General features: G+C 42.6%; 4 protein-coding genes across 8 annotated transcripts in view; 2 read left to right on the plus strand and 2 right to left on the minus strand.

The window, feature by feature from the left end:
- Positions 1-985: 985 nt before the first annotated feature.
- LOC106570298 (putative tyrosine carboxypeptidase MATCAP2) lies at positions 986-14,020 on the minus strand. Of its 3 annotated transcripts, XM_014142465.3 has the most exons (8): positions 13,661-14,019; positions 11,938-12,212; positions 11,443-11,853; positions 9,460-9,603; positions 4,707-4,839; positions 3,976-4,281; positions 3,380-3,477; positions 986-2,648 (listed from the first exon to the last, which is right to left on the minus strand). In XM_014142465.3, exons 1-8 carry the CDS (start codon positions 13,683-13,685, stop codon positions 2,475-2,477), a joined length of 1,566 nt encoding a protein of 521 aa, XP_013997940.1. In that variant the 5' UTR covers positions 13,686-14,019; the 3' UTR covers positions 986-2,474. The 3 variants fall into 3 exon arrangements, with proteins under 3 accessions (XP_013997940.1, XP_013997939.1, XP_013997938.1); XM_014142464.3 differs by having other exon boundaries at positions 11,443-12,208; positions 13,661-14,020; XM_014142463.3 differs by having other exon boundaries at positions 11,443-12,212.
- An 8,980-nt stretch (positions 14,021-23,000) lies between these two features.
- LOC106570296 (anillin) lies at positions 23,001-40,760 on the plus strand. 2 transcript variants are annotated; one of them, XM_014142459.3, is made up of 24 exons: positions 23,001-23,198; positions 24,452-24,605; positions 25,066-25,560; positions 25,738-26,093; positions 26,320-26,716; positions 26,890-27,140; positions 32,361-32,465; positions 32,596-32,737; positions 32,960-33,156; positions 33,360-33,505; positions 34,053-34,200; positions 34,624-34,759; positions 34,933-35,109; positions 35,342-35,468; positions 35,555-35,603; positions 35,699-35,752; positions 36,293-36,325; positions 36,586-36,604; positions 36,829-36,941; positions 37,297-37,350; positions 37,690-37,776; positions 38,025-38,132; positions 38,385-38,557; positions 38,903-40,760. In XM_014142459.3, the coding sequence occupies exons 1-24, from the start codon at positions 23,181-23,183 to the stop codon at positions 39,015-39,017; spliced, it is 3,654 nt and encodes a 1,217-aa protein (XP_013997934.1). In that variant the 5' UTR covers positions 23,001-23,180; the 3' UTR covers positions 39,018-40,760. The 2 variants fall into 2 exon arrangements, with proteins under 2 accessions (XP_013997934.1, XP_013997935.1); XM_014142460.3 differs by lacking the exon at positions 37,297-37,350.
- A 683-nt stretch (positions 40,761-41,443) lies between these two features.
- On the plus strand, positions 41,444-59,960 carry asns (asparagine synthetase). 2 transcript variants are annotated; one of them, XM_014142462.3, is made up of 12 exons: positions 41,444-41,581; positions 48,022-48,277; positions 51,208-51,448; positions 51,765-51,950; positions 52,305-52,406; positions 52,642-52,769; positions 53,566-53,692; positions 54,268-54,374; positions 54,617-54,717; positions 55,058-55,139; positions 57,669-57,824; positions 59,115-59,960. In XM_014142462.3, the coding sequence occupies exons 2-12, from the start codon at positions 48,029-48,031 to the stop codon at positions 59,322-59,324; spliced, it is 1,689 nt and encodes a 562-aa protein (XP_013997937.1). In that variant the 5' UTR covers positions 41,444-41,581; positions 48,022-48,028; the 3' UTR covers positions 59,325-59,960. The 2 variants fall into 2 exon arrangements, with proteins under 2 accessions (XP_013997937.1, XP_045550750.1); XM_045694794.2 differs by lacking the exon at positions 41,444-41,581 and adding an exon at positions 44,436-44,572.
- A 7,288-nt stretch (positions 59,961-67,248) lies between these two features.
- LOC106570295 (protachykinin) overlaps positions 67,249-71,619 on the minus strand; it is a 6,191-nt gene continuing 1,820 nt past the window's right edge. Inside the window, exons 4-5 of the mRNA XM_014142457.3 lie at positions 68,252-68,308; positions 67,249-68,093 (exon numbers count right to left, since the gene is read on the minus strand). Coding sequence (XP_013997932.1) covers positions 68,047-68,093; positions 68,252-68,308 — 104 coding nt within the window. The 3' untranslated portion in view covers positions 67,249-68,046. The remainder of the gene's footprint in view (positions 68,094-68,251; positions 68,309-71,619) is intronic.

Raw genomic sequence — 71,619 nt, forward strand, 5'->3', positions numbered from 1 at the left:
TAGTGGATGGGCTTGCCCTCTAGCGGTGAAAGATGTGGACTGCAGAGGCCTCCTCTCCTTGAGCCCACCCACACTTCAGCTGTCACACCTGTCCTACAAACATCTAACCCACTTTTACCAGACAAGCTTCTAAAACAAAATGGCTCTGTGAAATATTTATGGTTGGCTTCCAAGCCATGTGAAACAAGCCCATACAAAAGAAAAATTGTCTCAGAATGTTTAGAAACTTGGCTTTTGACATTGTCTTGCGTAAAACATAGAATCTCATACATTTATCATCTGGTTTCCATGTTAAAATGAACCTGATTCCATTGTTAGTAGTATAACACAATAACAGCCAGGTCAAGCTTGACCGATAGACTATAAACACCGGTGAAGGCTGCTAAGGGGAGGACAGCTCATAATAATGGCTGAAATGGAGTCAATGGCATGGTATCAAACACGTGCATGTGGTTCATACCATTCCATTGACTCCATTCCAGCCATTATTATGAGCCATCCTCCCCTCAGCAGCCTCCACTGATAAACACCCATATCTAACCATAGAAAACACCTCCTGACCAGCCCACACTATGAAGTCGTCTCCTCAAGTAGGACAAGCACCTATCCATTTAACAAATCAGAGCACACCAGTAGAAAAACATTTAAAAACGTTCTGCAACAGAAAATTAAAACAAGCATTTCTTATAGGACAAGGTGAGATAGTACCTCCCTGTTTCAGCCTGTTTTCTTCCATTTCATGCCTAGTGAATATGACCCAGGTTCTATGGAGCAGAGTGGACGCCCAGGATAAGAGGACCTGTTCTTGTTGGTGAGCCGTGTAGACAGAGGCCTATTGTCCAGCATGTCAGTACTTGTAGGTGCCAATAAACACAGGGCCACAATGGAGTCGTTTCACAGCGAAACCGGAGATTAATGAAGCGACAAGGTGACTGCAACACCTCTTTCCTCAGATTGAGAACAGACAGAAACACAAAGTCAAGTCTCCAATGTGATGGATCCACTTTATTAGGGTTTCCCAGGGCTTCAGTGAACATCGGGAGGTATTAAAATACAGTACAATACAATACATAGTGCTCATCATACAGTTGGATCATGCCCAGGGCCATTTGTGGTGAAGTATCGGCAGCAAACATGCTACCTACATCAGGTCAAAATTAGACTGGTCCCAGATCAGTTTGTGCTGTCCTGCCAACTCCTATGGTCATTGGAAATAACTATTGGCAAGACAGCACAAACTGATCTAGGACCAGGCTAGGTGGAAGTGTCAATAGAACAATATTTATCAAATATCACAGTGTTCAGTTCTCATAACAGGTACCAAAAGCAAGAACATCAACAACCTGTCAATCATGTTTGACAAAACGGAGAAAAACATTACAGTACAATATTACTGTTGTACTGTGCCTTTAAAAACACTAGGCCTATTGGTTGGTTTTAAAATGCAGCAAGGAGAGTTCATCAGTGTAAGGTTATAAGGTTATCTCTAAGGAAACTGCCTGAAACAAAGCAGTTCAAAGTTCATAGGTGAAAGGTTATAAATGCTGGAGAGAAAAGTGCAAATCTTAAGACGATGGGTGTTTGTAGGGATTGATGCTGCTGCACCAAGGTAACCTCTTGCCGGATACATCAACGGGGCACAAATACATATGATCCACAATGCACTTCTATGCTATCACAATCCTACTATCTCAGCACTATGCTGCTGTCTTGTGCTTCGTTAGGTTGCCTCTTCCACATGCCTTCCTCCACTGTGACCTGGTACATCATGAATCAGTGTTGTGCTTTTATGATACCATAGCCATCTCTCTCCTGTACGTCTCTTACTGCAGCCCGATACTGACAACCACACACTCTCTCTGGTTCATGGGTAATTCCCTGAACATCAACTATTAGAACAGTAACCAACCAAGGGCACAGTAAAAGCATAGGAACCCATTAGTCTTTGGAACAGAATATTGAAACTAGAAGTGCACTTAGCTTTGGGGTGCAAGAGAGAGATGGAGAAATGGAGAGGGAAACCCTACATACAATACAGTACGCTGCACAAGTCAGTCACGTCACACAGCTACCATACGTGGTAGAAAACTAGTTTTCAACCAGGAAACTACATCATCATGACATCATATACCATTTTGCCTGTTGGGGATGGTAGTGAGAGATGCAGGGTTGTCACTGTGAATGATGTCAGGTTTCGGTAGCTCAGTAGCTCGGTGGAAGTGTGGCATACTGGAGGGTCAGGGGTCACTTATTTCTGGGTATGCTCAGATGAGGAGCATATGGTCACTTTTCACGGGGTACTGGGACAGAAGAACCCGCACACTCACGTACTCCAACACATACCTTTATAACAACCTTATAACAACCTCTATGCCTTTGTTATTTACAAAACGTTTCAATCCCAAATGGATCTTGGTCCGGTTGCTGTTAACCTATAAAAGCTATGTGCTGGAGTAACTGAGTGTGCAGGCCCACTAGTCCTCCATGTCTCGGATGAGCACCCCGAGCTCCTCGTCAGTCAGCTGGTTGACCTCCATGATCTTCTCCAGCTGTTCAGCGTAGCACGCTGTGTCCTGCAGGAAGTGAGGTATCCTCACGGGCTCCATCTGCGCCAGGCCTTTCAGCCGATCCACGTCCTCGTACGACACCTGGGCAAGCAGACAGACAGAAACAATCGAGATCATGCTAATGTGTTTTAGAACAAGCGAAGAAAAACGTCAGACAGACAGAAACAATCAAGATGGAATAATGTAATACAAGCAGGTTTCTATTCAGCAGGGAGTGCCACTGGCCAACCCTCCTCCAGGCAGGCTTTTGTTCATAATCCACTACTCTAACACACCAGGAACTGCGAATCCATGCTCTGATGAGCAGCTCATTAGAATCAGACGTGCTAGAGCAGGGCAGGAACAAAAGCCTGCATACCAAGTAGCTCTCTAGAAGGAGGGTTGGCCACCTGTGCTATACAGATATGCCTAGAACAGACAGCAGTAACACTGGAAGCCCATCTGTGTGAAACACATTGAGTCATGTGTTCCCTCTCTATGCCTGAATTAATAATATGGTCTGCTCTGCTTTCTCCTCATACTGCTGTATTTACCTAAGCTTTTTCAGCCTGGCATCTCATTTAAATTCATGTGCAAATAGGCATTGTAGTTATGGTGAAGGAGAGAGAGGGAGAGAGGAGAGCGATACGAAAGCTGTGTAGTCAAACATCGCCATTATGTCTCCTGTCTGCAGTGTAATGCAAACCCTTTGCAAAATAATCATTACGCACAAAAAGGCATAGGATGCCGGTTAGGCAGCCTCCTGATAAACCTACTCTTGCCACGTCTATGGGTCTTAGTCTGATATATTAAACAGACCCCCTGTTACCCACCTTCCCCAGGGACATTAGCAACTGGAAGTCAATCTTCTCTCTGTGTCTCAGGATCTTCAGGATGCCATCCAGGTAAACCTGGTCCTTACTGAAACAACCTGAAATATACAACAACAAGCCCATGGAGATGACATCAGTACGTACTGAAACAGTCAAGTCCACATTCATTACATCAGAAGTTAAAAACAGCCAAGGCCTGGTAGAAAATACTGACTCCAGTAGGAGGAAAAGCTCAAGTAAGAGATAGGCATGTAGCTGCATGCAGGACTGCCTATGGACAGACGTAGGAGCTTAATTTGATCACCCTGTTGCAGGAGAACTTTCCTGCAATGCAGAACATTTAAAACGTGTAGTGTATCGGAGGTTTAAAAAGGCTTCTGAAGTTTGCAATTTACACTTTCAAATTTCAGACTTGATTTTTCCTTACGAAAGATGTATCAACCCCTACAAAAATGTCCATTAATTATAATCCACATAATAATTCACATTTCCTGTTGCTGTAGGATTATTTTCCTGCTGTAGCAAACCGGCTCAAATGAAGATACTACATCTGGATGAGCGTGTGAACAACAAACGGTTGTGTCTGTGTTAGTTACCAGGCTGTGCGGTGTTGGTCTGTCCCCTCTTGGCTCGTACACAGTAGTCCCAGCGTGTGTTGGGGTCCTGGACGAAGCGTCCCAGGCTGTGGAACAGCTGAGAGAAGGACATGCGGCTGGCCTGGTACACAGTGTAGTAGAGCAAGGCGGCCCTCCACAGGGTAGGGTCCTTACGGAACAGGACAGAGTGGATGCTGGCCAGCCCCTCCTCCGTGGGGTTCAAAGGTCGGAGGTTGTGCTTCTTCCTGCCGACTCCGCTGTTCCACGGCTGCTGGGCGTTGTTGATGCCCCGGAAGTAGTGTGTGCCTGGGCAGTGTGCACAGACACAGGAAATGATCGCAGTGGCTATATTGCACCAACAGGGTGAAGAGTCCCAAGCTGACCTCATCCTAGAAAAAATAACAGTGCTGCTGAGTACAGCAGAGCAGACTAGTGGGCCGGTGAATTACTGTGAGCGAACAGCAAGTTCAGTATTGAGTGGTCCAGGACCATGAGTAATGATTGTGTTCATTTAAATGTGCTGTGGTTGTGGAAGTGTCTCTTATCAACCAATACATGTTTTGCACCTAGCACTCCTGACCCATTCTCCCTGATCCAGGACAACTGTGTGCATTATGTTACCCTTGAATTACATTACTGTGTGGCTGCAATACTGGAACAAACACTGGGATTTGTGCACCTCTTGACAAAACTAAGCACCCCTAGAGGTATAATGGAGTTATAGTACCAACCGATCTCGTGTCGTAGCATGCCCTCCAGCCAGTGTTCCCGGGCTGTGGCAATGTTGATGGTCAGAGTGGGCCGGCTGTTCACCACCGTCATGGACGCTCTGGAGAGGAGGTCGTCTGTCACATTGACCACTATCTGACAACAGAGAGAGGGAGAGATGTTGAGACTCACTTTATATGGAGCACTATTTGGCAAAGACACCACATAGAGATATGTGGTTGAGAAATGTCTACCTTAATAAGTGCTACGGTACCATAGCAGAATATGGGGTTACTATGTGGGAATTGTTATGATTGGGGTGTGCAGAAAGTTCATTATAGTGATCTTAGGGGGTTTGTTCTTTTGGGAGATTTAGGAGGAACAAGATGAACCAGGCCCTGGCAGAGTAGTATTTTATTATGTCTGTTTCCCATGGTCTCTATGACCTTCATGGCTCAGAGTAGTATTTTATTATGTCTGTTTCCCATGGTCTCTATGACCTTCATGGCTCAGAGTAGTATTTTATTATGTCTGTTTCCCATGGTCTCTATGACCTTCATGGCTCAGAGTAGTATTTTATTATGTCTGTTTCCCATGGTCTCTATGACCTTCATGGCTCAGAGTAGTATTTTATTATGTCTGTTTCCCATGGTCTCTATGACCTTCATGGCTCAGAGTAGTATTTTATTATGTCTGTTTCCCATGGTCTCTATGACCTTCATGGCTCAGAGTAGTATTTTATTATGTCTGTTTCCCATGGTCTCTATGACCTTCATGGCTCAGAGTAGTATTTTATTATGTCTGTTTCCCATGGTCTCTATGACCTTCATGGCTCAGAGTAGTATTTTATTATGTCTGTTTCCCATGGTCTCTATGACCTTCATGGCTCAGAGTAGTATTTTATTATGTCTGTTTCCCATGGTCTCTATGACCTTCATGGCTCAGAACGTGGCGGAACTTATTATTCATTTACTCAACAAAAACCACAGGGCTGTAAAGCGGATGTGCTCATGGAAATGGAAACCTTGTACAAGTTGCCTGTCACGTCGGGGATGTCAGCCTTCTACTGTATCTGTGTGGCTGTTCTTTTGTAGCCATGGGACACCTGGGAACTGCTCTCTGACATAACCATTAGATGGATGAACATACTGTGCCTTCAGAAAGCATTCATACCCCTTATACCACATTTTGTTGTGTTACAGCCTGAATTAAAGATAGATTAAATATATTTTACCCAATAATGACAAAGTGAAAAGATGTTTTTAGTTTTGCAAATGTATTTAAATGAAATACAGAAATATCTAATTTACATAAGTATTCACACCCCTGAGTCAACACTATTCTGTAGAGGCTTCCTTCTTTCCCCTCTGTCAATTAGGTTAGTATTGTAGAGTAACTACAATGTTGATCCATCCTCAGTTTTCTCCTATCACAGCAATTCAACTCTTTTAAAGTCACCATTTGTCAGGGTTTTCGCTGCTGGTCATTCGAATCAAGTGCAGGAGAGCAGAGAATAGGTGATCAGGCGACTTTATTAGCCAAGAGCAACAAACAGACGGGAGCAAACAGCTACAAATCAAGCCAACTAGCAAAAGTGACAAGCGCAAAATACCGTCAAATAATATAACAATAAGGTTCACCAAAAATTCCCCCAATAGGGTACAGGCAATGCCCAGGGTGAAAAACCAGACTGGCGCGATACAACAAACATAAAACAAAACAATTACACACAAAGACATGGGGGGAACAGAGGAATATATATATGCAGTGTGATTAGGGAATGTAAACCAGGTGTGCGGGGAACAAGACAAAACAAATGGAACAATGGAAAATGGAGCGGCGATGGCTAGAAGGCCGGTGACGTCGACCGCCGAACGCCGCCCGAACAAGGAGAGGAGCCGACTTCGGCGGAAGTCGTGACACCATTGGTCACCAAGTCACCAAAATATATGTTCTTTACCATTCGGCCATCAGATTTGCCACCAATGCTCCTTATAGGACACATCACTGCACTCTATACTCCTCTGTAAACTGGTCATCTTTGTATACCTGTCGCAAGACCCACTGGTTGATGCTTATTTATAAAACCCTCTTAGGCCTCACTCCCCCATTTCTGAGATATCTACTGCAGCCCTCATCCTCCACATACAACACCCGTTCTGCCAGTCACATTCAGTTAAAAAGGTGCCCAAAGCACACATATCCCTGGATCACTCATCTTTTCAGTTTGCTGCAGCTAGCAACTGGAACAAGCTGCAACAAACACTCAAACTGGACAGTTTATTCTCAATCTCTTAATTCAAAGACTCAATCATGTTGTCTCTACCTTCTTTCCCTTTGTGCTGTTGTCTGTGCCCAACAATGTTTGTACCCTCTTTTGTGCTGCTACCATGTTGTGCTGCTGTCATGTTGTGTTGCTACCATTTTGTTGTCATGTTGTGTTGCTACCATGCTGTACTGTCATGTGTTGCTGCCATGCTATGTTGTTGTCTTAGGTCTCTCTTTATGTAGTGTTGTCTCTCTTGTCGTGATGTGTGTTTTGTCCTATATTTTTATTTACTTTATTTTGAATCCCCCATCCCCGCAGAAGGCCTTTTGCCTTTTGGTAGGTCGTCATTGTAAATAACAATTTGTTCTTAAAACCTCTTACATCTAGATGTTCCGCTAGCGGAACGGCTCGCCAATATCCAATGATGGGCGTGGCACGAATTACAAACTCCTCAAAAATCCCAAAATTTCTATTTTTCAAACATATGACTATTTTACACCATTTTAAAGACACGACTCTCCTTTATCTAACCACATTGTCCGATTTCAAAAAGGCTTTACAACTAAAGCAAAACATTAGATTATGTCAGGAGAGTACCCAGCCAGAAATAATCAGACACCCATTTTTCAACCAAAACCACAGCTAAATGCAGCACTAACCTTTGATGATCTTCATCAGATGACACTCCTAGGACATTATGTTATACAATACATGCATGTTTTGTTCAATCAAGTTCATATTTATATCAAAAACCAGCTTTTTACATTAGCATGTGACGTTCAGAACTTGCATACCCACCGAAAACTTCCGGTGAATTTACTAAATTACTCACGATAAACTTTCACAAAAAACATAACAATTATTTTAAGAATTATAGATACAGAACTCCTTTATGCAATCGCAGTGTCCGATTTTAAAATAGCTTTCGGTGAAAGCACATTTTGCAATATTCTGAGTAGATAGCTCGCCATCACGGGCTAGCTATTTTGACACCCACCAAGACACCCACTCAGATTTACTATAAGAAAAATTGGATTACCTTTGCTGTTCTTCGTCAGAATGCACTCCCAGGACTTCTACTTCAACACCCAATGTTGTTTTGGTTCCAAATAATCCATAGTTATATCCAAATAGCTGCGTTCTGTTCTTGCGTTCAAGACACTATCCGAAGGGTGACGCGCCGGCGCATATCGTGACAAAAGAATTATAAATATTCCATTACCGTACTTCGAAGCATGTCAAACGCTGTTTAAAATCAATTTTTATGCGATTTTTCTCGTAAAATAGTGATAATATTCCGACCGGGAGACGTTGTTTTCGTTCAAAGACTGAAAGAATAAAATGGTGTGTTCACATGCACGCGTGCGCCTGTGTCATTGTTCTCAGATCGACCACTATCCAAAACCCCTACTGTTTTTCAGCCAGGGACTGCAGAGTCATCATTCCCCGTTCTGGTGCCTTCTGAGAGCCTATGGGAGCCTTAGAAAATGTCATGTTACAGCAGAGATCCTCTATTTTCCATAAAGAGGCTATAGAAGGACAAGAAATGGTCAGAGAGGGGACTTCCTGTATGGAATCTTCTCAGGTTTTGGCCTGCCACATGAGTTCTGTTATACTCACAGACACCATTCAAACAGTTTTAGAAACTTTAGGGTGTTTTCTATCCAAATCAAACAATTATATGCATATTCTAGTTTCTGGGCAGGAGTAATAACCAGATTAAATCGGGTATGTTTTTTTATCCGGCCGTGAAAATACTGCCCCCTATCCTAAACAGGTTAACTGACTTGCCTAGTTAAATAAAGGTTACATTAAAAAATAAAAAATAAAAATTGGCCTCATGGTGAAATCCCTGAGCGGTTTCCTTCCTCTCCGGCAACTGAGTTAGGAAGGACACCTGTATCTTTGTAGTGACTGGGTGTATTGATACAACATCCAAAGTGTAATTAAGAACTTCTCCATGCTCAAAGGGATGTTCAATGTCTGCTTTTATTTTTTTACCTATCTACCAATAGGTGCCTTTCTTTGTGAGGCATTGGAAAACCTCCCTGGTCTTTGTGGTTGAATCTGTGTTTTAAATTCACTGCTCAACTGAGGGATGTGTGGGGTACAGAGATATCATGTTAAACACTATTATTGCACACAGAGTCCATGCAACTTATTACATGAATTTTATGCACATTTTTACTCCCAAACTTATTTAGTCTTGCCACAACAGAGGGGTTGAATACTTATTGACTCAAGATTTCTAAAAACATAATTTCACTTTGACATTATGGAGTATTGTGTGTAGGCCAGTGACAAAAAATCTATATTTCATCTATTTTAAATTCAGGCTGTAACACAGCAAAATGTGGATAAAGTCAAGTGGTGTGAATCCTTTCTGAAGGCACTGTAGTTGACCCTGGATCTGTGGTAAGGGGTACCTTCTACCATTCTCCAGGTAAAAGTTGCCCTTGACCACAGATCTAGAATCAGATTACGCCAGCTGGTCCATGTCCTCTCACCTCCCCAATACAACCCTCCTTTTCCATGTACTTCTTGACCAGGTACCAGATACGGCACTTGGTGAGCAGGTTGCCTCCTGTGGCTTGCTCAAACTTCTCATAATTCCCATACTTCTGGAGGGCCAACTCCATGATACGTACCGCCTGTAGAGGGAGAGAAACACAATGACAGAAAACATTATGCTAAAATCTAATGAAGGACTTAGACATTATCTCAGTAAGGATACAGCTACAAAGGCTTGATTCAGTTCAGGAGAGAGATGATATTGAGGGAAATAACAAGAACTTGACTCATCCTTCAGTTGATTTGTTTGGAGGGATATACTGCATAGCAAAGAGCTATCTATGATTAGGCTATATAAATAGCTCCCTTTTAGGAATAGCACTTGGAGTTGTTTTGTCAGGTGGCAAGGCCAGGGCAGGACAGGTCAGTGCTTTCTCCCTTCTCTCTGTGGTGTGGTCAGGGCTGTGGACTAGGCCTGATAGAGACAGTCCCTACTCCCTACAGATCATTACAGAGATCATCCTCTCTCTCACCCCAGCGCTCACGCCATAGAGATCAAGTAGAGACCGGAAATCAAGTCAGTTCTGTTAAATGTACAGTAACTGGAGTGGTTACGCAATAGCACAATTAGCTGTTGAAGTCACACAGTGTAAATGAGTTCCTGAAGCTTATCAGGGTTAAGATTACTGCATGAGGTAGCCTAAACAACATGAAGTTGGGCAGATAGGCTAATTTGTGTTTCATCGTTTGAAGTTTAATAACAGTTGATTGTCAGCTTTGAGGATCAAAACAAAAAAAGGGGTTGTATTCTACATCAGTGTAGTGAATGGCCACACAGTTATACACAATGGGAATGTGTAAAACGATACTAATACCAGGAGTGGAAGAAAGTAAACATGATAGCACAAACGGCAATGTCCACCACAGGATCAAATTACCTACATTTTCTGTAGTCTTCACTCAACAAAAGAGGCTGCCATAGGTTCCTATCAGTATACTATTGTTACCCAGATAGCAAGCATGCAACAGAACACCTTAGGGGTTGCTATTCAGTTCCAACCGCACTCAAAACACTAGACCAGACTACATTCTATTAATTCTACTGAACTATATGTTAGACAGCAGGCTACCTAGTACAATCACTGTGATTTACAGTAGTGCTTGAAATAATATTTTTGTGGAAATTGATTTCTCCCTCAATTCATTCTTGTAGCTCCGCTAACTATTGCGTGAGGTACAAAGATGTGCAGTAATATTCATGTATCCAATAACCTTTACGATGTCTTATTTCTCTTGTTTCTCTTGTTGGGGTAATCACAACATGGCTTTTAACATACTCACTCAGCTATCGATCTGTCGTTAGAGTAGCTTGTTGGCTATCTGGCCAGAATAAGGGCTAATGTGGATAGCATTTGATAAATACTAATGTGGAAAGATCTCCAGACTACAGCTCAGACAGAGAGAGCACTGGTGTCTCTTTCCACCCCCTGACTGGTGTGCTAAGCTTGAGTTTTAAAGCACTTTTCCTCCCAGCTAAGCTATCCAAGCTTGTCTGTCAGGGTTGTCTGCTGCCTGGCTACATGGCTTTCACTGAGTGGGCAGATTTACTTCAGCTCAGTCCTGGGAGAATAAGAGGTTTGGCAGAGAGAAATTGTTTGGCCACAGGCTCTGGGCTTGACCCCGGCACAATGTGCCTCACTATATAAAATCAGCCGGCTCAGCAGTAGCATTGGGCACTTGGGACATGGTTTAGGACAGGGTAGGTCATCTGTACCGACCTCTGGAAGTGCTTACTGTTTGTTGTGCCTAGTCTACCTCTTGCCTTAGTTGTATAAAACTTGTCTCCTGTCCTTAGACTTACCTGTAACAGTAATTGGCATGATAATTCGCTCCTCACCTCTCCACTGTTATAGCTGATGTGTAGGGAGATTTATGGTTTAAAATGGCCCAAAAAAACACTTAATTGACATGGGTCTCACCTGTGTCAGGAAGCGGTCGGAGGCATTGTTGTGGCGAGCCAGCACCAGCGGAGACACAGGGTTGCTGTACTCAAACTGAGGATTGTAGCTGAAGTCCGACTTGAAGAACTTCACCTTCTCCTTCTCCACGTTGGACGGCTTGATGGCAGTGAGGATGCAAAGCTTCTTGATCCCGGCGTTCTCCCCTTCCCGCATCACCCCTCCTCTGGGCAGTGAGGGCAGCTTGGTACGGGGTGAACTAGAAAAGCAGGTCTTCCGTGGCCGGGCGACAGGGCGGGGGGACAGGCCCATGGTGCTACCCAGGACCGTGATGCTGTGGGCTGCCTTTTGTCTGCTGGCGAAGCCCCCTGAGGCAGAGGAGAAGACATGGTGGTGGGAGGGGTGCCTGGTGTCCCTGGTGTCTCCGCTGCCCTGCTGGCCCAACAGTAACAGAGGAGTTACAGACGGATGGCGGTGGTTATCGTGTGACCTGCTGGATGTAGAGGCACATCTCACCGTCTTCTTGGGCCTGCGGTACGGGGAGTGCTTTGGGCTCTGTCTCTCCTCCTCCTCGCCCTGCAGGAGCACATTGTAGCTGCTGGTTCCTGTGGTAAAGAGGTCCTTGAGGATGCTGGAGGACAGCTTCTCCAGGCACACCTGAGTGGGGCTCAGAGGCTGCTTGTCCGGCACAGTGGGGCTCGAGTAATTCTTAGAGATCTCCATCTCTACCGGCACTGTCGAGCTCAGGAGGTACTTCTTAGACTGCTCCATCTCTGGCCAATGGAGCCTTTCTGAAACAACAAGTGATGATGACTGACCGAGGGTTGAGTCAGTAACACTGACACAGCAGCTTACTTATTTTAGATTCTCTCACTCACTCACTGAGCAGTACATGGGCTAATCCTCTTACAGAACGAGACAGAGGAGCTTCTTCAGTCTGCAGCCAGTTCAGCTCTAAAGCTAGACTTCTGTGAATTATGTCATGTGTGCATGTGTTGTTTACAGAACCCAATAGAGGATTATTCAATAGCTCAGAGGGTGATATCATTAGTTTGGGTTTGCAGAGCAACACTGACTCACTCAGCCCAAGGCAATAAAGGCTGCTTCTATCCTCCTCCATTTCATAGAATCACAGTGCATAGACCTCAAATGGACATATCCAAATGGACATTTCTGACAACCTCTCCAGTTACAGCTTTATAACAACTGTATCAGCAGTCCTTAGTGGGACTATTATGCACAAAGCACAGTCAGTTATGATGTAGGCGTGTCGCCAAATGATTCCCATCATGTCTCCAGAGTCTGATAGGGTAGCAGCCCTAGTGCAGAGCCTTGTGTCCTGTGCTCCAGTGAGATGGGCTGGTTGACCAGGAGCGTCATCACACTGTGTGTAACTACTTTGTTCAGACAGGAGCACTGATGTGGAAGCTTTGCAACCACTGTACTAACAACTCAACCAATTCAGGGCTTCAGCAGATCACATGGCAACAACAGATTTCAAAACAAACCATTTCAGATAACGTTACCCAAGCTGAATCATTCCAAAAGATGAGTCAGTAGCTGGTCATGGAACAAATACATTAAGAATGGATAAATATCCCTTGACCATGTCAATGTACTAACAAGTACTGCAATACAGTAGCTACTGACAGTAATAATGCATTGTTAGACTTGTTATAACAATGTTGGTGTACTTTTTATATGCTTACTCTTTTAAATGTGTGCTTTTATAGATTTTTTTATCTTGTGTATGTAAAAGTGACTTTTGGTGTCTTGAAAGGTGCTTGAAAAGTTAAGCATGTACGTTATGACTGCTTTATAATGTCTAAGAGGTCTATAATGTCTACAAGATCATCAGCAGACTCCAGCACCATCATCTACCATGCTCTGACCAGCTTACTCCGCTCAAGCCATAAACTGCCCCTCTCCATCTTCAGAGGATGCAGCTTTCAACTTGGTCTCTATTTGTTGGCCTGTCATGGTACTAGTGCTTGTTGTTTTTTGCTCTAGAAGCGCTTTAAAAATGTAATACATTATTATTATTAAAAACATCAAAATAACGAGTGTCAAAACAACAGCCAGTTTCAGAGTGAGTGGAAATGCAGCACAACTTATTATAAGCATTTTATCTGTTTGTGCAGTGTGTTTATGTTGTTGCTGGCTTTCTGGCCAGATTGGAAAGCTAATGTTAGCTAATTCAAGCAAATTCAAGTCATACACAGATGAAGTGCATACATACCAGTGACTTTTATTGATTCGAGCATTGAATCGAGTCTTTGTTCTGAGGACCACCTCTTGACAACAACGTCTTCGAAGCAAAAAAACCTAGTAACTTAGCTATCTAACGTTAGCTAGCTAATACGTAACCTTAGCTAATGTAGCTAACTAACCAGTTTACCAACTGTCACTAACCTAACTAGCTAGCTAGATCAAACTAAACAAGATTAGCAAGCTAGATGGTCAACTAACGATGACAGACAAACAGCTAACTGAGAATGTCATCAGTCATTCCGTGCTCCTGTAGCTCTCAAACTGTTATTGAGACTGAAGAACGAAATGACTCAAGCTAAGAGCGGTTTCCATGGTACCCAGGCAACGTCACACAGAAACGATTGTGCTTCTGTGAGATGACGTTTTCAGTAAAAAGACAAGAGATTCGATTTTTTGCAACTAATATTATTCCAAAGTGTATTTACAGTTTATACATATTTGTATGATGTTTTTCCCTTTTTAACCAAATTTCATACAAATTCCACCAAATTGTTTCATAAATGTAGCTTAATTCAATATCTGCTCATCTGATTCCATGTATTTCTGCATGTTTTAAATGTGTGACTCAGACTCAATGGCATAAAGAAAAGCATATGCTTAATTTAACCGGGCAGGTCAAATTCCATCCTCCTAATGTCTCACTGAAGGTAGGGCCTTGAATTATGGGATTATAATGATGACAGAAGCACAGAACTACCTGGGTTTGTATTTTGAATTTCGTGATCACACATTATTTATGATTCATGATTGCAAGTATGATTCGTAAGTTTGTATCATGATGTGTGAAAGATTTAAGAATGGTCGCTAACTTGTAATTTGACATTTGAATACATTCAATAAGATTTAAAGCATAAAGTTAATTTACGAGTATGAATATTCTACTGTGAATTAAAGATACACTTGCATATCTTGAATCTGCATGTACTCTTGAGTTCTGTCACTGTTATCACCTTACCAAGAGATTCGTACATTTGTAGAAAGTTTTGTTCATTTGTAGAGGTTTGCTCTGGGGGCAGGACCTTTTACGCCTGAGTACTGACCAATCAGTTTCCTCTGCCAAAACCACAGCCGCCTAACCATTGGCTGGATTGTTCCATCAATCAAATCAAAATTGATCATGTGAAATATAATGGTACATTTCAGATGAACTCCAGACCATTCTACAGGTACTTAAGAATGGCTTGACAGAAAGCAATGGCTAGAAGAATGATTAAGACAGCGAAAAGGGAGGCATGGCAGGTATTTTGTTCCACTATTGTTAGAGGGACCGAAATTAGTACACTTTGGAAAATGTTTTTAAAACATATGGGGAAAGATAAAACTGGTGGAATTCCAGTGTTGGTAGAAGGAAACATCATAGCTGTATCAAGTAAAGAAAAGTCAAATGTCCTAGGTGGTGCGTTTGCAGCGGTTCATAGATGTGAGCACCTGTGTGATGAGAGTAAGAGGATATGTAGGGAAAAGTTAAAGAAACATGGAGATGTCTTTAAGAGAAAAAGGGATTCAGGAGAAGCTATGAATGCAGAGTTCTCTATGTTGGAGATGACGTTGGCGTTGGAAGGCTGTGGGCAAACTGCTCCTAGAGATAGGATGTGTTATGTGATCAAATCAAATTGTATTGGTCACATACACATGGTTAGCAGATGTTAATGCGAGTGTAGCTAAATGCTTGTGCTTCTAGTTCCGACCATGCAGTAATATCTAACAAGTAATCTAACAATTTCACAACAACTACCTTATACACACAAGTGTAAAGGAATGAATAAGAATATGTACATATAAATATATGGATGAGCGATGGCGGAACGGCATAGGCAAGATGCAGTAGATGGTATAGAGTACAGTATATAAACATTATATAAAGTGGCATTGTTTAAAGTGACTAGTGATACATTTATTACATCCCATTTTTAATTATTAAAGTGGCTAGAGATTTGAGTCTGTATGTTGGCAGCAGCCACTCAATGTTAGTGATGGCTGTTTAACAGTCTGATGGCCTTGAGATAGAAGCTGTTTTTCAGTCTCTCGGTCCCAGCTTTGATGCACCTGTACTGACATCGCCTTCTGGATGATAGCGGGGTGAACAGGCAGTGGCTCGGGTGGTTGTTGTCCTTGATGATCTTTTTGGCCTTCCTGTGACATCGGGTGGTGTAGGTGTCTCGGAGGGCAGGTAGTTTTTCCCCGGTGATGCATTGTGCAGACCTCACTACCCTCTGGAGATCCTTGCGGTTGTGGGCGGAGCAGTTGCCGTACCAGGCGGTGATACAGCCTGACAGGATGCTCTCGATTGTGCATCTGTAAAAGTTTTTGAGTGTTTTTGGTGACAAGCCAAATTTCTTCAGCCTCCTGAGGTTGAAGAGGCGCTGTTGCACCTTCTTCACCACGCTGTCTGTGTGGGTGGACCATTTCAGTTTGTCCGTGATGTGTACGCTGAGGAACTTAAAACTTTCCACCTTCTCCAATACTGTCCCGTCGATGTGGATAGGGGGGTGCTCCCTCTGCTGTTTCCTGAAGTCCACGATCATCTGCTTTGTTTTGTTGACGTTGAGTGTGAGGTTGTTTTCCTGACACCACACTCCGAGGACCCTCACCTCCTCCCTGTAGGCCGTCTCGTCGTTGTTGGTAATCAAGCCTACCACTGTAGTGTCGTCTGCAAACTTGATAACTGAGTCAGAGGCGTGCATGGCCACGCAGTCATGGGTGAACAGGGAGTACAGGAGAGGGCTGAGAACGCACCCTTGAGAACGCACCCTTGAGAACGCACCTGGGGCCCCAGTGTTGAGGATCAGCGGGGTGGAGATCAGAAGGTCCAGGACCCAGTTGTACAGGGCGGGGTCGAGACCCAGGGTCTCGAGCTTAATGACGAGTTTGGAGGGTACTATGTTGTTAAATGCTGAGCTGTAGTCGGTGAACAGCATTCTTACATAGGTATTCCTCTTGTCCAGATGGGTTAGGGCAGTGTGCAGTGTGATTGCGATTGCGTCGTCTGTGGACCTATTGGGGCGGTAAGCAAATTGGAGTGGGTCTAGGGTGTCAGGTAGTGAAAGGGTTAGAGAGGCTGGACGGGGTTGGGGTTTGGGTGGTGTAGTGGGGGGAGGGAAGTGGTGTCTAGGGCTCTATTTTCAGGACTAATGAAGAAAATGTAATGTAGGTCGTGACTGGCCTCACACTGCAGTACAGTAGGTGGTGGTGTATCCACATTAAAAGTTGGATGTGATCTGCCAACCCAATCCCAAAGCAGAAGAAGAAGAAGAACTCCAGACCAGGGTTGCAATGTCTGTGGTTTTCCGCAAATTGTGTTACTTTGAAAACGATATGGTGGGTGAAAATGTATTGGTTGTGGGTTGTGGGCTTTTGGTCTATTTCTACGTTTCACCTGTCAGGCAGTGAAGCAGGCTGTTGCTGACTGAGTGAGTGATGGGGAGGGTCGGAGGGGTGTGTGTGTGTGTTGAGAGAGCACTACAGCTATTGTCTGAGTCATGTGACTGAGAGGAGAGAGAGCAGCACACACACACCTCATGACAACTTTTTACCAGTTATAGGTAGACTATTTAGATTATTTTGCTCGGAGGTGATTTAATGAAGAAATAAGGCCAGAGGCGGTGTGGTATATGGCCAATATACTACGACTAAGGGCTGTTCTTACGCACGACACAATGCGGATTGCCTGGATACAGCCTGTAGCCAGTGTATATTGACAATACACCACAAACACCCGAGGTGCCTTATTGCTATTATAAACTTGTTACCATCGTAATTAGAGCAGTAAAAATAAATGTTTTGTCATACCCGTGGTATACGGTCTCAAACCACCCAGTATATAAACTGCATTCTAATGTAGACTTTGCTGAAAGAAAACGGTATCAAGTGAAGTGTTTTATGCATGCTCAGTTCTTGTGTCTCTGGGGCTGCCCGAGTGGAAATTTGAAATGGAAGTTATGGAACTCCCTCGCCTGATTCTTTTTATGGGAAAAAGGCCTCAATAAAACTGACATCAAATGTGGAGAATGATACATTTGCCTCTGTTGGCCATCAAGTAGCTTATTAATTTATATGCCATTGTAGGCTACTATAGGCTCCCATTTGATACAATAAATATGTTGAAATGACAATATCACTGGGGTCCTTGCAAATCAATTTGTGCCACTTGTGTAGCCTACCTGGAGCTGGCAAACTGATTTAATCAATAGCCTATATCTTCAGTTTATTGTAATTGTAGCCTTGTGTTATTATGCAATTATTAATGGGCATGTTTAGTTAATTAAATTGGGAGTTATCAAAGCTCTATCACAATTGCCGATCAGTTGTTAGAACGCATTAGATTGACGGTTACAGTAGTCAGATTAGGCTAAAGGTAAAACATAATTATCTGGCTCATCGCGCTGTAGCGACTCCTTGTGGCAGGCCGGGTGCCTGCAGGCTGAACTCAGTTGTCAGGTGAGCAGTGTTTCCACCAACACATTGGTGCAGCTGGCTTCCAGGTTAAGCAAAATTGAGGAGAAAAGGGGGATAAAATACAAAAATAAACACTGGCTGTTTTTGACAAGCATATTCAGTTCATGTACATGTTATTTCATTCAGTGATTGAAATTATGACCTCATCCTCAGTAGCCTATTCCAGCAGGCTATTGGGAAACACTAGCACTTCTTACCTCAAACTCACCTCACAATTAATGTTGAATAAATTACTCTGTTCATTTGAACTAAGCAAGCTGCTAAATCGTTCAGTTTATATCTTGCCTACATCTTGCCTAGGCTACTGTAGACTATCTGTAATGATATGTAGGCCTATAAGGGATTATAGGCTACCTGCCTTTATCTAAGCAAACCATGGCAAAATTGAATTACAATCATTGATCCTGATTTTAGTCTATAGTCTATGCCTATTGAAATTACAAGTCAATCTCACAAATGGGACATTTATAATGGTTTTTAGTCTTAACATCTGGCACATAATAACAGCACAATTGCCAGAAAATAGTCTAACATTTGTTTTTTTAAGTTCATCCAAGTGTTTTTTGGGATCCTCTGTCCAACTTTAATCACTGAAACGCTCCTGTCGGTTTTATCAGTAGTTATGCAAATGCACAAAAGGGATTTATTTACAATTATAAACCTGGTTCGAACACTGAATGCTGATTGACTGAAAGCCATGGTATATGAGACCATATACCACGGGTATGACTAAAAAGTACTTTTTACTGTTCTATTTACATTGGTAACCAGTTTATGATAGCAGTAAGGCACCTCTGAGGTTTGTGGTATATGGCAAATATACCATGGCTAACTGCATGGTGCATCATGCTTAAGAACAGCCCTTAGCCATGGTATATTGGCCATATACCATACCCCCTTGTGCCTTATTGCTTTATCAAATCGCTTAATCATAGCGGTCAAACGAGTTAAATCAACATCCATTTGTCACGTCCATTCCCACTCCCCCCCTCCGGTGGTCAACGTCGCCGGGTTTATTAACCACCGGTTCTGGCATTCATCATTACGTGCACCTGGCATTCATCATTACGCGCACCTGGCATTCATCATTACGCGCACCTGGCATTCATCTATAGGCACACCTGGACTCCATCACTTGACTGATTCCCTGCCCTATATCTGTCACTCCCTCAGTTCTATTCCCCAGGCAGTATTGACTATGTGGTTCATGTCTGTACGCTACTCATATAGTTTGTATTGGTCTGTTTATCATCAAACTCACCACCTGCACTTGCTTCCCAGCATCCACGTTACAGAATACTGCCTCACCGACTGGAAGCAGCAGGAAATCAGAACATCTCCCAGATGATCAACGAACAGGGAGACCTACTTCGTAAGCACCATGACCAGCTGGTGCAACTGGGGACGGCTATGGAAGAGGTTCTTCGCAGTCTTCAACGTCTCGAACATGCCCGAGAGGCACATCAGTACATTCAGCGGTCTGCCCAGGTCAGCGATGCCCGTTTGTCCCTCCCTGATAAATATGATGGAACCCCATCTACATACCGTGGCTTCCTACTCCAGTGCTCCTTCTATTTGCACAACAGATGGGAGCCCCCACTACCGAGAGGTCCAAGGTTGCCACGGTTATTTCTCTGCTACCTGGGCGGGCGTTGGAGTGGGCTATGGCTGTCTGGGAGAGGTGAGGAGGAGCTGGCTTCGTATGAGGGGTCCACAGCTCTGTTCAGAGTTATTTTTGATCATCCACCGGAGGGCAGAGGGAGGTGAACGCCTACTCCAACTTCGGCAGGATGACCAGACCGCTGCCGAGTACCCGCTCACCTTCCAGACAGTAGCAGCATCCAGCGGATGGAATGAGCCGGCACTCTGTACGCTATTCTGAAGAGGACTACGCGAGGAGGTCCAAACAGAACTAGCATGTTGTGATGACAACCTCTCCTTGGAGGCACTCATCGCGATGGCCATCTGGTTGGATAATGTACTTCGTGAGCGACTGTACCCACATCGCTTCTCTCTCCCTCCCTCAGTGAACACTCTGTAGCAGAGCCTGAACCTATGGAGGTAAGGGTCACACGCCTCCCCGCAGAGCGATGCAGACAGAGACGGCTGAGGCTCTGTCTATTGTGGTCAAGGGGGTCACCAGCTTCAGTGTTTGGTACGTCTGTCACGACTTCCGCCGAAGTTGGTCCCTCTCCTTGTTCGGGCGGTGTTTGGCGGTCGTCGTCACCGGTTTTCTAGTTGCCACCGATCCACGTTTTCTTTTTCCATTTGTTTTGTCTTCATTGTACACACCTGATTTCCATTTCTTCATTATTGTTCCCTATTTAACCCTCTGGTTTCCCCATTGGTTTTGTGCGTGATTGTTCCGTGTTAAGCTGTCGCGTATGTTTGTGAGCTGAGTTTGTTTCCCTACGTGGAATGTTTTGTTGAGTAAAGACCTTTATTACTCATTCTCGGTGTCCTGCGCCTGACTCCGTCCCACCTGCTGCACATTGACTCTTGACAACGTCCCATATCGGGATCTACGAGAGCAGAGGGACGTCACGTGATCTTACTCACACCTGCCCCAGGAGGAGGATCTCAGTTTCTGTTAAACCCTTTTTAGTGTCGCTGACACTAGATTGCTGTCCATCATGTACTGTTTCTACAGCGTTAGTGGATTTCTGGTGCCACGGGGAACTTTATTGACCAGACCCTTGCCTCCTCTCTGAACATACTGCTCTCCTGTCCGTTTCCGGTTGAAGCCCTTGATGATCGGTCACTAGGATCCGGAACCATCACCACACCCCTCACCCTCACCGTGGAATCCATTCATCAGGAAAACATCCCCTTCATCACTAGTGCACCAGCTCACAAGATCATCCTCGGCCTCCAATGGCTCTAACGCCATAACCCCACCATCTCATGGTCAAAGATGAGAATCACAGACTGGTCACCCGAATGCTGGATGGCCTGTTTTCCTGTTCTCTCTCGTGTCATAGCCCCTGTGGTCTGGGACGTAGATGTGGACATTCGCCAGGCTCTGGAGAGGGAACCTTCTCCCACTACCTGTCCTCCTGAGCGCCTCTACGTTCCCATGGGGATAAGGACGCGACTGTTGACCTGGGCACACACAGCTCTCGTCGCTGGACATCCTGGGATCTCCCTAATATACAATCATTCTCTGAAAAGTATTGGTGGCCCACCTTGGAGCAGGACGTTACTCGCTATATCAACTCCTGTTCTGTGTGTGTCCAAACTAAGTCTCCCCGACATGCTTCAGCAGGGAAAATCCATCCCGTGCCTCAGCGTCCCTGGTCTCATCGGTAACAAAGACAATGGACAGATCTCCCCTCTGACGGTTCCACCACCATTCTGGTGGTCGTGGACAGATTTTCTAAATCATGCCAGTTTATTCCTCTCTCTGGTCTCCCTACCTCTCTCCAGGTCGCTGAGGCACTGTTCCGGCAGGTCTTCCAGCATTATGGCCTTCCGGAGGACATTGTCTCCGACCGTGGCCAGTCTACACACACACATAGGACAGATTGGGGATGTGTTTAACTATTCTTTTGGGGACCAGAAGTCCAACTGGGGACATTTTGTTAGTCCCCATGAGGTCAAGTTATATTTCTAGGGATTTAGGGTTAGAATTAGTGTTAGGGTTAGGAGCTCGGGTTAAGGTTAGGCTTTTGGGTTAAGGTAAGAGTATGGCTGAGGGAAAATAGGATTTTGAATGGGACTGAATTGTGTGTCCCCACAAGGTTAGCTATACAAGACTGTGTGTGTGAGAGAGAGACAACAACATACAGAACCAGTCAAAAGTTTGGATATATTTTGATTTGTTTAACACTTTTTGGCTCACTACATGATTCCATATGTGTTATTTCATAGTTTTGATGTCTTAACTATTATTCTACAATGTATAAAATATAAATAAAAAAATAAAAAAACTGGAACGAGTAGGTGTGTCCACATTTGACTGGTACTGTGTATATAGCCATAATATGACATTTGAAATGTCTCTATTCCTTTGGAACTTTTGAGTGTAGTGTTTCCTGTTTTTTGTTGTTGTTTATTTCACTTGCTTTGGCAATGTAAACATGTTTGCCATGAGAATAAAGCCCTTTGAGAGAAGACAGGCTATGTGTGCACTGCCCACCAAATGAGGTGGAAACTAAGCTGCACTTCCTGACCTCTTGCCAAATGTATAACCATATTAGAGACACATTTCCCTGAGAATACACAGACCCACAAAGAGTTCGAAAACAAACCAAATTTTGATCAATTCCATATCTATTGGGTTTAATACACAGTGTGCCATCACAGCAGCAAGATTTCTGACCTGTTGCCACAATAAAAAGGCAACCAGTGAAGAACAAACACCATTGTAAATACAACCCATATTTGTTTTTATTTTCCCTTTTGTACTTTAACTATTTGCACATCGTTACTACACTGTAAATAGACAAAATATGACATTTATTCGTTTGGAACTTCTGTGAATGTAATGTGTACTGTTAAACAATAAAAGTTATTTGACTTTTGTTCATTATCTACTTCACTTGCTTTGGCAATGTTAACATATGTTTCCCATGCCAATAAAGCCCTTAAATTGAATTGAGAGCGATAAAGCCCTTGAATTGAATTGAGAGAGATAAAGCCCTTGAATTTAATTGAGAGCGATAAAGCCCTTGAATTGAATTGAGAGAGATAAAGCCCTTGAATTGAATTGAGAGAGATAAAGCCCTTGAATTGAATTGAGAGAGATAAAGCCCTTGAATTGAATTGAGAGAGACTTGAATGGCTAGACTGCGTCTGTCTACGCCCATCGTGTTTATCATTGGCTGTCGCGTGATTCCAACCGTCGGAGTCTGCGCAGTGAACACAGCACTGAAATTCAAATGTTGAACAGATCTGTTTGTTAAAAAAAAGGCCGTCTGCAGAAACGGCGGCTGAGGAGCTGTCCGCGTTTAGTGTATTAGGATAGACAAACGACGATTATTCAGTATACGTTAGCTAAATCAATAGATTTGAACAAAGAAACTCTTATCGGGATGGATCCGTTTACCGAGGTGAGTGCACAGTTTGTTTCTAGCTAGCTGCCATGGCCAGCTAACGATAACGCGTTAGCCAACAAAACATTATTTATTGTTGCATTGCATAAAGATGGTAAACTTGTTTGATAGTCACTGTCAAACCCATATTTGTAGCACTGAAATAATGTTGTTAACCTGGATTCAAAACAACGTTAACTACGTTAACTTACTATGTAACGTTTGTGTGGTAGCTGGTAGTAGCGTTTAGGACATAACATTGGAAGTATTGGTTGGAGTCAAACTAATACAGACTCCTGACGTTGTGTCCCATAGCTAGGTAACTGGTAACGAACGTTACATTAACTCGTTAACTTGTTCTTCAACAAATGTGAATTTAAATACCTTAACTAGTGTAGTTAGGTAACGTTAGATAACTTTAGCTAAATTCAAATGTATAACGTTAACTGAAAGTTGTTGGAAACGTTGCTAACTAACGTTAGATAGCCAAGTGAAATAGTATAGAAGTGACATCTAAACCCTGACACCTTCCATACCGTATATAATTTTATAGCTAATGTTAGCCTGCTACCTTTCCTATTCATAATAGTGTACTAAAATTGCATGCCAGCATAAGGCCGTCAGATTGTCCATTCCAACCAATAGAAATGCCCGGGAGATTTCAAATCCAGTAGCCACAAGTCAGAAGTGGCTCATTCCTAAGGAATGACACACACACTTTAACGAGTTTTCCACACATCCTGGCTGGGTGTGAGACGCTTAGGCAACTGAAACAGGCAGGAATGTGTTGAGTCTTGCACTGTAGCAGCCAGGGCAATAAATCATGCCTCAGGACTGTTTGCCTTGGACTGGGAGGTTAGCTAGGGTTTTGGTGAGAACTGACAGGAGAGGAGGAGGCCAGGGAGAAGGACTGTAGAGAACTGCAGCCTTATCTCCCCCAGACCTAGTTGTTTTTCTTGACCCTGTGACAGGACTAAAACGTATTCGCTATGTTAAAGCCATAGACCCCCGCCATCCACTGCTCACTATGGGTGCAATAGCAGAAAGGAAAACATAGTATAATGGCACTAACTTAATTTTACAATGGTGTGTAATGTCCTTCACTTTTATCTGTGCTAGTCAGTGCTGTACAGATTGTAAGTCAGGCTACTCCTGAGTTATGTTCTTATTAGATTAATTTAAATTGGTGAATAAAAGAAGAAATGGTGTAGACACTGCTTTTCAATGCAAACGTGTTATATTTTCTAATAGTGTTTTTTTTACCTGTTCAGAAACTCCTGGAGAGGACCCGTGCTCGCAGGGAGAACCTGCAGAAGAAGATGGCAGAGAGGCCCACTGCTGCTAACAGACAGATGGCCAAGCGAGCTAGGGAACCTCTGGCTGAGACCTGCAACAGCCTGGTCACAGTGCCTGTCATCAAAAAAGGTAAGATCTTACTCATTTATTCTCAATGTGATACAACATAATTTCTCAATACATTCATTTTCTAGCCCTGTGATCCCTCTGGCTGCGATAGTGAGTATTGCATTGACGGGAATCATTTTAATTTACACCTTAGATGGCTCCATTAGCCTTTAGGAGGTGATTGAACTTCATGCCCTGCACGTGCATGGCTTTCCATACCAGAAGCTTAACCTTTGAAACAGCTCACTGAGAAATATCTGTTCAAATCAAGTCAGTGGGATGGGTCTATGGCTGCAGCTTTCCCTATGCTGTATTCAAATGTAGACAAAATGGTGATGCTTCAGATTGTCTGTATATGTATATCTGTGAGCTTTAATATGGTATTCCAGGCATATACTTAAATATTAATTTGGTGGATTGGAAATTTCCCACTGTGTAAACTTAACTTATGGTCTTTCTCACTTGACCCCCCCCCCCCCAGCCCCTCACCCATCCAGCAAGCCCTCTCCCTCAAAGCGGAGTCGTTCAGGTGAACGTGGCCAGCCCACCATGATTGGCGAGGAGAACAGGGAGCCTTCAATGACTCCTCGCACCCTGACCCCTACTCTGACAGACCCCCAGACTGACCGGAAGCCCCCAACGGGCCCAGCCAGCATCCACTCTGCCGCCTCTTCTTTGGAGAGGGTGGCTGTCCCCCCTCCTGTTCCCGTTCCTGAACCAGAACCCATGCTGGCAGCACAGCTTGTCCCAGAGCAGGCCAGGGAGGTAGCACGCTCTGCCCCAGAACCAGAGGAGGTGGCTGTGAGTGCTGCTCCACAGCCACAGAGGACCAAGAATGTGGAGGTGGTGCCTGCTAGCCCGGTTCTTCAGAGGAACCGAGAAGAGCAGAGGGAGGCTCCCACCTCCTCTACCCCTGCTGCCATGAAGTCTCGCCTGGCCAGACTGGCTGAACAGAGGCAGTACTGGGATTCTGAAGGTAAGGCACATGGCCTGTTGACTAGCTAGATCATTTCATTTGCACACGTAGCACCTGCTTAACCTTTATAGATCACCTGAAAACCAACATCAGTTTGGAATTAGACTACTACAATCATATTAAAAGCATATTTGTTTTTGGCTGACAAATATGAATGCCTATGTTTTTCCCTTCAAGGTACCTCTGAGGTTCCAGACATCCCAGCAGCTCTGTCCCCAGTGAAGAGCCAGACCCACCTGAGGCAGGCTGTGGCTCCGGTCCCCACACGTGTCCCTGCTGCTGCATCCTCAGAAGCCCCCATGGGCAGGAAGGGTCGACTGGCCAACCTCGCTGCCAGCATTGGGTCCTGGGAGGACGACCTCAGCCACGCCGCCCCTCGTAGGAGAGACTATGCACAAGGGAACCCTGGTAGTGTCAGTATCGCCACCCCTGCTTGGAGGAGAGAGGCATGTGCCAAACCCATCTCTGTGGTTGCAGACCGGACACAAATGAGTCAGTCATCAAACAGCATTACTGTTCCGGACTCCAACCAGGTGAGTCATAATGCGACAGTTGGCTTAGTTATTAATCATGATGTACATAACTTCTGTGTGAGTAATATGTCCACCCATGGGAGAGGCTGATTCTATGGAGACATTTTGGATGTGAAAAAGATTCAAAGTAGAAATTAAGATAGGAAGTGGTGATGCTTTGCAAGAAAGCAGTAACAAGTTATTTTAAATAGTTTGGTTAATACATTTCCCTCTTGCATTTCTTCAGCAACCTTTAAACTCCCCAGTCAAGTCCACCAGAGTGGTTCCCCCCAGCCCCCAGAAGACTGAAGTACCTGAAGCCAGACCAGCTAGACAGACTAGCAGAGGTCTCCCCTCTCCTTTACCCAATCCCCAGAGGAGTTGCCTGGGTAGAGCCTCAGCCTTCACACCCAGCCCCCAAAAAGGTGCTCCCTCAGCCTCACCTGTGCCTCAGAGCACCCTGAAGAACCAGGCCCTGTCCCGAGCCCTGGAGGTCAACGCTAGCCCCAGGAAGTCAGAGCTCCCCACACAGCCCTCTAACACTGGGCCCTCTGTCCTGCAGACCAGAGAGAGGTTCACCAAGGAAACCACCCCGGCCACTCCCCTGCACCAGAGAGGCACCGCAGGAGCAACTGGAACTCCAGGTGAGCTAGAATGAGCACTCAATTTAGCTTTGTTTCCTAAGCTGAAGTTGACAGCGTATTAGTTTGTTCTGAAATATCAGATGTTTTAATATGCAGTCTCTGCTCATTTGTCTGTTGCTGTCCTCTTCCATTGTCCTCCCAAGAGTTACTAGATATTTTTCTGTTTCCAACAGGTGTCAAATTGTTCATGGAGCGTTTTGGGGAGAGGTGCCAGGAGCGCTCCGGCCTGAGTTCCACTGATACCAGCCATGGAGCTGCTGCTCATACCCCAACTGTAGTAAACCCGTCTGGGGCAGGCCTGGCTGGTCGTACCCCTGTGGTAAGCCATTCTGCGACCCCCAACACCAGGCTGGTGCAGGAGAGGCTGAGAGCTGCCCAGGTTGCCAACACCACCACTGCTGACCTTGCACAGAAACAGAAACTGGTACGTACAGTTCACTTTATTTGCTCAGACCTTCTACCTTAACGTCCCTGGGCTAGCGTCCCACCCTAGTCAACAGCCAGTGGAATCGCGTGGCGCGAAATACAAATGCCTAAAAAATGCTATAACTTCAATTTCTCAAACATGACTATTTTACACCATTTTAAAGACAAGACTCTCGTTAATCTAACCACATTGTCCGATTTCAAAAAGGCTTTACAGCGAAAGCAAAACATTAGATTATGTCAGAGTACCCTGCCAAAAATAGTAACACAGCCATTTTCAAAGCAAGCATATATGTCACAAAAACCAAAACCACAGCTAAATGCAGCACTAACCTTTGATCTTCATCAGATGACACTCCTAGAACATTATGTTATACAATACATGCATGTTTTGTTCAATCAAGTTCATATTTATATCAAAAACCAGCTTTTTACATTAGCATGTGATGTTCAGAACTAGCATACCCACCGCAAACTTCTGGTGAATTTAGTAAATTACTCACGATAAACGTTCACAAAATAAATAACAATTATTTTAAGAATTATAGATACAGAACTCCTTTATGCAATCGTGGTGTCAGATTTTAAAATAGCTTTTCGGCGAAAGCACATTTTGCAAGATTCTGAGTAGATAGCCCGGCCATCACAGCTAGCTATTTTGACACCCACCAAGTTTGGGACAACCTAAACTCAGAATTACTATTAGAAAAATTGGATTACCTTTGCTGGTCTTCGTCATAATGCACTTCCAGGACTTCTACTTCAACAACAAATGTTGTTTTGGTTCCAAATAATCCATAGTTATAATCAAATAGCTCCGTTTTGTTCGTGCGTTCAGGTCACTATCCGAAGGGTGACGTGCGAGCGCATTTCGTGACCAAAAATGTCAAACTATTCCATTACTGTACTTAGAAGCATGTCAAACGCTGTTTAAAATCAATTTTTATGCTACTTTTCTCGTAAAATAGCGATAATATTCCAACCGGGTGACGTTGTATTTATTCAAAGGCTGAAAGAAAAAAATGGAGAATTCTCATGAACGCGCATCTCCAGTGTCACTGTCCCCAGGCTGACCACTCATAAATTCTCCTGCTGTTCTTCGCCCAGAGACAGCAGACACCCCATTTTACTTTCTGGCGCCTTCTGAGAGCCAATGGAAGCCTTAGAAAACGTCACGTTACAGCAGAGATGCTGTATTTTTGATAGAGATGCAACAGAAGGACGACAAATTGTCAGACAGGGCACTTCCTGTATGGAATCTTCTCAGGTTTTGGCCTGCCATATGAGTTCTGTTATACTCACAGACACCATTCAAACAGTTTTAGAAACGTTAGTGTTTTCTATCCAAATCTACAAATTATATGCATATTCTCGTTTCTGGGCAAGAGTAGTAACCAGTTTAAATGGGGTACGTTTTTTTTTATCCGGCCGTGCAAATACTGCCCCCTAGCCCCAACAGGTTAATGTCTTTAGTTTTGCCTTTGTACAGCACTTTGGCATTTTATTTTTGTAAGCTCTTTTTGAAAATAACATATTTTGTTTTGTGACCGGACTGTTCACAAACTGATGAAACATCTGATTAACCTATTTCTTGAATTCTAAATATCAGACATTTGAAAGCTCTAGTTTTGACCGTCATAATACCTCTGATGGCAGTAACTTTACAAGCACTAATTATGGTTAATTTAGCCTGAGAATAGTATCTAGTTATGGTAAGGGGTGAAACAATTATAACTAGCTATACTTATAACGGTTTGGCAGATTATAAAAAAAGATCACTCTTTACATGGCTAAAAGAAAAGGAATATAACATATACTGTTTACAGGAAACTCACTCTAGATTCTTAGATGAAGTTGAGTGGGAAAAGGAATGGGGTGGTGAAATAATCTGTCATGGACGAAGAAACTCAAAGGGTGTGATGATATTAATTAACAAAAATGTTGATCTCAATGCGCAAATAATCAGGAATCATTCGCAAGGAAGGTGAATCCTTTTGAATTTGAAACTGGATGAAAAAGAGATTTGGCTCATTAATCAATATGGTCCAAACCAGGATGATCCACACTTCTTCGAAAGCATTTATAACAATTTATTGAACTTACAAATGACCTAATCATTATGGTAGGAGACTATAACACAGTGTTAAGTACCTCAATGGACCGTCAAGGAAATCACTCTACAAACTATCATCACCGTGCCCTTAAGGAAATCACAAATATTATGGACACATTAGAAATAGTGGATATTTGGAGACTAAAAAACCCCGACCTAGTGAGAGATGCATGGAGGAGACTTAATCAAGCTTGTCGTCTTGACTACTTTCTTGTCTCTTTCTCTCTTGCATCAAAGGTTAAAGTTTTAATATTAGACAGAATGCGATCGGATCGTCATCAAATTGGCATTCACATAACTCTTATAGATTTTCCACGTGGACGGAGATATTGGAAATTTAATCAAAGTTTACTGGAGGACAACTTATTTTTAACTAAGACAAAATCATTTATAACTGAATTTTTCCATTACAATATAGGTTCAGCAAATCCCCTTATTGTTTGGGATACCTTTTAAATGTACCTTCAGGGGTCATTCGATTCAATATTCATCAATAATAAAAAAACAAGACTAACAAGGGAAATCCATGAACTAATAGTACAGGTAGATAGCAATAAAAACGATACTACAGAGATACAAAATAAGTTAGAGGAAAAACAAAAAGAACTTGAGGAACTTATTCAAGAACAATCTAATGTAATCTATTACAAAAATAAAGCAAACTGGATGGAATATGGAGAGAAATGCACAAAATTCTTCCTGAATCTCCAATACAGGAACGCTAACAAAAATAATTAGCAGAAACTCAACTCCGTCTTCAGTAATATCTATGATTCTCCGAATTATATTTTAAGAGGAAGCTAATTATTTTAGGCAGATGTTCTCTCTTCCGTCTCATCCTCTCCCACTGAAGGAAGATTACGGTTAGGAATTCTTTCCAAATAATATAGAAAATTAACAAATGTACAGAAAGTTCAGTGCGAAGGCCAAATTAGAGGAAGAACTTTTTGAGGCTATTAAATCCTTTCAGTCTGGAAAAACCCCAGGGTTTGATGGCATACCGGTAGAGGTATATCAAGTATTTTTTTCATATACTAAAAGCTCCATTGTTAGATTGTTTTTAACTACTCCTATAGAAATGGTAGTCTGTCAGGTACTCAGCAGGAAGGTCTGATTTCTCTATTTAAACTAGACCCAGATGGCAAATATCAAGACCCGCTCTATCTAAAAAAAAAAAATAACTTAAAAAAAAACTGGAGGCCCCTTACACCACAATGTTGTGATGCAAAAATACTAGCAAAATGAATAGCATTCAGAATTAAAAGTGTTTTACCAGTTATTGTTCATCCTGATCAGACAGGTTTTTTACATGGACGATACATTGGAGATAATATACGACAACTACTAGAAATAATAAAACACCATGAAACATAAGAAGCCAGGAATGTTATTTTATAGCGGATTTTGAAAAGGCATTTGATAAAGTAAGACAGGATTTTATTTATAAATGCCTGGATTTTTTTCAATTTCGGTAATTCTCTAATAAAATGGGTAAAATTATGTATAGCAACCCCAGGTGTAAAATAGTAAATAACGGCTACTTCTCAGAGTTTTGAATTGTCAAGAGGAGCCAAATAAGTGTGTCCGCTGTCACCATATCTATTCGTTATGGCCATTGAAATGCTAGCTATTAAAATCAGATCCAATAACAACAGAGGATTAGAAATCCAAGGCTTAAAAACAAAGGTGTCCATGTATGCCATGACTCAAGTTTTATGTTAAGTCCACAAGCTAGATCCCTGCAATATCTCATTGAAGATCTAGATAACTTTTCTGGACTCTCTGGACTAAAACCTAATTATAAGTGTACAATATTACATATTGGATCCATAAATACAACTTTTACATTACCTTGCAGCTTACCTATAAAATGGGCTGATGGTGAAGTAGACATACTCGGTATTCATATCACAAAATATATTAATAAACTCTCCGCAATGAATTTCAATAGAAAACAAAAAATAGACAAGATCCTGTAACCATGGAGAGGTAAATACCTGTCTGTTTATGGAAAAATTGCCCTGATTAATTCCTTAGTCATATCTGTTTACTCACTTACTTGTGGTGCTGCCTACTCCTGATTTGTTTTTCAAATCATATGAGCAAAAACTATTTCACTTTATCTGGGACTCTAAACCAGACAAAATAAAGCATGTCTATCTATATAATGAATATGAATTGGGTGGGTTGAGATGGTTAAATATAAAAGCACTAAACCTCTCTAAAAGCTTCACTCATTCAAAAGTTTTACTTGAACCCTACATGGTTCTCAAGTAGATTAATGTGCACATTGCCATTTCTAATTTTCGATGAATTGAAAATTATACTTTGAAAAAAGTATGTCTTTTTCAAAGAAGCATTGCAGAGCTGGCTACAATTTCAATTTCAACCCCCTGAAAAGATAGAACAAATATTAAGGCTGAACTCATGTGCTGGTTGATAAAATACCTGTCTTTATGGGAAAGATGTTTGAAAAGGGTATTTTGTTCTTAAATTATATTGTAAATTGTAATGGTAGAGTTATCAGAATTGTACGGGAAGGTCTGCTCAATCCAAGAGTACAACCAATTGATTACCGCATTGCCCCAAAAATGGAGGCGGCAGGTGGCAGGAGGAGGAGATGGGGAACTGGTCTTTCTGCTCAATATAAAGGATCAAAACTGGCAGAGGAATAAAATAGCATAAATAGGAATGTATACCAGTTTCATTTGAGGACCAGGATGTTGACAACTGTGCCATTCAGTTGCAAAATAGTTGGGAAGAGATCTTTGATATACTGATTCCATGGTACAGGGTGTATGAGTTGATATATAAAACAACACACGATTCTAGACTTTGTGCTTTTTAGCTAAAATTATTATATAGAATTCTTGCCACCAACAAAATGTTGAATATTTGGGGCATAAAATCATCGAAGCTCACTATCATGCACAAGCACCCATACACAAGGCTGGCTCTGTTGCAGAAAGACTGATACATGTTTGATCGTGTCTTGATGCTGTATTGTTTGTCCTTCATTTTCTAATACTTTAATGTCACCCCTTCCTTGTGTTTTTTGTAATACATTTTTTTAAAACACCATCATATTCTCATTCTTTATTGCAGGAGCGCGAGTCGGAACTTGCTCAGATTCGTAACCGGTTCCAGAAAGGGAACATTTGGAAGATCAAGGATGAAGAGGCAGACAACAAGAGAAACACAGAGGCCAAGGTTGGTGGTGAAGTATATTTATTTTGACCACGCTTGGACCAAACTTTATATGTACAGACTGTTGTATGATGGATGACTGCAAAGCAACTAGGAAGGAAATGTTAAATTACCCTCTAATAATTCTTCTCAGGATCTGATTGAGCAGCCTGATGAGCAAACCAATTCCCCTCTGGATAGCCTGAATGCAGCACCCAAAAAACCCAATGTACCTGCTGCCACCAACCCAACCTCCAGCCCTGTGAAGCGAGTAGAATTCTCAGTGGAGGAATCAGGTACTGTACTTACTGAGTATACTACTTGATCATACTAACTTGGCTTTCGAAGAGTACACTGATCATAAAAATCTTCGGATGCTTGAATCAGATGCAAGTTACAGCGTTTTAATGTCCTATGGTTTCGGTCAACAACAAACTTAATTAGAGCAGTCCTTACAATCTAAGTTTATACCGTAGGCGTCACTATATAATATTCCACTCACGATTGTCTCACTGCAGACGAAGAAGAGCTAGAGGTGAACGTGGACCAGTCCATCAACTCCGACGTGATCAACGGGATCTTTGACGGGCTCCATGACCAGAGCGAGGTGCAGAGTGGTGAGGAGGAAGATAAATTGAACATCTCCTCTATGTCCATCCTCGCCCCCTTCTCTGCGACTGTGGCTGCTGTCGTCAAGAGCCCAGTGAAGATGATGGTGAGTTAAAGTACAAAGCTGGAAACAACTAAAAGCATACAAAGTAGTAAAATCTTTTAGCCATTTAATGTCTTGGACGTACAACTACTTTTTAATGCCAGCTTGTCATTTTATTTGCGCCCATGGACTAGATACAGTGTTATGGCGAATGATGTATTTTTTGGGGCCAACCTAATTACTTTTTCATGTATATCCCTGCCCAGATGTCAACCCCAGCCAGTTCGTTCAACGCTAAGAGCCTAACTCCTGACAGTGTTTCCAGACCCAGTAAGTTCCAGAGGGCTCGCATGCTCCGGGCTGGGTCATCAGAGAGCCTAGAGACCGATGATGGCCACAACCTGCCCTACAGGTAACCAACCTGTTAAAGCCCATACCCAAACTCTAATGTAGCTGGCTGAGCTTCACCCCTTCTACTGATACATTAACAACTTTTATTTTATTTCAAGACACAACTAGGGCTGGGAATTGCCTGGGACCTCATGATACAATATTTTCACGATACTTAGGTGCTGATATGAATCGATACTATTGCGATTCTCTGTGTTGTGATTGGATATTGCGATTTGATTTTCCAAACATATTGCTCACTGTTTGCTGCAGAGAGAAAAGAGTGCATGAGAAAACGCATTTTGATCAGTCAGTGAAATGAAAGTGCTGAAAAGGTTGGCTCGCTATTTAAGAAGATGGGGTAACGAGCTATAGGAGGAAAATACTGGCGTTTTGGCGCAGGTACAGCTGACTAGCACAAGCTAACGCTACCTACAATAGCAAACTTGTTTTAATATATATTTTCTTTCAAATCGATATTTTGTCAAATATTGATATCGTCCAAAAATAATATTGCCATATAAAACTATTGATTTCAGTCTTTACATATGTTTTCCTTTCTCTTCCAGTATTGATGCGTACAGGTCGACCAGGATCAAGGAGAGTACGGAGAGGCCTCGTGTGAGGCAGGTCATCGTGAGGAAGGAGGATGTGTCTCGTAGAGCAGCAGAGGAACCCAGAAGCCAAGGACACACCAGCATCAAACAGAAGATGAAGGTAAAGGCATGAACAGACCGGTAGGATTGTTGTGCGTCTGCCGGCCAAGAGTACTTAGCACCTCTGAACAGAGTGCCGGCCGTAATTTGCACATATGGTCCCTATAACACGCCGTGCTGACAGCAAGCAAAGGAATGGTCCTGCACTGTGCAGACCGACAGTCTGTCTGGATAGAAACTGACTCGGTAACACAATGCCAGCACAAGAACAATTCAGGGGTCATACTGTGAGAAGGATCTCACTCTGTACAAAAACCTGATTTCATAGAATCAAGTGTAAGTGCTGAGTGCAAAAGATATGACCTCTAGTAAGTACATCCCTTAAAAGCTTTCCCCCTCATTCCATGTAGGTTCTTCTGACCACTGATGTTGATTTCCTCATTCCATGTGACCAATGAGATGTCTTCTTTCTGATTCCTTGTAGGTTCTGACCAATGAGCTGAACCTGCAGCAAACGGTGATCAGCCAGGCTAGCCAGGCCCTGAACTGCTGTACTGATGAGGAGCATGGGAAAGGCTCGCAGGTGGAGGCAGAGGCTGAGAGGCTTTTACTTATAGCCAGTGAGTTCCCATTCCACCCCTACAACAACATGAGTGCACATACTGACAGCCAATCCCAATTTGCTCCATACCCCTTGGGGACCGGCTGTTACTTCTTGAGATTATCTACATGCATTTCGCATTAACATTGCATTCAGTTTTCTTATCTGTCTTTTATTCTTGTCTCCCTCCAGCTGAGAAGCGGGGGGCCCTGAAGGCAGAGCTGGACCGTCTGAAGGGAGCGGGTCCTAGCAGTCAAAGGGAGCAGGGTGGGGACATGGGGGTCACAGCCTCCAAGGGATCCATCTCCCTCCTGGAACTACGACTGCCCCTCAAAGCTGACTTTGTCTGCTCCACTGCTAACAATCCAGGTAGAGACCCAACACACAACAATTGTTACTTGATTATCTCTTTTTAAAAAATTGAGGAAGGTTATTTTTTTGTAATTTGCCTGCAACCAAATTGCCTTTAGGGGACAAAGTTATATTGATCTCCTGTTTCCCACATTGTACTGTCGAACAAGATCCAAATCTACATATACTTCATGTATAGTGGGTTAAACTGAAATCATTAAGTTTTCTTTCTATTTTGTGTTTTTTCCAGAGTGGTCCAGCCATTACTTCTTCATCATGATCCGTGCTGGAGCTGAGAATACAGTTGCTACTCCTCTAGCCAGCACACGAAGCGCTATCAGTGGAGACGCCATCACCTTCTCTACCAAGTTCACCATGTGAGTTAAACTACACAGATTCTCTGAAATTCTGTAGAATAGTACCACTGTCATGTTCTAATGTCTTTCTCTGGCTTCCATTTTAGGCCTGACGTCTCTAATGACTTTGCAATTGATATTGAGGTTTACTGCCTGGTGAGTTTTTGCTACTTTCGGCAAATGCAGATATTGTTTGAGGAGGACTCTGACTTTGATCTGGGATATTACTCTAACCCTGGTTATTTCTTCAGGTGCAGAAGCGTGAGTTGAACCTTGACAAGAGGAAGAAGCCCAGCAAGTCAAAGGTAGTTAGATTTTCTCAAATGTGCCTTAAACTGTACAAATCAGTTTATTGAAGGTTGGAACTGAGCATAGTCTTGTATCTTAGCTGCTAGTTTCGGCTTGAATACACTGCCATTGTTATGCATCAGAATATGCATTTAGAGCCATTTTCAAACAACGTCCTGTCTCTAAGATGAGATGGTGTGTGTTCAGATTCTCTGGAGCCATGTTCACGAGGCCCACGAGTTGTGCTTGTCGGTAGGGACTGATTTTAAAACCCCACTCACCTTTTTGTGTGGGTGTAATGTTACTACTCGGTAGTAGAACACAACTAATTCTGGTCTTACCAGGCCCTGGGCCTGCTGCTGCCAAATACACACACACTAGGCCTACAGGCTCCACTTTTCATTCCAACACATGGTGAAGGGTCCCTTTTGTAGGATGGAAGGCTTTGTTCACAGTTGACAATGCAGTTGGCTTAGTCAGTGATTTGAATTACCCATTCACTTGTTTGTGTCCCGACGTAACCTCTTCTGAAACTGAATCACTGTTTCTCTTTCTAGGCCATCACTCCCAAGAGGTTCCTTGCCATCACTGTAAGCTTTCATTCTTACCCACCTCTAGACAGTACTGCCTTGTGGTCATATGCAGAATGTTTGAACACCTATCGGATCTGTTCAGGGCGATTTGGTAGGAATGATTGCCACATGAAAAATGTAGAATTGCATCGTTGAATGCATTATAGTAATATTCTGTTACTGTGTAGATTATGCTGTCATGTATGTTGTATGCACAGTCAGCAATCTTGTAAATGATTCAAAACATGCCTTTCTTTCTAACATCTCTGCTCCTGTAGAAGAGCAGTCTGACTCCAGGTAAGGATACTTTTTCAGTTGATGAATTTAAACCCTGATGTCTTACTGTGCTTGTTTAAATAACTGCTGCTAGTGGATATTTTTATCAAGGGTTTACTTGCAGTTGTGATGTGTGGTTGTCTCACCTACTTAAGTTGAACTTATTGTTGCAAGTCTCTGGATGATGATAATGTCTGCTCAATTACAAAAACATTGCTAAAACATCGTCCTAATGCTCTTTGCAGTGGTGGCCAGTCCTGGGGGCCCTAATGCAGTACGCACCAGTAACTTTGTCCTGGTTGGGTCTCACAAGCTAACGCTAGCCTCTATTGGGAAAAACACGTTCTCATTGGAGAAGGTAAAATCCAAAGACCTTTGTTACATAAAAAAAAAAATATATATATATATATATATATAAAATAGAACATTATTATTAACTCATTTTCTTTCACTGTTGTACAATGCAGTCACTTCCGTTATATCCTGAATTCACCCTCTATTTCCAGTTTGGCTGTATCTCTGCACACAATGCCAGCTAATCATAGAGGCGGGGGTAACATTTGTAGAGTTTGGAACTGACAGTTGTCCTGAGCAGGGAGACAGGCCTCCCAATCTGAGTTTTTCTGTTTGTTGTTCTGCCACCTGCACGGTCTGTGTGCTACCTGCCAGACTCTGACACTCATTCACACACACACCTTGTTTCTCTCTTTTAGATCAAATATGAAGGCATTGAAAGAGCGCTTCTCAGAGACATGTTTCACAGCAAGGTTGCTAATCGATCCACGACCACTTTAATATTTTGGGGTTTGTGACATAATGTGGTTCTGTTGTGGCACCAACTAACATTTCTAACCTCAATCTACACGTTGGTTGGTATTGTTGTATGGAAAATAAGTTGTGCTGGATGTTTTTTGGGGTGTTTCAATCACAGTGTCCAGTTAATGTATTTCACCATCCAATTGAATCTTCCCTACAAGAAGACAAGTTTTGCATTTCAGTCTAAAGCCCAATATTAACACAATCTGTCCTGTCACCCGATGGAAGCATTTTGTGGTGGTGTTGGTAGTCTTTCAGCTGAGGACTGTTACATATCCTGTACTCTGTAGGTGCCTTTCCTGTGCCCCTTGGAGGGACACCTCTACCTGAAGATGCAGTGTGAGGTGGGCTCCTTGGTGGAGGAGAGGGGCTTCTTGGTGAGTACACACTGGCTTTAAACGCGGGGCCCCTGCACACCCCAAGACTGTTGGCATGCTGAGCTAAAGCGTATCAATCAATGAAATGTATTTATCAATCCTTTTTTACACAGCAATTGTCAGTGTGTTTATAGGAACCCTGCTTAGATCACAGAGGAAGCAGAGACCAAGCCTAGGCATTCACGTCTTCATGTCTCAGTCAAGGTTTATTACACAAGCAGTTTCAATAGCTTCCTTCTGTTTTTCAGACGATGTTTGAGGATGTGAGTGGGTTCGGAGCATGGCACAGGAGATGGTGTGTCCTGTCAGGACACACCATCTCCTACTGGACTTACCCTGATGATGAGAAACGCAAGGTAAGAGAGTACGTGGAAGCCAACCTGCCTTTGATCACTATTATTGGAGCCTTTATTCTTGAATGATAAGCCCTGTGAGCCTCATTTCACAATACTGTAGGACTCCAGTGGAAATGAGCCTTCAGGCTTTATTTAGCTCATTCTTGATAGTTTTAATGTACCCATATGCCAAATCATGTTGCCTTCAATTAGTAGCTTTTTATATATTTTAATTGTCGATCTATTTCTTTGGACGGATCCATGTCTTTCTAGAACCCAATAGGTCGCATCAACTTGGCCAACTGCACCAGTTGTAAGGTGGAGCCAGCCAACAGGGAGTTCTGTGCCCGGCCCAACACATTTGAGCTGATCACCGTCCGGCCTCAGAGAGAGAGTGACATAGAGACGCTCGTCAGCCAGTGTAAAAACACAATGTGTGTCACCAAGTAAGTCTCTGGTCAAAGTTGCCATCGCTCTGTGTTTTGTAGGCAAATACTTTGCATGGAGAATGTTGGCTGATTTTGACATTTAATGCACTTGAGTCCAAGTTTTCTATTTTTTTGCACTCTTCTCCCTGAAGTGAGCACTTGTTTACTCCCCCTCAAAGATTTTAAAACAATTGGATTGGTGTAGGCAATGTCTAGTATTAACATATTTCTTAAACCAATCCAATGCCTTCAAATCCTTCAAGGAAGTGAACGAGTGCACACTTAAGGGAGAAGGAAACTGAATTGGACTTGGGTCTCCGGTCCAGTATACTGAAACGCATGACTCTTTCTGTGTACCTGCAGGAACTGGCTGTGTGCCGACACCAAGGACGAGAGGAACGTGTGGATGCAGAAGCTCAACCAGATCCTAGTGGACTTGCGCATGTGGCAGCCAGACTCCTGCTACAGGCCTGTTTGAGCACAGAGCCCCCGCCTGGACACGAGGATAACACCCTGAATAGCTCTGGGTCTCCTATGGACTGTCACTATCAGTGACACGATGAATAAGTGCAATACAGTATGAAAGTTATTGAATAAGATTTACCAGTGGATGGTATTTTTAGGTGACAGTCAAGACAGTTTAAGTTTGGGATGGGCAACTGGCAGATCAATCCCCCCCAACTCAGTCTGGGTCTCAATTTACTGTTGAGAGTTATAGTAGACTATACAAGGTGTAATTTGGTTGTGAATCAGCCGTTTTTATGTTGCCAGTCACTCAATTAGCCCGCGTCAGCTAACATTTTCTAGATTGGTAAGTTAGTCTAGCCAGCTATCTAAACTTGTGGTAGTCACAGTTGAATTACAGTCCGGGGGGGACCCCCATTGATTTTGTTAGTCACTCTCACTCAGATAGCACATTAACTACAAACATTTCTCTCTGACCATGGCAAAAATGTGTAGAATTGCAGGAAATTAACTAAAACATTTTCTCTCCCCTGTCAGGGCCGCTAAAATGTTTTGCTTGCAAAGTCGCTGCATGTGTGGTTATGGATGTGGGTACTCAGACCTGCGAGCCACTGTGGCCCCTCGTGATGAGTTCAGATTTTGTGGCCCCCACCCACATTGACGTTGCCCATACCTGGTTTAAGTTGAGTGTGAGAGAGATGTCAATAAAGCCATATTTTAGTATATATTACAGTATTGACAAGGGCTGCTGGTGCTTTTACACAATCCATGCTGACCCTGTATTTTCTATGCATTTCCAAAGTGTTGAGGCCATACTCCTAACTTTGAGAGAATTTTGAGACGGTTGCATTTTGGTTTTCTATGCTGTTACTCACACGATACATCCTACTGACGAGATGTGGCTTTTTTGGTTGAATCTGCTGTCTGATTTGGGGAACATTATTATTAAATATTTAACTTTGTATGTCACACCCAATTCTAGAATAATCTGTGTCAGTGCCAAGGTGATGCACCAGAATGTTCTCCATATACATGCATGTGAATGCTCCACTTTTTCATAGTATTGGGAGAATGGGATGATTTGAAAGCACTGTTGAACAATCATAAGAGGTTTTTAGACTTAGCCACACACTTATCCACTCCAATACCCTTCTTGTTTTGCTATTCCCTTTGCAATCTTAGCTATCGCTAATCTTGTATTTATCATGTTGCGCACTGTGGTTATAAACTTCTAGGTGGTCAATGAGACTACGGAACAAGAACAACCTTAATATTGTTTTTATGTAATGTTTTATATTTTTGTGTACATGTTTTAAATGGTTACAGTTATACTGGGGGTGTAGGTCAGCAGATATGAGTATATTTTAACGCCATTATTTTGTAGTGGTGAACCTTGACAGTTGAGGTTATTGCAATAACCTATGGGCAGATTTCTATTCTCATTTTAGTATAGCTATACACTGTCATTAACTACAAAGCTTATTCTCAGTCCAAGTTTTAAGCATGTGCTTAGAGGACTGAGTGCATCACATTTTTGTGCTGTTACTATCCCCCCAAAACATCCATGTATGTCTTATCTACCCATGAATTAATGCACAATGTTAATTTTCCAATTTTTGGCAGTTCTATTATATATCCTCTGATCTGTCCTGTCTAAATGCCAGTCTTTCATTCGAACAACAAGCACTCCAAACAATCCTGATGTACTGGTAATTCTGAAACGATGAGACTTAAATAAATGCCAGCTTTAACCAAAGTAGTGCGATTTCTTTCTTTCAAGATAATTAGGGTTGCATTTTAAGGTACTTTTTTGTGTTTTAGACCAAATGTAGAGGAGCATGTCAATATAAAATTGGCTATGAAGGGTGAGAAACTGAACAGATATTTCAGTGTTTGTTAAATTGTACATGGTCACTTCTAAAACCTAACTACACTGAACAAAAATGTAAAGTGTAGGTCCCATGTTTCATGAGGTGAATTTTTTTTTTTAATCCTGGAAATGTTCCATACACGAACAAAGCTTATTTCTCTAAAATGTTATGCACATTTGTTTGGGGGGGGGGGGGGGGGGGGGGCGCGGTCATATGCCATCTAAGCTCCACCCACGGCTGCACTCCTGCCCAATCATGTGAATTCATAGGTTAGGGCCTAATGTATTTATTTCAGTTGACTGATTTACATATATGAACTGTAAATCAGTGAAGTCTTTGAAATTGTTACATTTATATTTTTGTTCAGTATAAACTGAAACTATGTCCTTGCTAGAATAAGACCGACTCCAAATGAATGCCGATGATTAATGAATAGATGTTCGACGAGCACGTGTCCACATACACTACATGACCAAAAGTATGTTTATAGTAACATGTTACCTTTGGCTCGCAAACTAACCAGAATGAATGTGAATCTCAAATGGAACCATAAAGTGATGCAACCGGACTTGTCGTTGCAAGTCACGCCTCTCAGTTCAGTGAAGTACAGAGTCATCACTACCGTGTACAGAAGTTCTGTCGTTGCATCATTTCAGGCGCTGAGGAGAATAGTATTAATTCACCCTACTGTGTCAACGAAATAAAGGTATGTCTTTCACTAAACTGTTCATGCGTTTTAGACACATTTCAATCCAATGTGTGTTTATCACGGAGTGAACCGTTGCTCTTCCTTTCTATTGCCGGGTAGTTTGTGCGGCACATACGTTAACATTACCACGTGTGGAGCACAGAGCTACACAGTATTTGTTTAATACATGTGATGGACTCGCTTTGTGAAACCGGTTTTGATGTCTAACTGTAATACTACTTCGAATACACAATTTAATACGTTGACGTCAATAGTTTTGTAAAAAGTGTCAGTGTGTTGTGTTATAGTTTCCTATCTGATTAGCGAAGGTACAATATGTCCAATAGTCCGTTGTATAACCCTTCAAATTTTTCTTCCTTCTCAATTGAAAGCAGTTGCGGTCGGTGCCGGTTAAGATAAGGAGGACGCTTTTTATTTTTCATGATCATGGCCTTATTTCTATTACAGCATGTTGGATGACTGCCATTCATATTCCATTCAGCCAGTTCAATGTAACATCAATAGATTCAGGCTACTACGTGATACATTTTCCCTATACTCATCATGAGGTTGTTACAACCTAGCCTACGAATGAACGTTTATAACGTAGGTGCACACAGGTCCAGAGACATATTTGAGGTGACAGACTGACATTCAGTACCACCCTGCACACTCTTGCCTGCGTCTAGCTGATATAGGACGTACTCATTAGTCCAACAGTTGAAAACAGCGCCCCCGCCTAGACTGGAGGGTAACACCCTGCATGGCCTGGGTCTCATATGGACTGTCACTAGCAGTGACACTTATAATGACTAAGTGTAATACAGTTGGAAAGTAATTAAATAAGATTTACCGCTGGATGGTATTTTTAGAGGTGCTTTAGTGGACAGTCAAGACAGTTTAAGTTGGGATGGGCAACTGGCGGATCAACCCCCCCAACTCAGTCGGGGTCTCAATTTACTGTTGAGAGTTATAGTAGACTATACAAGGTGTAATTTGGTTGTGAATCAGCAGTTTTTATGTTGCCAGTCACTCGATTAGCCCGCGTCAGCTAACATTTTTTTAGATTGGTAAGTTAGTCTAGCCAGCTATCTAAACTTGTGGTAGTCATAGTCGAATTACAGTCCGGGGGGGACCCCCATTGATTTTGTTTGTCACTCTCACTCAGATAGCACATTAACTACAAACATTTCTCTCTGACCATGGCAAAATGTGTAGAATTGCAGTAAATTAACTAAAACATTTCCAAAGTGTTGAGGCCATACTCCTAACTTTGAGAGAATTTTGAGACGGTTGCATTTTGGTTTTCTATGCTGTTACTCACACGATACATCCTACTGACGAGATGTGGCTTTTTTGGTTGAATCTGCTGTCTGATTTGGGGAACATTATTATTAAATATTTAACTTTGTATGTCACACCCAATTCTAGAATAATCTGTGTCAGTGCCAAGGTGATGCACCAGAATGTTCTCCATATACATGCATGTGAATGCTCCACTTTTTCATAGTATTGGGAGAATGGGATGATTTGAAAGCACTGTTGAACAATCATAAGAGGTTTTTAGACTTAGCCACACACTTATCCACTCCAATACCCTTCTTGTTTTGCTATTCCCTTTGCAATCTTAGCTATCGCTAATCTTGTATTTATCATGTTGCGCACTGTGGTTATAAACTTCTAGGTGGTCAATGAGACTATGGAACAAGAACAACCTTAATATTGTTTTTATGTAATGTTTTATATTTTTGTGTACATGTTTTAAATGGTTACAGTTATACTGGGGGTGTAGGTCAGCAGATATGAGTATATTTTAACGCCATTATTTTGTAGTGGTGAACCTTGACAGTTGAGGTTATTGCAATAACCTATGGGCAGATTTCTATTCTCATTTTAGTATAGCTATACACTGTCATTAACTACAAAGCTTATTCTCAGTCCAAGTTTTAAGCATGTGCTTAGAGGACTGAGTGCATCACATTTTTGTGCTGTTACTATCCCCCCAAAACATCCATGTATGTCTTATCTACCCATGAATTAATGCACAATGTTAATTTTCCAATTTTTGGCAGTTCTATTATATATCCTCTGATCTGTCCTGTCTAAATGCCAGTCTTTCATTCGAACAACAAGCACTCCAAACAATCCTGATGTACTGGTAATTCTGAAACGATGAGACTTAAATAAATGCCAGCTTTAACCAAAGTAGTGCGATTTCTTTCTTTCAAGATAATTAGGGTTGCATTTTAAGGTACTTTTTTGTGTTTTAGACCAAATGTAGAGGAGCATGTCAATATAAAATTGGCTATGAAGGGTGAGAAACTGAACAGATATTTCAGTGTTTGTTAAATTGTACATGGTCACTTCTAAAACCTAACTACACTGAACAAAAATGTAAAGTGTAGGTCCCATGTTTCATGAGGTGAATTTTTTTTTTAAATCCTGGAAATGTTCCATACACGAACAAAGCTTATTTCTCTAAAATGTTATACACATTTGTTTGGGGGGGGGGGGGGGCGCGGTCATATGCCATCTAAGCTCCACCCACGGCTGCACTCCTGCCCAATCATGTGAATTCATAGGTTAGGGCCTAATGTATTTATTTCAGTTGACTGATTTACATATATGAACTGTAAATCAGTGAAGTCTTTGAAATTGTTACATTTATATTTTTGTTCAGTATAAACTGAAACTATGTCCTTGCTAGAATAAGACCGACTCCAAATGAATGCCGATGATTAATGAATAGATGTTCGACGAGCAGGTGTCCACATACACTACATGACCAAAAGTATGTTTATAGTAACATGTTACCTTTGGCTCGCAAACTAACCAGAATGAATGTGAATCTCAAATGGAACCATAAAGTGATGCAACCGGACTTGTCGTTGCAAGTCACGCCTCTCAGTTCAGTGAAGTACTACCGTGTACAGAAGTTCTGTCGTTGCATCATTTCGGGGCGCTGAGGAGAATAGTATTAATTCACCCTACTGTGTCAACGAAATAAAGGTATGTCTTTCACTAAACTGTTCATGCGTTTTAGACACATTTCAATCCAATGTGTGTTTATCACGGAGTGAACCGTTGCTCTTCCTTTCTATTGCCGGGTAGTTTGTGCGGCACATACGTTAACATTACCACGTGTGGAGCACAGAGCTACACAGTATTTGTTTAATACATGTGATGGACTCGCTTTGTGAAACCGGTTTTGATGTCTAACTGTAATACTACTTCGAATACACAATTTAATACGTTGACGTCAATAGTTTTGTAAAAAGTGTCAGTGTGTTGTGTTATAGTTTCCTATCTGATTAGCGAAGGTACAATATGTCCAATAGTCCGTTGTATAACCCTTCAAATTTTTCTTCCTTCTCAATTGAAAGCAGTTGCGGTCGGTGCCGGTTAAGATAAGGAGGACGCTTTTTATTTTTCATGATCATGGCCTTATTTCTATTACAGCATGTTGGATGACTGCCATTCATATTCCATTCAGCCAGTTCAATGTAACATCAATAGATTCAGGCTACTACGTGATACATTTTCCCTATACTCATCATGAGGTTGTTACAACCTAGCCTACGAATGAACGTTTATAACGTAGGTGCACACAGGTCCAGAGACATATTTGAGGTGACAGACTGACATTCAGTACCACCCTGCACACTCTTGCCTGCGTCTAGCTGATATAGGACGTACTCATTAGTCCAACAGTTGAAAACAGCGCCCCCGCCTAGACTGGAGGGTAACACCCTGCATGGCCTGGGTCTCATATGGACTGTCACTAGCAGTGACACTTATAATGACTAAGTGTAATACAGTTGGAAAGTTATTAAATAAGATTTACCGCTGGATGGTATTTTTAGAGGTGCTTTAGTGGACAGTCAAGACAGTTTAAGTTGGGATGGGCAACTGGCGGATCAACCCCCCCAACTCAGTCGGGGTCTCAATTTACTGTTGAGAGTTATAGTAGACTATACAAGGTGTAATTTGGTTGTGAATCAGCAGTTTTTATGTTGCCAGTCACTCGATTAGCCCGCGTCAGCTAACATTTTTTTAGATTGGTAAGTTAGTCTAGCCAGCTATCTAAACTTGTGGTAGTCATAGTCGAATTACAGTCCGGGGGGGACCCCCATTGATTTTGTTAGTCACTCTCACTCAGATAGCACATTAACTACAAACATTTCTCTCTGACCATGGCAAAATGTGTAGAATTGCAGTAAATTAACTAAAACATTTCCAAAGTGTTGAGGCCATACTCCTAACTTTGAGAGAATTTTGAGACGGTTGCATTTTGGTTTTCTATGCTGTTACTCACACGATACATCCTACTGACGAGATGTGGCTTTTTTGGTTGAATCTGCTGTCTGATTTGGGGAACATTATTATTAAATATTTAACTTTGTATGTCACACCCAATTCTAGAATAATCTGTGTCAGTGCCAAGGTGATGCACCAGAATGTTCTCCATATACATGCATGTGAATGCTCCACTTTTTCATAGTATTGGGAGAATGGGATGATTTGAAAGCACTGTTGAACAATCATAAGAGGTTTTTAGACTTAGCCACACACTTATCCACTCCAATACCCTTCTTGTTTTGCTATTCCCTTTGCAATCTTAGCTATCGCTAATCTTGTATTTATCATGTTGCGCACTGTGGTTATAAACTTCTAGGTGGTCAATGAGACTACGGAACAAGAACAACCTTAATATTGTTTTTATGTAATGTTTTATATTTTTGTGTACATGTTTTAAATGGTTACAGTTATACTGTGTGGGTCAGCAGATATGAGTATATTTTACCACCATTATTATAATGGTGAACCTTAACAGTTGAGGTTATTGCAAATCCTTTTATTTATTTATAAATATATATATATATATATATATATATAAAGGGCAGTTTTTGATGTCTAACTCTGATACTGCTAGTAATACTATTTCCAATACACAGTTTAATACGTTGACATCAATAGTTTTGTAAAAGGTATGGTATGATAGTGTGGTGTTTATTTTTCATGACCATGGCCTTATTTCTATTACAGCATGTTGGATGACTGTCATTCATATTCCATTCAGCCAGTTCAATGTAACATCGATAGGTTCAGGCTACTTACTATACGATTCTCTAATTTTCCCTATACCCATCATGAGGTTGCTACAACCTAGCTAACGAATTGCAGTTTATAACGTAGGTGCACACAGGTCCAGAGACAGATGCAAACGAGAGTTTCTATTGGACAAATTCAACTATGTTTCTCCCCGTTTGTTCCGTTGGCTTACTTTTAAAGAAACGCTTTTCAACAGAATTCGCGGAATAAATACACCGCTGATCACGCGTAAACACACAGCCATGTTATATTCCTTCTTGCGTTTTATTCCTTCTGCGCTCTCCTCCTCTCACCTCTTCTCGTCGCCTGTGGACGTCAAGGCACAACACATCAGCTGTATGTGACCATCTGAAAAACCTTTCCAAGCCAAACCGCTACACACAGCCTACATCGTTGTCACTATATTAGCTAAAGTAACGTCCTAGTCAACATAGCTAATAGAACTAATGCGTTAGTAAACCCACTACAATCATACAGCAACAGTAAGCGGTTAAACCGTCGGGCCCCGGTGGCAATAAATTAGTAAAACCACAAGCTTACCTTGACTTGGAAGAGTTCCAGTGTTGTGTTGGATAGTCATAGCCAGCTAACTAACATAGCATCCTGCTGTTTGGGCAGGGTGTTTCAGTAGGCTAAACTAGCTAGCTGCATTTGCTAGCTAAATAAGTGAAAGTGAAAAGAAAACGACAATCTCTATATACATTTCTCTCTTGCTTCTCCTCCATTTTCATTGTCTTTCTCTCTCTTTGAGTCAACTACTCACCACATGCACTGCAATGCTAGCTAGCTTTAGTTTATGCTTTCAGTACTAGATTAATTCTCTGATCCTTTGATTGGATGGACAACATGTCAGTTCATGCTGCAAGAGCTCTGACAGGTTGGAGGACATCCTCCAGAGGTTGTCATAATTACTGTGTAAGTCTATTGAAAGGGGTGAGAACCAAGAGCCTCTTTGGTTTGGTATTGAAGTCACTGTACCCAGTGGAGGACAGAAGCTAGCTGTCCTCCGGCTACACCATGGTGCTACCCTACAGAGCGCTGTTGAGGCTACTGTAGACCTTTGCAAAATGGTGTGTTTTGATCAATTATTTGGTGACGTGATTATATTTAGTATTGTTTTATCTAAAAAGGATAACTTTTTACATGTTTTACTATTTTTATGAAATTCACTGAGGAGGATGGTTCTCCCCTTCCTACAGAGGAGCCTCCACTGGTTGAAAGGTTGTAAAGAACAGTTACAAAAGGGGCACTAGTCTCTGGACCATCCGCTCTGCCTCTTGTTGCATGTATTTATTACACCACCTCCCTCTTTCTCTCTCCCCCGCCCCACTCTCTCACCTCTCCAGCCCCAGGATGTGTGGTATATGGGCCTTGTTTGGCAGTGATGAGTGCCTGTCGGTTCAGTGCACCAGCGCTATGAAGATCGCCCACCGGGGCCCCGACGCCTTTCGCTTTGAGAACATCAACGGCTTCACTAACTGTTGTTTCGGCTTCCATCGCCTGGCTATTGTAGACCAGCTGTATGGCATGCAGCCCATCCGCATCAAGAAGTTCCCCTACCTCTGGCTTGTCTACAACGGAGAGATCTACAACCACCACACGGTAGGTCTAGCCTGCAATCCACATTGTTTCACTGTTTCACAAATCCCAGGCTAAGTAGATTTGCAAACACCACAATAGTTATGGCCTATAGACATATAAGGTATAGCCTGGAATCCAGATTGTGTCACTGTTGTTTTATGTCACAAATCCCAGGCTATGGTAGGAGATCTACAAATCACACAGTAGTTACGGCCCATAGACATATAGAAAGGTATTGCCTGAAATCCAAACTTCTGGACCCCAGGCTACTGTAGGATTGGAGATGGTACCAGGCCTCAAGGAACTCTAGTATCTGGCCAAGTTTTGGTGTGGAACATATTGAGTTTCTACTTGCAGGTCACGAAGCAGGGATATAGTATGGCTTTAGGCCAGTTAACTCCTCCTTTCTTTAAAAGCTACTATTTCTATGCCAAAGGGACTTATGTGGCCAAAGAAGTTAAGTCAACTTTTGTTCATGTGAGTTTGTGAAAACAGGGAGGGAAGAAAGTCGTAATATCTTCAAAGATCATATTGATAATGGTATTATCTGTCTTAAAAAAAAAATGGCATTCAATTATTATCTCACATCTTTTGTAACATGCACAATTGTTGGATGTGATTGTGCATACACTACTTACAATTGTGATTCGGTTATAAGCATGTATACTACCCTATGTATTAATTTGGACAGTGAAGCTAAAACTTTTCATTTGGCTCTATACTCCAGCATTATGGATTTGAGATCAAATGTTTTATATGAGGTGACAGTACCAGAATGTAACTTTTTATTTTAGGGTATTTTCATACATATCTGATTTACTGTTTAGATAATGAGTGAGGAAGAATCAGAGGCATAAATATCATACCCCCTAAAAATGCCAAACTCCACTGTTATTTGTAATGGTGAGAGGGTAGCATGTTTTGGGGGCATGAATCTTGTGCATCTGTAACTTTCGCACTCATCATTATTCACGATTCATTCATGATTATCTGTAATCATTGTAGCATCCACAACTCCGGGCTGTGGATGGGCCACTCAAGGACATTCAAAGACTTGTCCTGAAGCCACTCCTGCTTTGTCTTGGGTGTGTGCTTAGGTCGTTGTCCTGTTGGAAGGTGAACCTTCACCCCTGTCTGAGTTCCTGAGCACTCTGGGGCAGGTTTTCATCAAGGATCTTAATGTACTTTGCTCCGTTCATCTTTGCCTTGATCCTGACTAGTCTCCCAGTCCCTGCTGCTGAAAAACATCCCCACAGCATGATGCTGCCTCCACCATGCTTCACCGTAGGGATGGTGCCAGTTTTCCTCCAGACGTGACACTTGGCATTCAGGTCAAAGAGTTCAATCTTGGTTTCATCAGACCAGAGAATCTTGTTTCTCATGGTCTGAGAGTCTTTAGGTGCCTTTTGGTAAACCCCAAGCGGGCTGTCATGTGCCTTTTACTGAGTAGTGGCTTCCGTCTGGCCACTCTACTGTAAAGGCCTGATTGGTGGAGTGCTGCAGAGATGGTTGTCTTTCTGGAAGTTTCTCCCATCTCCACAGAGGAACTCTGAAACTCTGTCAGAGTGACCATCGGGTTCTTGGTCACCTCCCTGACCAAGGCCCTTCTCCCCCGATTGCTCAGTTTGGCCAGATGGCCAACTCTAGGAAGAGTCTTGGTGGTTCCAAACTTCTTCCATTTAAGAATGATGGAGGCCACTGTGTTCTTGGGGACCTTCAATGCAGCAGAAATTATTTGGTACCCTTCCCCAGATCTGTGCCTCAATACACAATTCTGTCTCGGAGCTCTACGGACAATTCCCTGGACCTCATGGCTTGGTTTTTGCTCTGACATGCACTGTCAACTGTGGGACCTTATATAGACAGGTGTGTGCCTTTACAAATCATGTCCAATCAATTGAATTTATCAAAGATAGACTCCAATCAAGTTGTTGAAACATCTCAAGGATGATCAATGGAAACAGGATGCATCTGAGTTCAATTTTGAGTCTCATAGCAAAGTGTCACTTTGTCATTATGGGGTATTGTGTGTAAATTGCTGAGGATTTTTTTTATTTAATCAATTTTAGAAAAAGGCTGTAACCAACATAACAATGTGGAAAAAGTCAAGGGGTCTGAATACTTTCCTAAGGCACTGTAAGTATGAAAATACCCTCAAATAAAAGGGGACATTCTGTACTGTCGCCTCATATTCTGGAGTATAGAGCCCAGTGTTGTAAAGTACTTACGTAAATAAATTAAAGTACTTCCAAAGTAGTTTTTTGGTGGTATCTGTACTTTACTATTTATATTTTTGACAACTTTTACTTTTACTCCGCTACATTCCTAAAGAAAATAATGTACTTTTTACTCCATACATTGTTCCTGACACCCAAAAGTACTCGTTACATTGTGAATGCTTAGCAGGAAAATGGTCCAATTCACGCTCTTATCAAGAGAACATCCCTGGTCATCCCTACCACCTCTGATCTGGCGGATTCAGTAAACACAAATGCTTCGTTTGTAAATTATGTCTGAGTGTTGGAGTGTTCCTCTGGCTGTCCGTAAATTTTAAAAACAAGAAAATTGTGCCGTCTGGTTTGCTTAATATAAGGAATTTGAAATGATTTATACTTTTATTCTTGATGCTTAAATTATGTATATTTTAGCAATTACATTTACTATTGATGCTTAAGTATATTTTAAAACTAAATAGTCTAATCTTTTACTCAAGTAGTATTTTACTGGGTGACTTACACTTTTACTTGAGTCATTTTCTATTAAAGTATCTTTACTTTTACTCAAGTATGATGATTGGGTACTTTTTCCACCACTGATAGAGCCAAATGAAAAGTTTTCACTGTCCAAATAAATATGTTGGTGAGTGTATGTCATGAGCATGTATGACCACTTGTAATGTCTTATGTCTCATAATAATCCTGATACTTTTCTCCATCTTCCTCCCTCTTTAGCTGAAGGAGCGGTTTGAGTTTACTGACTACCAGACCAAAGTAGATGGTGAGATCCTGCTTCACCTGTACGAGCGCTTCGGCATTCAGAAGATGGCATCCCTATTGGATGGAGTGTTCGCCTTCGTCCTCCTGGACACAGCCAATAGGAAGGTTTTCCTGGGGAGGGATACGTATGGCGTGCGGCCCATGTTCAAACTACTGACTGACGACGGCTTCCTGGCTGTGTGCTCTGAGGCAAAAGGTGAGAGGGGACTACTTACTTGATATCTCCATTGGGGTTGAGCGGTTTTGGTTGCTGCAAAAGTGGATTAAAGAACAATACCTATTCAGGATAGGATAGGATGAACTTTAATGTCACAGAGTGTAGAACAAAAATAAACTGCTCAACTCTATTGCTATTCAATGGAAATTCACTTGGTCAAGTACAATTGTAACAAAATGTTAAGATGTTGTTACTAGTGTGTAATGACAGTGTTACTACACAGGTATGATAACAACTTAATGTAAAGTGTGACCATGTTTGTTCTTAAACACATGCTTTTTCTGTTTGTTCCCAGGTCTGACTCATATCACCCACTCAATGTCCTCACCTCCTAAGATCACTCCATTCCTCCCAGGACACTTTGAGGTGTTTGACCTGAAGCCCACAGGGAAGGTAGAGTCTATTCAGATGGACCGCTTCCACTGCTGCACCCAGGAGCCCAACCACGCTGTCTATGACACGGTAGAGAGGCTTCCCTCAGGTACACACCCATCCATAGTATTTCCATAACGTCAGCATCATGATTGACAGCGGCCAAGGTTACAGATTATTTAACAGTGCCACTACCTGTCGCTAGCTATCAGTGAAAGATGACAAATGTTGTTTGACACATAAGATGAAGGGAGGAATGGCTCACTGATTGTTATTTCAGGATGTACGTTTTTGGTATTGAGGGTGTTGCCATGAATGAAGCCTGTTGTCCAACTGAAATCATTGTAGTCACTGACAATAGGAGTTGGATGTGTAGTATGCTAGAGTTGATTTGCTGGTCTTCAACCATTCAGTTGACTGGTCCCTGTGTGATGACAGTAAGATCTCTTGCTGTCCTCTGTAGGTTTTGCCCCAGAGACAGTGAAGAGCAACATCCGGTCTTTGTTTGAGAACGCTGTCCGGAAACGCCTCATGGCCCACAGGAGGATCGGCTGTCTTCTCTCAGGTACAAATAATGAGGATTACAGAGTATGTTTGCCTCTTTGTGTAGTGTCACACATGAAAGCTTGTGGCTTGAGTTAGTAATGCTTGAGGTCTGTTACTTGTTGTTTTCACTAATGCTTGTCTGTGCAAATACAGAAATGAGAATACATTCTTATTATCTTTACACCATAGGTCAAATTAAACGTGTGATAATCTAGTAAATGATGTATATGACTGTTACTATATGTTTCTACCAGGTGGTCTGGACTCCAGTCTGGTGGCAGCTACGCTGGTCAAACTGTCCAAAGAGGAGAAGTTAAAGTACCCCATCCAGACCTTCGCTATCGGGGCTGAAGACAGCCCAGACATCCTGGCTGCTCGCAAGGTGAGAGGCTCCCTCCAGCCTCCATAGAGAGACTCTGCCTTATAATATAATGGTGATGATATTGTCATGGAACAGGTTGGGTAGGTTAGGTCTTAGGAGCATGATTAAACACTACCACTTCCACACTCCATCCCCAAGGGGGCAGCAGCTACCGGGTCCAGGTGCTCTGTCAAGCCTTGATGAAGCCCACAGGTATAGGCAATCAGGTTGAGCGTGAATGATTCAGAGAGAGGTGGCCATAGAGCCTCTCGGGCCTGCAAGTCTTTTTTGTTTTAGTTAACCTTTTTAGTTTTGGAGCAGTTTTTGAAGTTTATTTTTGTAAATAAATAGGAGTCAGGACGGAGCTGGCCCTGGATCCCTGTAAGTTTGCTGTCTCCTGGGCACATGAACATACAGCACTGACCTCATACGCTGATTTCTCACATAGTTGCACATCTTAAATCAAGTTACAGACCAGTTAACTAGGCCTAAGACTTCTAGACTTAGCGAGCCGCAACAATATTAGCAGGCTAGTCAATCAGTTTCGTAACAATATAACTTCATAATCAGTAATAATCAAACTTTATTTTTCTATCACTTTTTACCCAATACATTACAGCTCCCAGGGCATTACAAATGAGAATTTGAAATAATAAAAACGCAACATAATAGAATAATACAAATATGATACCAAAGACTCCTTTGTGAAGAAGCCTGTGAAGTCATTGCTCCCTGTAATTGTAAAAGAGTATGTGTTCTCAATAAATTGAAGGCAATAGATGGATACGATGTGAATGAATGTCTTGTGTCGTTCCAGGTGGCGTCCTACATCGGCAGTGAGCACCACGAGGTCAACTTCACCCCCGAGGAGGGTCTCAAAGCCGTGGAGGAGGTCATCTTTCACCTGGAGACCTATGACATCACCACCATACGCGCCTCTGTCGGTGAGAGAGCACACTGTCCCATCTTAGATCGGCCTAGACCTCCAAACACCAATCAGAAGTGCTGTCCCATTGAAGCTGAATTAATAGGCTATGAGGATGACACATTTGGGAAATACCGAGACACTAGACAGCTTCTTTGTACCTTGTGAATGTGCCCACTGACCTGGACAAAGGGAGTCTGGCCAGGCTGCATTCCTTTTCCTCCTGATTGGCTGGTTTGAATCCCAGTGGAATCCTGGGAGATTAGTGAGTGTGGCCTGTAAAAGCCTGTCAATAGAGAGAAGCAATCAGCCAGACCTTGGCCAAATATGTGGATGAAATACGTGATTCAGTTTGTCTGGTACAATCGAGCAGTCCCAAAAGTGCAAACTTGAAGTAAAGACCAAAGTTCATGTGATGATCAGTTTACTTTCATTGACTTTTTTCCTGCCAAATACAGATGGTTTTATTTGCCTCTAGATGGCGCAATAACCTTTTTTATAAGAAATGTACACTATATTTGGCAAGGCTTAAGTTATAGCCAAGGGAGTACTTCAACTCAATTCTGTTTCCAATAATCCTTTCTCATTGTGCAGGCATGTACCTAGTGTCAAAGTACATTCGTGAGAAGACTGACAGCGTGGTGATCTTCTCTGGGGAGGGCTCTGATGAGCTGACACAAGGGTACATCTACTTCCACAAGGTACTGTTAGTCTGTTCCACATCAGAGATGTGTCCTTCTCTCCAACTCACCAAATTTCATGTACCAGACAGTGTTGTGGTGAATGCAGTAGTCAATTCAGGAAGTGCAGGAATTGAAAACATTTATTAGAAATCAATGGGAAATTCCTGGTCTGACTTAATTGAAAATGGAATTGAACCCAACCCTGGAAGCAGTTGTTATCTCTGGGAATATGAGCTGAGTTGTTGTGTTTCCTGTTCCAGGCTCCCACTCCCAAGGCAGCAGCAGAGGACAGTGTTCGTCTGTTGAAGGAGCTGTACCTGTTTGACGTGCTGAGAGCAGACCGCACCACCGCTGCACACGGGTAGGGGCATCAACCTATTTTTCAATACATTCATTCATTTTTACATCCATTCCTCAAACTTGTCAGACCGCTATTTGCTCTTCTTTCTTTCTTTCTTTCTTTCTTTCTTTCTTTCTTTCTCTCTTTCCTCTCTTTCTCTCTTTCTTTCTTTCTTTCTTTCTTTCTTTCTTTCTTTCTTTCTTTCTTTCTCTCTTTCTCTCTTTCTTTCTTTCTTTCTTTCTTTCTTTCTTTCTTTCTTTCTTTCTTTCTTTCTTTCTTTCTTTCTTTCTTTCTTTCTTTCTAGAAGCTATAGGTTTAATACAGAAGATCTAGGATTCTGACTTTCCTCTTCTCTCTACAGTCTGGAGCTGAGAGTGCCTTTCCTGGACCACAGGTTCACAGCGTACTACCTCTCCCTGCCTGAGGAGATGAGGCAACCTAAGGTCAGTTTTCTCAGCCCTATCACCATATGTTCACTATCCCAATCTCCCTATCCCCTACATTTGTCTCTAGATAATGGAGTATGAAATCAGAAGTAATGTACTGTTAGGTTCTAAATAACAGAGTAAAAACTGACGGACAACTATGAAAAGCTCAAACCAAGTTTATTCACCCAATGGGTCAGACAGCTGAACAGACAAAGCCATGTTCTCACCAGCCCAAGTATATCTACCCCACTTTAGGAAGTCTCCTCCTTCCCTCTAAACATGACATCTTTATTGCTAGGCAGGAAGCGCAATGATGTGGGTAATAAAGTGTTCCTTCTCCCTCAACGTGACCTGACCTCGGCCCCCATTCCTCACTAATCCACAGCTCTCCACCCTTATCAGTGACCTGACCTGACCTGACCTCGGCCCCCATTCCTCACTAATCCACAGCTCTCCAACCTTATCAGTGACCTAACCTCAGCCCCCATTCCTCACTAATCCACAGCTCTCCACCCTTATCAGTGACCTGACCTCGGCCCCCATTCCTCACTAATCCACAGCTCTCCACCCTTATCAGTGACCTGACCTCGGCCCCCATTCCTCACTAATCCACAGCTCTCCACCCTTATCAGTGACCTGACCTCGGCCCCCATTCCTCACTAATCCACAGCTCTCCACCCTTATCAGTGACCTGACCTCGGCCCCCATTCCTCACTAATCCACAGCTCTCTACCCTTATCAGTGACCTGACCTCGGCCCCCATTCCTCACTAATCCACAGCTCTCTACCCTTATCAGTGACCTGACCTGACCTCGGCCCCCATTCCTCACTAATCCACAGCTCTCCACCCTTATCAGTGACCTGACCTCGGCCCCCATTCCTCACTAATCCACAGCTCTCCACCCTTATCAGTGACCTGACCTGACCTCGGCCCCCATTCCTCACTAATCCACAGCTCTCTACCCTTATCAGTGACCTGACCTGACCTCGGCCCCCATTCCTCACTAATCCACAGCTCTCTACCCTTATCAGTGACCTGACCTGACCTCGGCCCCCATTCCTCACTAATCCACAGCTCTCCACCCTTATCAGTGACCTGACCTCGGCCCCCATTCCTCACTAATCCACAGCTCTCTACCCTTATCAGTGACCTGACCTCGGCCCCCATTCCTCACTAATCCACAGCTCTCCACCCTTATCAGTGACCTGACCTCGGCCCCCATTCCTCACTAATCCACAGCTCTCCACCCTTATCAGTGACCTGACCTCGGCCCCCATTCCTCACTAATCCACAGCTCTCCACCCTTATCAGTGACCTGACCTCGGCCCCCATTCCTCACTAATCCACAGCTCTCTACCCTTATCAGTGACCTGACCTGACCTCGGCCCCCATTCCTCACTAATCCACAGCTCTCCACCCTTATCAGTGACCTGACCTGACCTCGGCCCCCATTCCTCACTAATCCACAGCTCTCCACCCTTATCAGTGACCTGACCTCGGCCCCCATTCCTCACTAATCCACAGCTCTCCACCCTTATCAGTGACCTGACCTCGGCCCCCATTCCTCACTAATCCACAGCTCTCCACCCTTATCAGTGACCTGACCTCGGCCCCCATTCCTCACTAATCCACAGCTCTCAACCCTTATCAGTGACCTGACCTCGGCCCCCATTCCTCACTAATCCACAGCTCTCCACCCTTATCAGTGACCTGACCTCGGCCCCCATTCCTCACTAATCCACAGCTCTCCACCCTTATCAGTGACCTGACCTCGGCCCCCATTCCTCACTAATCCACAGCTCTCCACCCTTATCAGTGACCTGACCTCGGCCCCCATTCCTCACTAATCCACAGCTCTCCACCCTTATCAGTGACCTGACCTCGGCCCCCATTCCTCACTAATCCACAGCTCTCCACCCTTATCAGTGACCTGACCTGACCTCGGCCCCCATTCCTCACTAATCCACAGCTCTCCACCCTTATCAGTGACCTGACCTCGGCCCCCATTCCTCACTAATCCACAGCTCTCCACCCTTATCAGTGACCTGACCTGACCTCGGCCCCCATTCCTCACTAATCCACAGCTCTCCACCCTTATCAGTGACCTGACCTGACCTCGGCCCCCATTCCTCACTAATCCACAGCTCTCCACCCTTATCAGTGACCTGACCTCGGCCCCCATTCCTCACTAATCCACAGCTCTCCACCCTTATCAGTGACCACAACCATGTGATTGCCTTTTCCGTTACTCAGTAACATTCCAAGCCCCTGGCTCATATCCAACCTTAATTAACCCCACCATATACATTCCTCTTACAGATTACCAGTAACTTCTGGTGTAGCAAGTATTTAGAATTACAACCCAACATTGAAACCAGACTGTGGCCCTTCTCCTTTCCATAGGATACCTGATGTCTAACAAAAACGTAAACGTTCTGCAAATCAGAGTCCTTGCAGCAAATATCTCTCTAAACATGTAAAGGATTCCAGTGCTATAATTCCAAACACAGTTCAGTTTCACTGAGGTATGTGTGTGTAACCAGGATGGAGTGGAGAAGCACCTCCTCAGAGACTCGTTTAAAGGTCTGAACCTGATCCCAGACGAGATCCTATGGCGACGTAAAGAGGCCTTCAGTGACGGAATGATGTCTGTCAAGAAGTCCTGGTACAACAGCCTGCAGGACCAGATGGAGTCTGAGGTATATTTGTATTTATTATGGATCTCCATTAGCTGCTGCCAAAGCAACAACTACTCTTCCTGGGGTCCAGAAAAATTAATGCAATTTATACAATTTTAAAACATTACAATACATTCCCAGATTTCACAACACACTGTGTGCCCTCAGGCCCCTACTCCACCACTACCACATATCTACAGTACTAAATCCATGTGTATGTATAGTGCGTATGTTGTCGTGTTTGTATGCATGTGTCTGTGCCAATGTTTGTGTTGCTTCACAGTCCCCGCTGTTCCATAAGGTTTTTTTTAATCCGTTTTTTTTTTTAAATCAAATTTTACTGTTTGTATCAGTTACTTGATGTGGAATAGAGTTCCATTGTGTCATGGCTCTATGTAGTACTGTGTGCCTCCCATTGTCTGTTCTTGGGGACTGTGAAGAGACCTCTTGTGGCATGTTTTGTGGGGTATGCATGGGTGTACGTGCTGTGTGTCAGTAGTTTAAACAGACAGCTCGTTGCATTCAACATGTCAATACCTCTCATAAATAAAAGTAGCGATGAAGTCAATCTTTCCTCCACTTTCAGCCAGGAGAGATTCACATGCATATTATTAATATTAGCTCTCTGTGTACATCCAAGGGCCAGCCGTGCTGCCCTGTTCTGAGCCAATTGCAATTTTCCTAACTCCTTTTTTGTGGCACCTGACCACACGACTGAACAGTAGTCCAGGTGCAACAAAACTAGGGCCTGTAGGACCTGCCTTGTTGATAGTGTTGTTAAGAAGGCAGAGCATCGCTTTATTATAGACAGACTTCTCCCCATCTTAGCTACTGTTGTATCAATATATTTTGACCATGACCGTTTACAATGTGGTGTTCCTCCAAGTAGTTTAGTCATCTCAACTTGATCAATTTACACATGATTTATTACAAGATTTAGTTGAGGTTTAGGGTTTAGTGAGTGTTTTGTTCCAAATACAATGCTTTTAGTTTTAGAAATATTTAGGGCTAACTTATTCCTTGCTACCCACTCTGAAACTAACTGCAGCACTTTAAGTGTTGCAGTCATTTCAGTTGCTGTAGTAGCTGACGTGTATAGTGTTAAGTCATCCGCATACATAGACACTCTGGCTTTACTCAGTCAGTGGCATGTCGTTAGTAAAAATGGAAAAAAGCAAGGTACACATACACACAGTCAGACACACACGACATACACACACAGCAGGCTCGCGTGTACACACACACAGGCACGCTGGGACATGACATACACACACCCACACACATTCTGACTCCTTCTTTCTCTCCTCCAAGGTGAACGACTTCCAGCTGGAGAAGTCTCCTAAGACGTTCCCGTTCCTCCCTCCCAGAACCAAAGAGGCGTACTTCTACCGCCAGGTGTTTGAGAAGCATTACCCGGGCCAGGCCGAGTGGCTCAGCCACTACTGGATGCCCCGCTGGATCAATGCTACAGACCCCTCAGCCAGAACCCTCTCCATCTACAAGCCTGACAAAGACCAGTGATACAGCAACAACAGTGGCTCTTTTCCAATACCCTCACTAGCGTAGCACTTAGAATGAAGCAGTCTGTTGAGCATGCACTCTAAGTGGTATGTTAGTATGGATATTGGAACGTAGACCGTGTCAGCTGTCAATCACTTCTGCCATTATTACTACACCTCCCCCACACAACATACCGATCTGGAAACTCTGATGCTAAAGTTGTGACTTTTATGGAATTTTGGGTAACGATTAGGCTTGTCCCAGCGTACCTGTGTACACGCGAGTCTGCTGTGTGCGTATGCACTTGTGTGTGTCTGACTGTGTGTATGTGTACCTTGCTTTTTTCAATTTTTATGGCCACGGTTATTGTCATTTTTGTTAAAAATCTTTTGACCTTGTAATGGTTTATAATGCATCTTTAGATACAACATACCTAATTAGCTACGACAAACCTAATGACTAGAACACAGCATTGGTGACATCCCTGTCTCAAAAACGAATGGATTTGACCTCTTGGAACTTTTGGAAATGAATCTTCTCCCAACCGTGCCGTTCTGCTCATAAAATGATTACCAACTTTACCCACTTCATGTAAAACTGCTATTGGGTAAATTATGTCTACTTGAATATAAAGTTGAATCCCCCATTCTCCTGAAACTTGAATCTAAAGTTGAATCCCCCTTTTCCTAAAATGAATGTATTAAGACTATAAGACAATTTTTTAGTTAATGTTATTGAGCATAATTGTCGGTTACACAATTATGTGATAATTATGGCAGCCCTATGGAGGAATCATCAAGCTCTAGTACTTAACCAGTGTTAATAACAGTTACAGGGTCAGTACTGGTTTGGGAAACGGCTGTTTCACTAGGAATAGGTGATCATGTTGGAAGACTGGAATGATGCTGTAGGCCATCTATCTGGGATTCAGTAGCACTACTACTGTAATGCTTTCACCGATATGGTGATTACATATTATCATATCTAAATCACATACATATTTTAACAGCTTCAGACATTGGCTAAACCTTAACATGATATTTAACTCTTCCTAATGAGTGCTTTTTCCTGTCATTTACATTAAGTTAGATGTGTATAACCGGTACTGCAATTGTCTTTTTGCCTCTTACCCAGATAGGGAGCAGGCTGTAATAGGTTCAATTCCGTGCAAGAAGATGACTTGATTATGTCACAGGAGACAATAGACAGGATAGCTATAGGTATAGATCAGTTGCGGTCAGTGCCGTTCTATTACAGCATATTGGATGCCTGTCATTCATATTCCATTCACCCAGTTCAATGTAACATCAATAGATTCAGGCATCCTGAGTGATACATTTTCCCTATACTCATCATGAGGTTGTTACAACCTAGCCTACGAATGAAAGTTTATAACGTAGGTGCACACAGGTCCAGAGACATTCAGTACCACTCTGCACACTCTTGCCTGCGTCTAGCTGATATAGGACGTAATCATTAGTCCAACAGTTGAAAACAGCGCCCCCGCCTAGACTGGAGGGTAACACCCTGCACGGCCTGGGTCTCATATGGACTGTCACTATCAGTGACTCTTGCGATGTCTAGCAATGTCACAACTATGTTTCTCCCCGTTTGTTCCGTTTTCTTACGTTTAAGAAACTTATTTTCAACAGATTTCGCGGAATAAATACACCGCTGATCACGCGTAAACACACAGCCATGTTATATTCCTTCTTGCGTTTTATTCCTTCTGCGCTCTCCTCCTCTCACCTCTTCTCGTCGCCTGTGGACGTCAAGGCACAACACATCAGCTGTATGTGACCATCTGAAAAACCTTTCCAAGCCAAACCACTACACACAGCCTACATCGTTGTCACTATATTAGCTAGAGTAACGTCCTAGTCAACATAGCTAATAGAACTAATGCGTTAGTAAACCCACTACAATCATACAGCAACAGTAAGCGGTTAAACCGTCGGGCCCCGGTGGCAATAAATTAGTAAAACCACAAGCTTACCTTGACTTGGAAGAGTTCCAGTGTTGTGTTGGATAGTCATAGCCAGCTAGCTAACATAGCATCCTGCTGTTTGGGCAGGTTGTTTCAGTAGGCTAAACTAGCTAGCTGCATTTACAAGCTTAAAAACGACAATCTCTCTCTATTACACTTCTCTCTTGCTTCTCCAGCATATGGAATAAATTAATTTGTTCAAAACTGTTCAACTATTGTCTTTCTCTCTCTTTGAGTCAACTACTCACCAAATGCACTGTAATGCTAGCTAGCTATAGCTTATGCTTTCAGTACTAGATTAATTCACTGATCCTTTGATTGGGTGGACAACATGTCAGTTCATGCTGCAAGAGCTCTGACAGGTTGGAGGACATCCTCCAGAGGTTGTCATAATTACTGTGTAAGTCTATTGAAAGGGGTGAGAACCATGAGCCTCCTAGGTTTTGTTTTGAAGTCAGTGTACCCAGAGGAGGACGGAAGCTTGCTGTCCTCCTGCTACACCATGGTGCTACCCTACAGAGTGCTGTTGAGGCTACTGTAGCCGTTCTTTGCAAAATAGTGTGTTTTAATCAATTATTTGGTGACATAATTATATTTGTTATAGTATTGTTTCATCTAAAAATAACAACTTTTAAAGCGTTTTACCATTTTTATGAAATTCACTGAGGAGGATGGTTCTGCCCTTCCTCCTCTGAGGAGCCTCCACTGGTATAGATAGACATTCTCCTGTTCTTTACCCAACCTGATAAAGAGAAGTACCCTAATTTAACTCATGTGTCTTTTAAACATTTTAAATGTCAGAACAGAATTATGATTAAACCTTTTAATGCTTTGATGCCTTGACCAATCCCCAAGGTTATCTTTCTTTGAACATTTCTTATTGAAAAGGATAATGTTCAGCACTCACTCACCATTAAAAAAATTGTATTTTATTGAAGCAACTATTAAAAGCTTGACTATTGGGCCTTAATCAGAACAGAACATGTTTTTACTCCCCCCCCCCCCGTTTTTGTTTTAAGTTATTATCCTAATGAGAGCAAGACCATGACATGGTGTAATAGTGGTCTATAAACCATAATAAAGTGTGTGTGCGTGGATGTGTGTTTTTGTATTTATGTGTGGGTTCTTGCGTGAGTGTGTCGTTGAGATATTAATAGAATGTGTTACAGATTGAATGTCAAGCTGGGAACAACATGATTCAATTGAAGATGAAACATACTTGAGACAGACTCGTATAATGGGTTACATTACATAAGGAAAATAGTGAAACCAAAAGACAAGCTGGAAGTTGGATGCTAACCATGGTGCATTGGTTGCATTTTGTTTTCTCAACTACGATCCATCTAGTCTAGACTTATGGAAATGTAAGAAACTACAACATTAGATGTCTAAAGTTATGTATATAATGCTATGTGTCTGTCTACTGTATTTCATCCTAACCACTACTGATATAAAAAGTGCTCCATACCCTTGAAAATGTCTATCTGACGTGTTTTCTTTTGTGTGTGTTGTCCTGATCTTCATGAGTTTGCATTACAATATCCGCACTAGCATACGACTTAAGTATAACGCGATATATTGGGAATGCATTCTAAGTACAATGGGTATCCTAATGTGGAAAACAGAAAGGAAAACACTGCACACTGCTGCTCATGCTCCCAGGTGATATTTATTTACAGTGTTTTGACCCTTAGGTCTTCATCAGGCATCCCTATCCCAGGTGGAAGGTCCTATATATAGGGACAGTACTCAGTGACATCACTTCCTGAAACAGGAAGTAAAAAATGTATGACAGTACCAGTCAAAAGTTCGGACACACCTACTCATTCCAGTGTTTTTCTTTATTTTTACTATTTTCTACATTGTAAAATAATAGTGAAGACATCAAAACAATGAAATAACACATATGGAATCATGTAGTAACCAAAAAAGTGTTAAACAAATCAAAATATATTTTATATTTGAGATTCTTCAAAGTAGCCACCCTTTGCCTTGATGACAGCTTTGCACACTCTGGTGATAACACCCAGGTGATATTTATTTACAACAACGTTTCGACCCTTAGGTCTTCATCAGGCATCCCTATCCCAGGTGGGGGTGAAAGGTCCTATATAGGGGCAGTACTCAGTGACATCACTTCCTGAAACAATATGGCAAAAAATGTATGACTGTTTCACAATGTATCAAAATATATGATCATACACAGGGAATGTGATCAGTATTTACAGCCCTCAATATCACACTCACACCCATGCCAAGAGGAGACAGTGTGTTGAGCCTGTGGATCCAGAAAGATTCCCTTTGAAGAAGTTTCCTCTCAATGTCCTCTCCCCTGTGTGACATCTTGACCATTTCTATTCCAATGTATCTCAGAGAACTAATAGGATGTCCAGCTGTACAAAATGAGCAGCAACCGGATTTTTTGTCTCACCTGTCTGTATATTGCTGCGGTGCTCACTGATCCGTGTCTTAAGGCTTTGTCGTGTCTTTGGGCACCATTAAACTGAAGACATGTTTATCAATTAACTCCCTGCAATTATTATTATGCGATTAAACTGATTAATCGTTTAACTGTAATTAACTAGGAGATCGGGGCACCAAGGAAAATATTCAGATTACAAAGTTATAATTTTCGTAATATAACTTTCCTATATTATAACATTATATATTATATTATATTATATTATATTATAGTATAGGCCGATTATCTTCTGGTTTAAATGGTGTATTTTACCTCGCGTCCAGTCTCATTCCAAACGTCGTAAATTGTTGTATCTGCACGAATCCAGCCTTTACCAAAGTCATCCATACATCAATTGTCTTAAAATCATTTATTTACTAAACTAAGTAATTCACAGAAAGCATACAAACAGTAGTTATCGTTACAAAGAAAGGGTAGAGGAATGTGCCCTAGTGGGCTAAACAGGCATGGCGGCCTCTTAACCTGTTAGGGCTAGGGGGCAGTATTGACACGGCCGGATTAGAAACGTACCGATTTAATCTGGTTACTACTCCTGCCCAGTAACTAGAATATGCATATAATTATTGGCTTTGGATAGAAAATACCCTAAAGTTTCTAAAACTGTTTGAATGGTGTCTGTGAGTATAACAGAACTCATATGGCAGGCAAAAACCTGAGAAGATTCTGAACAGGAAGTGGCCTGTCTGACAAGTTGTTGTTCATCTTGGCTCTTTTTATTGAAGACTGAGGATCTTTGCTGTAACGTGACACTTCCTACGGCTCCCATAGGCTCTCAGAGCCCGGGAAAAAGCTGAATGATATCGAGGCAGCCCCAGGCTGAAACACATTATCGCGTTTGGATAGTGGCTGGTCAGAGTACTCTGAGACTCAGGCGCGTGCACGAGGGCACGAGATGTTTTTATTTTCTCTCTCTTTGTACGTATACACGCTTTCCCGGTCGGAATATTATCGCTTTTTTACAAGAAAAATGGCATAAAAATTGATTTTAAACAGCGGTTGACATGCTTCGAAGTACGGTAATGGAATATTTAGAATTTTTTTGTCACGAATTGCGCCATGCTCGTCACCCTTATTTACCCTTTCGGATAGTGTCTTGAACGCACGAACAAAACGCCGCTATTTGGATATAACAATGGATTATTTGGGACCAAACCAACATTTGTTATTGAAGTAGAAGTCCTGGGAGTGCATTCTGATGAAGAACAGCAAAGGTAATAACATTTTTCTTATAGTAAATCTGACTATGGTGAGTGCTAAACTTGCTGGGTGTCTAAATAGCTAGCCCTGTGATGCCGGGCTATCTACTCAGAATATTGCAAAATGTGCTTTCACCGAAAAGCGGACATATCGAGTGCATAGAGGAGTTCTGTATCTATAATTCTTAAAATAATTGTAATGTTTTTTGTGAATGTTTATCGTGAGTAATTTAGTAAATTCACCGGCAGTGTTCGGTCGGAATGCTAGTCACATGCTAGTCACATGCTAATGTAAAAAGCTGGTTTTTGATATAAATATGAACTTGATTGAACAAAACATGCATGTATTGTATAACATAATGTCCTAGGGTTGTCATCTGATGAAGATCATCAAAGGTTAGTGCTGCATTTAGCTGTGGTTTGGGTTTATGTGACATTATACGCTAGCTTGAAAAATGGGTGTCTGATTATTTCTGGCTGGGTACTCTGCTGACATAATCTAATGTTTTGCTTTCGTTGTAAAGCCTTTTTGAAATCGGACAGTGTGGTTAGATTAACGAGAGTCTTGTCTTTAAAATGGTGTAAAATAGTCATATGTTTGAAAAATTGAAGTTTTTGCAAGCGTCCCACCTAGCCCATAGAGGTTAAACAAAGGGTCATAAAGGGCAGCTGAGAAGACACTACAGAGTTGATAAATATTAACAATTGATATGCTAATCCTTTAAACATGAACGCTCACTCATTCGGGAACAATTGCAATCAATATATATTTACGCTCAGTGTGATCCTTGTTGGAGAGTTTTTGTCCTGTTGCAGAGTTTTTGTCCTGTTCTCTCTCTCTCGGTTAGAATGGATCTTTCAAAGCGACATTCATTAATGTCGTTATAGAATGGATGTTTCGTCGGTCTTCGCGTTCAATGATATAATTTCTAGCTGCAGACTATTAATTAATATCAAAGACTTGTTATTATTCTGTCGGTCTCGATAGTCTAAAAGTTTAACCATGTGGTATAGTTAACTTTCAGTAGAGGAATTGGATGGTCAAACCTTGGCTCTCTCTTCTGAAGTAAGCTGGTCTGAAGAAAGTAACCCAGAGTGGGGGTTTTATACGTGAACATAGAACAGGCTTGTCACATGACGCCTGGTCCTGTCTGTGTCCCTGGGGGGCGTGCCGATGACTGATTTAAGCTTTGAACAGAAATACATTCTATCACATTAACATCAGTACATAGCATCTCAACGTATTCCAAATAGCTTTATTCTTATTAATACATTTTATACAACCATTTAGATGCAAGTCCCATAGCTGAGGCTATTATATAAACAGTTTTATGGTAATATGGCTATATTGTCTCTTCTGAGTATCACAAAATTGTACCAAGCGGACCAGTTCGTAGCTGGATTCTTCACCGATCTTTTATACCTTCTCCAGAACATAAATGTCGTTCGGTTCCCCAATTCTGTGAGTTGGAAGAATTTCCTGTGTCTCCCTATGAAACCCCTCTGTGTCTCAACTGGGCCAGGCGGCAGGACATTTCCTTTGGAATTTACGACCGCCTTCACAGGGCCTGGGTAGGGAGAGGTAGGTAGGGGGATGGTGCAAGGTGGAGGGGGTCAACTGTGCTCCCTGTACTCAAAGAGAGGGCAACGTCATAACAGCTTCTACGGGGTTTCCCTATGTAAGACAGACCACAAGGACATTTCAACATGTAAATAACAATGGTGGACATGCAGGTAATCAGGCCCTTGATCTTAAATCTTTGTCCTGTGCAGGGGTGGGTAAATGAGTTGCATTTGTACATGAAGCTGCATTGAGCACATGATCATATATTTTGATACATTGAATGTTAATATTGTGAAACTATGTCATATAGTGTCATATATATGTCATATAGTGAGGTTACTGAGTACTGCCCGTATATATAGGACCATCCACCCCCACCTGGGATATAAGGATGCCTGATGAAGACCTAAGGGTCGAATCTTTGTTGTAAATAAATATCACCTGGGAGCATGAGCAGCATTGTGCAGCGTTTTCCTTTCTGTTTTCCATGAGTCTGCCTACAACTCCAGCACCTGCGGAAAGTAGCTGGATGTGTGTACTGTATATTCTTCAGTGTGAGAGGGAGGAGTTGCCCAATTTTACAACTCTGTGTGCTACTTTCTTTGTCCCCCAGAGGGTGCACCACTCCACGATATCTACACCAGTTACACAATTGCCTTTCTTCTCTTTCACAGCATATTCCTATCTGTGAAAATAAGAAATTCACGTTCCACCAATAAAGAAAATAGTTTTAATATATCAAGCCACAATCACACACAAGTATTCTGTCATACCATACATCTTGGTTTTATAAACATGACAGTTTGATTTACAGTCAATTTAAACGAGAGCGTGCCCTGATAAGAGCAGCATGTACCAGAGTGTACCAGAGTGTGTAGTTGATTTACAGCACAATCATTTATGAGGCACTAGACAGTGGGCTTGGCAGTGCAATTTTCTACATACCCTGGGGTAGAGCTTTGCTTTGATGTTCCACGACAACAGTATTCTCTGGAACATATGATATGCTAATGGCACTAATACTGTGACATACATTAAATAACATTATGTTTCTGTAAGGTACGGTAGGAGTACCAGATCACACCGTGTGGGGCAAAATTCCGCAAACTTTCCCAAATGTCCCAGGATTTCCCAGAAATCCTGATCGGAGGATTCTGAGAATTTCTGGTTTACGATTTCCCTTCTGATTTAATCTTAAAACCGGGATTTCCGGAAAACCTGTGAATTTTGGGGAAAACGACCGTAATTTTGTAACCCTCTTCAGATCACACTCCTGCCCTCCTTTAAGCTCCCTTCTTCCTGGACAAATGAAATTGGCACTGTCAGGTACAATACAGCTACGAAACCACGATGTGAAAACAGACATTTTATTATGGTAACTTACAATAAGTTTGACTAACTATACATATTCTGGAGGAAACAAAACTCGGCATCAGACACCCCTTCCACTTGTCTGTAGGAATGACTGGATGAGAAGCGGACCAATAGCAGAGGACTGAAGAAAGACCAACCGGTTAGCGGCGCTTGTCGTAGTTCTGTAGTGCGTTCCACTCATATGAATCTATAGTTGAAGAGAAAGTTTGTAAATAACACAGCACAGTTTATTTTCAGATTGTCATTTTAAGCACGGATCCAGCAATTATTGTGGATTTGTAACCAGGCCAGCTACGAACAGCTCAGTTCGATCAGTCGTGTAAAAAGCTCATATGAGGCCCTTGCCTGGTTTCTCTTGGCTCCTCTTACCCATCAGTCCAACAAAGGAGTTAATTTTATGCCCTGAAAGAGAAGATAAGAGGAGAAAAAGGTGTGAGTTTCTTCCCGTAACAGTTAAAACCATTGTCACTGCAATTACAGACAGCGAGTGATGCAGTGACTAGTGTGCAGAACAAAAAGGTGCGAGTTCTTCCAATAACTGCCAATATTATTTACACCCTAACCCTAAACTAACCCTAGCCCTAACCTTAACCCTTACCCTTATTCTAAACCTAACCGTTACCTTAACAAGCGGTTGCTTATCAACAGATAGTGTGTTGATAGTATGACCATGTGTAGATCATCTATATGGAACTATCCAAATAAAGTGGGACCCATCATTCTTTGTCAGCGATGCAATGCCTAGTGTATAACCTCGATGGTGACAGAGTGTGGTGAATAATACACCTCTCCTACTGATCTCTAGTATCGTACAAATTGACTGACGGACTCCATCCCCTTGCCCTAGTGACTGAGGGATATAGCAGCGCCCACCCACAGCTTTAGGAACAAAGGGTTGTGGTTGGAGATGTTTTCCTAAGAGGGCGGGGATAGGATGTATGTCCTGAGGGGACATTAGCGTCCCAGACTGACTGTTGTCTCTGTCAGCCTCTGTCAATGCCCCTAATGGAATATAAGGGTGGAGGGAATGGGGATACGGGGGGATGTAGGGGAGACGGGGGAGTAGTGGGGTTATAAAACTCTGCGGGAGACCCCTGGGATACCCTATCTGTCAACACACCCATCATACTCATTCAAATTAAGTGGGGGTAAACTCAAATGTGATCAATTTACTTAAATGCTTCAATATTCCCATCAGAGATATGGGAATCATGACGATCATAAAGGGAAGATGGTATCATGTGCATCTTCCACTGGTGGTCTAGTCACGAGTCACTTTTTAATTGTCCCTCCGGACATCATAAGTGCTTGACCCCTCGCTGTGTGTAACATACTATATATATCTTAAAATGTATAGATTAGATTATATTTATATATATGCACACTGTACAATGTATATATTATATTATACAGTTTGTGTAAATTGTAAAACCGGGGAAGGACTGCCCGTTCCATGATCTCGCCATCACGGTTGACAACTCCCTTGTGTCCTCCTCCCAGAGTGCTAAGAACCTTGGCGTGATCCTGGACAACACCCTGTCGTTCTCCACTAACATCAAGGCGGTGACCCGATCCTGTAGGTTCATGCTCTACAACATTCGCAGAGTACGACCCTGCCTCACACAGGAAGCGGCACAGGTCCTAATCCAGGCACTTGTCATCTCCCGTCTGGATTACTGCAACTCGCTGTTGGCTGGGCTCCCTGCATGTGCCATTAAATCCCTACAACTCATCCAGAACGCCGCAGCCCGTCTGGTGTTCAACCTTCCCAAGTTCTCTCACGTCACCCCGCTCCTCCGCTCTCTCCACTGGCTTCCAGTTGAAGCTCGCATCCGCTACAAGACCATGGTGATTGCCTACGGAGCTGTGAAGGGAACGGCACCTCCATACCTTCAGGCTCTGATCAGGCCCTACACCCAAACAAGGGCACTGCGTTCATCCACCACTGGCCTGCTGGCCCCCCTACCTCTGAGGAAGCACAGTTCCCGCTCAGCCCAGTCAAAACTGTTCGCTGCTCTGGCACCCCAATGGTGGAACAAGCTCCCTCACGACGCCAGGACAGCGGAGTCAATCACCACCTTCCGGAGACACCTGAAACCCCACCTCTTTAAGGAATACCTGGGATAGGATAAAGTAATCCTTCTAACCCCCCCCCCCCCCCTTAAAAGATTTAGATGCACTATTGTAAAGTGGTTGTTCCACTGGATATCATAAGGTGAATGCACCATTTTGTAAGTCGCTCTGGATAAGAGCGTCTGCTAAATGACTTAAATGTAAATGTAAAATGTAAATGGAAAGGTGAGATGCTCGGGTCCATCTTTCCATCATCAGCGTAACCAATATAATTGAACGCCTAAATGTCCTTGGGGCATTGATCGAAGCACTCGCTCTCTTCCTCTCTCTCCCCCTTTCTCTCCCTCCCTCCCTCCCTCTCTCTCTCTCTCCATCTCTCTCCTTCACTCTCTTTCTCCCTCTATCTCTCTCCTACACTCTCTCTCTCTATCCTTCTATCTTCCACCCTCACTCACTTTCTCTCTCTTTGCCTGTACTGACTGATGTACAGTCATGCCTGCATCAAGGCTCCAGCAGCACGTTGGTCTACACGTATTTATGAGGTACTTGCTGCCTCCTATCGCTGAGTGGGGGAGTCATTAAGGAAATGCCTCAATGACTGAACAGAGGGAAGACATAGCAAGGGGTCTTCATGGTAGAATTAAGACTATGTATCGTAGCGAAGGACTAGAGTTGTCTTCAAGGCAGAACTAAGACTACCACCTACTGCATCCTAAAATCCCGTCAAACGACCTGTTAGCTGTGTGGGTTGTGATTTAATTAAAACATTTGACAGGTTTATTTTCCTGTCTCTCTCTCTCTCTCTCTCTCTACTTTTACTTACCATTATGCAAAAATAAATATAATTATTCAACCCCTGCATTTTGTTAGTTTTTTGCTGCTGGGCAACATTTGGTTTGTGTTCTCCCTCCCATGCATGATAATGAGGACCTGTTGGCCTACGGCACTTGATATGTGACACCAGCCTGTGTTCTCCCTCACCCCCCCTCTCACCCCTCTTCTCACCCCACCTCTCACACCATGTCACCCCTCTGGTTAACACGACTCCTCTCACCCACATAGGAGTACTGGTGAAGTACAGGTGAAGTACTGGTGAAGTACAGGTGAAGTACTGGTGAAGTACAGGTGAAGTACTGGTGAAATACAGGTAAAATACAGGTGAAGTACAGGTGAAGTACTGGTGAAATACAGGTAAAGTACAGGTGAAGTACAGGTGAAGTACTGGTGAAGTACAGGTAAAGGACCTGTGTCATCCCTAAATCCCTCCTACTCATGGAGTTAACTCATCACACTTCATCACTTGTCACATGGAAACCTGGCCCATGTGCAAATAAAGCCATCATTACTTGTCACATCGTCTACCTGGCCCATGTGCAAATAAAGCCATCATCAGTTGTCACATGGTCACCTGGCCCATGTGCAAATAAAGCCATCATCACTTGTCAAATGGTCTACCTGGCCCATGTGCAAATAAAGCCATCATCACTTGTCACATGGTCCACCTGGCCCATGTGCAAATAAAGCCATCATCACTTGGGTTGATCTCACAATAGATTTTCCCCAACTTTGCCAAATGGTCTGATTGGCTACCCCTGCCTGCCTTACACACTGCCCACACAGTCCCTGTGTATCATAATGTC

This window comes from Salmo salar, chromosome 14, assembly GCF_965601325.2.
Source record: "Salmo salar chromosome 14, fSalSal1, whole genome shotgun sequence".
In the NCBI taxonomy this organism is placed as follows: domain Eukaryota; kingdom Metazoa; phylum Chordata; class Actinopteri; order Salmoniformes; family Salmonidae; genus Salmo; species Salmo salar.

Coding starts and splice junctions, on each gene's coding strand:
- asns (XM_014142462.3), top strand. CDS start 48,029: ATGTGTGGTATATGGGCCTTGTTTGGCAGTGATGAGTGCCTGTCGGTT. Junction 54,375..54,616: donor GGTACATCTACTTCCACAAG/GTACTGTTAGTC, acceptor TTCCTGTTCCAG/GCTCCCACTCCCAAGGCAGC. Junction 54,718..55,057: donor CGCACCACCGCTGCACACGG/GTAGGGGCATCA, acceptor TTCTCTCTACAG/TCTGGAGCTGAGAGTGCCTT.
- LOC106570296 (XM_014142459.3), top strand. Junction 34,760..34,932: donor GAGGCTTTTACTTATAGCCA/GTGAGTTCCCAT, acceptor GTCTCCCTCCAG/CTGAGAAGCGGGGGGCCCTG. Junction 38,558..38,902: donor AACACAATGTGTGTCACCAA/GTAAGTCTCTGG, acceptor GTGTACCTGCAG/GAACTGGCTGTGTGCCGACA.
- LOC106570298 (XM_014142463.3), bottom strand. CDS start 13,685: ATGCTCGAATCAATAAAAGTCACTG. Junction 12,213..13,660: donor CGAATCAATAAAAGTCACTG/GTATGTATGCAC, acceptor TTGTTGTTTCAG/AAAGGCTCCATTGGCCAGAG. Junction 4,840..9,459: donor AGGAGGGTTGTATTGGGGAG/GTGAGAGGACAT, acceptor CTCTGTTGTCAG/ATAGTGGTCAATGTGACAGA.